Source organism: Elaeis guineensis, chromosome 9 (assembly GCF_000442705.2).
Source record: "Elaeis guineensis isolate ETL-2024a chromosome 9, EG11, whole genome shotgun sequence".
Classification (NCBI taxonomy): Eukaryota; Viridiplantae; Streptophyta; class Magnoliopsida; order Arecales; family Arecaceae; genus Elaeis; species Elaeis guineensis.
In genome coordinates, this window is record NC_026001.2 from 1,538,323 (window position 1) to 1,610,411 (window position 72,089).

Consider the following 72,089-nt stretch of genomic DNA (forward strand, 5'->3'; position numbering starts at 1 on the left):
GAGGTTTGTGGCACGTTTCTTTAGTTTTTTTTCCTTTTCATTCATATTCTATTTTCCAAGATCTGTGGGGAATGCCACAGTGCCACTACACAGGATAAGGGTCTTATTTCGGAAGCTCAAAAAATAATTTACATGATTTCAGACTTTTATCTATTATATATATATATATATATATATATGGAATGAAGAAGAAAAACGGACTTTGGGGAAGGAATTGTGCCTTTCCATTGGTTGCTATGGATTTGGTTGATTGCATGTTGCGAAGTAATGGAGTGCAAAGATAATTACTTGTTTCTTTATTGCATTAGAAAATGATGAAATTTTATTATTGATTAACTTGTATGTTATATTTTTGAAAGAATTTGGACATTCATTATTATTATAGTTGGATGTATAATAGACTTTTACTGGATCGAAAGAGTTATACAGATGAGTTTCTAATAGGGGTGGAATCGTTTGTTCACTTTGCATGCTGACAACCTATTTTTTGAGTGAGAAAAAAATTAAGTATCCTTATTTTAAGTGCAAAAATACAAAATATTTGACTGTAGAGGAAGTAAAGGTATATTTTATAAAAAAGATTTCAAACCTGACTACTGGTATTAGACAGAACATGGAGAATATGAACCAACTGTGAATTATGGTGTTGATCAAATGCAGTTTGTTAGTTCAAATATTGCTCAATTTAGTGCTCCTAATTGTGATCAATTGGGCAATAATGAGCAAACCAGTAGATACAAAACTATGATTTTTTAAGCTATTGGGCCGAATTTTGGAGATCTTTATAACATCAATGTAGATGCTCATCAGAATAGAAATGCTGCAAATTATACAGAGGAGCCTCCAAATAAGGAGGCTGAAAGATTTTACGAGATGCTGCGTGCAGCATAACAACCGCTATGGCCAAATTGTACTAATAACTCAGAGTTGTCAGTTGTGGTTAGAATGATGAGTATCAAGTGTGATAATAATGTGCCTCAATATTGTTTTAATCAATTTGGGAGGCTTATGAAAGAGATAAGCCCAGCCAATAACCTAATACCTTCTGACTTCTATAAGACAAAGAAATTAGTTTCGAAGCTTGGCCTATTTGCTAAAAGTATATTGTGTTACAAGAATGATGAGTCTTTAACTGATTGCAAGTTTTGTAGTCATCTTCGATACAAATCAGGTAGGACAGAAAGTGAGAATCATAGACAAGTACCTTACAAGAGGATGCATTAGTTGCCACTCATCTCTAAACTTAAGAGGCTTTATACCTCGAGCAAATCGGTTGGACACATGAGATGGCATTACGAGAATGGACGGAAACAGAATATTTTGTGCCACCCATCAAATGGAGAAGCATGAAAATATTTTGACTATGCATATCCTGAGTTTGCATCAGAGCCAAGAAATATTAGACTTAGATTATGTGCTGATGGCTTTACTCCATATAGTCTATCTACTTCACCATACTTCAGTTGGTCAGTAATTATTACACCTTACAATCTACCTCCTGATATGTGTATGATTACTCTATATATGTTTTTAACCTTGCTCATTTTTGGACCGCATAATCCGAAGATCATGATAGATGTGTATTTGCAATCATTGATAGATGAATTAAAAGTTTTGTGGAATCACGAGGGTATAGTGACTTATGATATTTCAAGGAAGTAAAATTTTCTCATAAGAGCCGCCTTAATGTGGATAATCAATGATTTTTTGGCATATGGTATGTTGTTAGGATGGAGTATAGCTGAAAAATTAGCATGTCCTTATTATATGGAGAGAATGAAGGCTTTCCACTTGGAGCATGGAGGTAAAAATATATGGTTTGATTGTCATCGTCAGTTCTTACCTTTTGAATATATATTCAGAAGAAATAAGGATGCCTTCCGATAAAATAAAGTTAATAGATCAGATCCTCCTCTCAGATTAACGAGGGATGAAGTATGGAAAAAACTTCTTGGATATCCCAAAATAACTGAAATAGGCCCATGTAAATTTCATGGGTATGGAAAAAGTCATAATTGGACGAAACAGAGCATATTCTGAGAATTATCATATTGAAAGATGAATTTAATCCGACACAACTTAGATGTCATGCACATAGAAAAAAATATGTTTGATAATATCCTTAATACAGTTATGGATATAAAAAATAAAATAAAGGATAATGTTAAAGCAAGAATGGACTTGAAAGAGTATTATAGATGGCGAGATTTGGAGCTCTATGAGTTACCTAATGAAAAGGTGGTGAAACTAAAAGCTAATTTTAGCTTCACATTAGACCAAAAAAGAGTTGTTTGTAAATGGGTAAGAAGGTTGAAAATACCTGATGTAGACATGAACAAAGGCAAGTTATTTGGGATGAAGAGTCATGATTATCACATGTTTATGAAATGTTTGTTGCCCATTGCATTTATTGCATTACTGGAATCAATATGGAAGCTTCTTACTGAATTAAGTATATTCTTTAGAGACTTATGCTCAACTGTGCTGTAGGAGAAGGATTTAGTACAAATGGAATATAATATTTCTATCATCTTGTATAAGTTGAAATGTATATTTTCACTTAGTTTCTTTGACTCAATAGAATATTTACCTATTCACCTACCGTATAAAGCACGAATAGGCGGACTTGTTCAATATAGACAGATGTATCTCTTTGAGAGGTAAAAAATATTATTTCTATGTTTGTTTCAAATCTTTATCCACATAATCTTTCATATCACATCTGCTAATATTCAATGCTCTGTTCTTAGGTTCCTTAATAAATTGAAAAAGATGGTTAAAAATAAAGCTCGCATTGAAGGCTCTATATGTGAGACATACTTAGCATAGGAGATGTCTTACTTCTGTCTGTATTATTTTGAGCCTCACATACATACTATGAGTATTGGAACTAATCAAAATGATGATAAGAAAGAGTATGAAATAAGATACCAACCAACTCTTTCAATTTGCAGTCAGTTTGGCCGTCCATTTGGTCAGTGTAGAACTTAATATTTGACTAATGCGGAGCTTACTGCTGCAACATTACATGTATTGTTAAACAATGATGAAGTGAAGCCATATCTTGAGTGAGTATTGCATCCTCAACTCCACACAGAACTTTATACTCAATCGAAGAATCCAACAAAACTAATACAACATGGTATTTCAGTATGTTTGTGCGATATGTGCATGCTTCCACATCTGGAGGTCTTAGTGATGCTCAGATAGATGCACGGATTGAGGCTTCCTTTGCATTATGGTACAAAGATTATGTAAGCTTTAACTCCTGTTTGTGCGAATAGAAATTATTTGTTCATGTGCAATGTAAATAAAACCGCAAGCGCACGGTGTGCAGAGTAGCACGACCAGCGAGTATGGGTCGATCCCACAGAGACTTGGTTTTAAAAATGATTTTCAAATCTATGCTCAAGCGAGCTTTAAAAAAAATCGAAAGTCGAAAGTTGTTTGCTAAAGGCAATAAGACTAAGGATCTAGGGTTTTTGAATCCACTAGATCTAGATTAGGGAATTCTACCTAGAATTTTTCTTATTGATCCTAACGACTACTCCTCTTGTCTTTCCCAAGCATAGATTATGAAGGGACTAAGGCCCAACGATAACCCATCAAGATTCTTTACAGGGGAGTAGTAACTAGGATCCCTTAGGGTTTTCTCCTCCTATGCACTGAATCAAGCATGAACTATGAAGGGACTCTGACCCAACTGTAGTTCATCAAAAATTCTTGGCAAAAGAGGAAGAAAAAGAATCCCTAAGAAAAAGAAAGAACCCTATGTAAAATCCCTACTCATGATCTAGCTTCATCGCAAACCCTAGAAGGGATGCTTAGCTAGACATGATCTAAATCTACTTGCAAAATTTAAATACAGAAAAATAAACTACCCTAATTTTATAAATTAAACTATCCTAATTGCATAAATTTAAACTGCATAATTTAAACTGACCTAATTGCATAAAATTAAATTGCATAAATTAAACTATCCTAATTGCAAGAAAAATAAATTGCATAATGTAAAGAGATGAAATTGCATAAAAATAAAATTTTATATATAAAAAAATTTATTACAAAAACCTCAAAGCTCGAGGCTTGAAAAGAGAGCTAAAAACCCCACTATCTAGGGTTACAAGCTTGATCGGAAGGAAGAATACATAAAACAAGGGCCTTTGGGGGCTTTTTATAGGTATTTGGGGGTTATAAGGTTTTCAAAACTTTCGATGTGGGACTAAGAGGTTTTAGAGAGTTGTTAGGGAGGTTTATGGTGCGCCGATGGGTCCATGGTCCACGCGCCTGTTGCTGTGGACCAGACGGCTAATCAGATCACCAAATCAGTTGATTTTTGATCAATTTTGATCTGATTTGACTCGGGTTTGACCCAATTGAGTCTTCTTTCTTCATTCTTCAATTCCTGGGTCAATTTAACTCCGTTTTGCATAAAATTTACACCGTTGGAATCCTCTTTCCTTGTTCTTTCTATTGATGATCTCTTCTTCTGCAAAATATAATAACAAGTATCAATTTTTTAATAAAGTTAGATAATTTAGATATTAATTGATACTTTTTATGTCAATTTGTGACATAAATCACACCCCCCAACTTAATCATTGCTAGTCCCTTAGCAATGTACCAAAATAAGATCATAATTCAAAAAGATCCTTTGCAAATTAATTTAAGATCGAAATTCAAGAAGTTTTCTAGTATTACTAAGTAATGAGCTTCGAATTAGAATCGGTAGTCGGTCTACTTAGAAGCTTTCTTAGAGTACACTTAAAGTTTTATAGCACTTGTGTGAGTGATAACTAACTTAGTATTTCAGTATTAACTTGTACAGGCCAATTGTATCATTTTTGATAACTTAGTTCGATTAATTTTTTATACACCCCAGATTAAACAAAGAACTAAGGTAGCTTTCACACTGTTTTTTTTTTTTTTTTTTTTTTTTTTGCTGAGCATCCTGGCCTTCCCACCACCGTTTGATGCGAATCTCAACACTTGACTTAGGTGAAGAGACCCGGTTACTAGGCTTAGGGCAATCCACATTTACTCTGTGTTTTGCATTTTATTTCAGGCAGGTAGCTCTTTCCTTAAATTCAAATTTCTTCAATTGGGGTGTAGAGAAAATTATCTAATTTAAATAATACTCAAATTCTTAATTGACCTTACAATTAACACCTACTTTACCTTGTTAGTGTGCATGTGCAATTGGAAGTGCTAATAGTCTTTAAATGACCTAAGCCACCAAGAGTCTAACTAGCTAATCTTCTCCGTGACTCACTACATTAGCAAATACTTTCTAACTTACTCTTATTTCTTTTATAGATTAATTTATTTCATATATATATATATATATATTTATTTATTTATTTATTTACATAATATATTAAATGCAAGAAATAACTCATAGTGGAAGGAAAAGGAAATGATAACACCTGATTTTGTTCAAGCTCTCCCCCCAACTTGACCGACATTGTCCCCAATGGAGTTTATCTAATTTAATTGTCCTAAGCAAACTGAAAATAAAGAAAGCATTAGAAATTAAATAAGCTGGGTTGCCTCCCAGAAGCGCTAAGTTTTATGTCTTCAGCCAGACCAAACCTCGAAGCAACTTAATCAGAATAAGTTGGTTCATAAAGAACCACGGCATCTTCAATAGTCTTGACAGGTAATTCCAAGAATGGTTTTAATCGTTGACCATTAACTTTAAAGATAACACCATTATTTGGGTTTTCAATCTCAACAGCTCCGTGTGAAAAGACTTCCTTTACTAAAAATGGTCCTGTCCATCTAGACCTAAGCTTTCCTGGAAACAGATGTAATCTAGAGTTATATAAGAGTACCTTTTGTCCGATATTGAAAGTTTTTCTCATAATTGATTGATCATGAAATGCTTTGGTTCGTTCCTTGTATATCTTTGCATTTTCATAGGCTTCATTTCTAAGTTCTTCTAATTCATTCAACTGAAGCTTTCTATGGTTTCCAGCGTCGTTCAAATTTGTATTTAGTTGTTTGATGGCCCACATGGCTTTGTGTTCTATCTCAATAGGCAAGTGACATGGTTTACCAAACACAATCCTATAAGGAGACATTCCTAGATTGGTCTTGAAAGCGGTTTGGTATGCCCAAAGTGCATCAATTAATTTCAAAGACCAATCCTTTCTATTGGCACTAACAGTTTTTTCCAGAATTTGTTTGATTTGTCGGTTTGACACTTCAACTTGTCCACTAGTTTGAGGATGATATGGTGTGGTCAATTTGTGGGTGACATTATACTTTTTCATCAATGTTGCAAAAGGTCGGTTACAAAAATGGGTTCCCCGATCACTAATGATTGCCCTAGGAATACCGAAACGGGAGAGAATATTTTCTTTAAGAAACTTAATGACCATTTTGCTATCGGATGTTCTACATGCAATTGCTTCTACCCACTTTGAAACATAATCAACTGCTACTAGAATATATTTATTTCCAAAGGAATTTGGAAATGGTCCCATGAAATCGATTCCCCAAACATCAAAAACTTCAACTACCAAGATTGGGTTGAGTGGCATCATGTGTCGCTTGGTGATTCGACCCATTTTTTGATATTAAGCACAACTTTTACAATATTCATAAGCATCCTTAAACAAATTGGGCCAATAAAAACCACATTGGAGAACCTTAGCAGCAGTTTTCTTAGACGCGAAGTGACCCCCACATGCTTGATCATGACAAAAAGATAAAATATTCATGACTTCGTTATCTGGGATACACCTTCTAATAATTTAATCAGGACATTGTTTAAAAAGATAAGGATCATCCCAAATGAAATACTTCACTTGGGCAAAGAATTTATATTTATCCTGCTTAGTCCAATGAGAAGGTATCTTGCCTATGGCTAAATAATTTACAATATCAGCAAACCAAGGTTCAGTAGACACAGACATGAGTTGCTCATCTGGGAAAGATTCATTGATGGGTGGTTCACTAGATAGTGCAATTGGAATTCGGGACAAATGATCTGCTACAACGTTCTCAGTGCCTTTCTTGTCCCTAATTTCTAGGTCAAATTCTTGAAGGAGCAAAATCCATCTGATTAAACGTGCCTTGGCATCCTTCTTTGCTAGGAGATGTCTAATGGCTGAGTGATCGGTGTAAACAATGGTGTGGGTCCCAACCAAATAAGATCTAAATTTCTCTAAAGCAAAGACAACGGCAAGGAACTCCTTCTCAGTTGTGGTGTAGTTAAGCTGCGCATCATTTAAGGTTTTACTTGCATAATATATCACTCTAGGCAGCTTATTTATTCGTTGACCTAAGATTGCGCCCACAACATGATCGGACGCATCACACATTAATTCAAATGGTTCAGACCAGACAGGAGGATGAATGATTGGAGCTGATACAAGTGTATTTTTTAGAAATTCAAAGGATTCCAAGCACTCATGAGTAAATTCAAATTTGGTATCCTTTGCCAAAAGATTAGTCAGTGGACGTGCTACTTTGCTAAAGTTGGCAATAAACCTTCTATAGAATCCAGCATGACCTAAAAATGAACGTATTTCTTTCACAGATTTAGGTGGTGGAAGACTTGCAATTAGATCTATTTTGGCCTTGTCCACTTCAATCTCCTTTTTAGAAATGACATGGCCAAGAACTATTCCCTGTTTGACCATAAACTGACATTTTTTCCAGTTGAGAACTAGGTGCTTCTCCTTACATCGTTCTAGAACTAATTGCAGGTGATTCAGACACTCGGAGAAGGTTAGACCAAAAACAGAAAAGTCATCCATAAAAATTTCTAGAAATCGTTCTATCATATCTGAAAACATGCTAATCATGCATCTCTGAAAGGTTGCCGGTGCATTACATAGTCCAAAGGGCATTCGTCTATAGGCAAAAGTACCAAATGGACAGGTGAATGTAGTCTTTTCTTGATCTTCAGCGGCTATGGGGATCTGGTTGTAACCGGAGTATCCATCAAGAAAACAGTAAAACTCTTGTCCGGCTAGTCTTTCCAACATTTGATCAATAAATGGCAAAGGAAAGTGATCTTTCCTTGTCGCAGCATTCAACTTTCTATAGTCTATACAGACCCTCCATCCCGTTTGGGTCCTAGTTGGGATAAGTTCGTTTGCATCATTTTGGACCACTGTTACCCCAGATTTCTTGGGTACTACTTGAACTGGGCTTACCCAAGAGCTATCAGAAATAGGATAAATTATTCCACTATCTAGGAGTTTCAGAATCTCCTTTTTAACTACATCCTTCATAACTGGATTAAGCCTTCTTTGGGCTTCTCTTGTTGGTTTAGCCTCTTCCTCTAAGTATATTCTATGTTGAACTATAGAAGGGCTTATTCCTTTGATATCTGCTATGGTCCAACCTATTGCTTCCTGATTTGCTTTTAGAACTGACACTAACTCCTCCTCTTGCTTGGGATCTAGGTCTGATGCAATAATTACAGGCAAAGTTTCTTTGGATCCTAGATATGCATACTTGAGATGTTCTGGGAGGGGTTTCAGTTCTAAAATGGGTGCTTCCTCTATCGATGGTTTAGGTGATGGTTTCACCATCTCAATGATTGGTTCAGTAGGAAGTGTCGATTCCTGATTAATCTGATTTTCTTTAAGTATTTCATTGACATCCTCAGACTCATGGATTAACCAGAGGTTAGACTCTAGGTCGACTTCATCATCACTAATGTCAATGGATTCATAAATACCATCTTGGACTACATTAACATCAGCATGAGAAGAGGATTCCTGTTCTAAATTAAAAACATTAAGCTCAATGGTCATATTCCCAAAGGATAACTTCATTAGACCATTTCGACAATTGATTTCAGCATTGGCCGTAGCTAAGAATGGTCTTCCTAAAATGACAGGTATATGTCCTTTAGGATTCGCAACTGGCTCAGTATCTAAAACAATAAAATCTACAGGAAAAATAAAATTTTTAACCTTTATCAGAACATCCTCGACCATTCCCTTAGGGATCCTGAGAGATCTATCGGCTAACTGTAATGTGATCCCAGTAGGTTGAAGTTTTTCTAATCCTAGTTGTTCATACACCGAATATGGAAGGATATTCACACTAGCTCCTAGATCTAGCAAGGCCTTTTTTATATTGGTTTCTCCAATAACACAAGAAATTGTTGGAGCTCCAGGGTCCTTATATTTAATTGGCACATGGCTAGATAGGTATGAACTGACACTTGCAGCCAAAAATGCTTTCTTTGGTACATTAGTGGTCCTTTTCCTAGTGCAGAGATCTTTTAAAAATTTGGCATAAGTTGGAACCTGATGGATTATATCTAAAAGAGGAATATTAACTTGGACTTGTTTAAATACCTCTAAAATTTTGTCTAAATGTTCAGATTTATTGGATTTCAGTCTGTTTGGAAAAGGAGCTCTAGGACTTTTAAGTACTGGACTAGGTGAATTTTCAGTTTCTGGTGCTTGAGGTTGAAAGGTAGTAGTTTTAGAAGGTGACTCGACAGATGAGTCATCTATATCATCAAGTGCAACTACCTTATTGTCTATTTGTTTTTCTGATCTTAAGGTATGAATGGCATTTACACCATTAACTTGGTTTCCTTGTTGGGGTCGTGGACCATTTTGGTTCCTAGGATTTGGCTCATGTTGGCTAGGTAACCTACCATGTTCTCGTTCACTAATGGTCGAAGCCAGCTGACTTACTTGCATTTCCAGACGGGCTATAGCTTGGGTGTTATTATTTATGAGTTGACCCGTAGTTTGCATAAAGCTGGTATGTGTTTTCATCATGGCTTCTAGGCTTTTCTCTAAAGAGGTAATTTTCTTGTCATTATCATGGAAGCTTGGCGGGTTGTTCACTACTGGGTTGGACCTTAGATTTTGCTGATTGAAATTTGGATTACCTACATTAGGATTCTGGGACCATGAGAAATTCGGATGATTCCTCCAACCTGGGTTATATGTGGGTGCATAAGGATTGTTCAATGGTCCTTGATAGGTGGCATTCACCTGTGCACACTCATTCGAGTAGGAACATTCTTCTAAGACATGGTCTGGTGCATTGTACCCTTTACACATGGGTGCAGATATTTGATTTACATTGGCTGGTCTCTGTAATTCTAAGGCTTCCAATCTACGTGTTAAGGTTGCAATCTTGGCCTCTGATGCTAGGGTTGGTTGAATTTGATGCATTCCTCCTCTTGAAGGTGTAATTTTATCAGGTTCCCTAGTTGTTTCCCACTGTAAATTTTTCTCGGCTAGGTCTTCTAAGAATTGCCAAGCTTCAGTAGTTTCTTTGTCCATAAATTGGCCTTGAAACATGGACTCTAGCATGGTTCTTGAGTTTGAATCTAACCCCTCATAGATGATCTGGCATAGTCTCCAAGTTTCTATTCCATGGTGTGGGCATTGGATCAAAAGATTCTTGAAACGATCAAAGTACTTCCAAAATGATTCACCAGCTAGTTGGTAAAATTGATTTATTTCATTCCTAATCCTAGCTGTTTTATGATGGGAAAAATATTTTTTTAAAAATGTTCTCACAAAGCCCTCCCAGGTAGTGACAGAATAGTTTGGCAGACTATAAAGCCACTTCTTAGCATTGTCCTTAAGGGCAAAGTTGATTAATCTAAGTTTGACCTCATCCTCTGTTAATTGCAGTTTCATGGTTGCACATACCTCCTCAAATTCTCTAATAAATATATAAGCATCCTCTAATCCTGTGAATTTTGGAAGCATATTTATGATTTGAGGTTTGATTTCAAAATTGTTAGCTGTGGGTTGTGGCAACCTGATACAAGATGGTTGGATGGAGCCAACTGGATAACACAAATCCTTAAGGGTCATGGGTTGGATTGGTTCAGCCATTGGAACAACAGAAATTGACTCAATCCTAACTAGATGACCCGACACTCTTCTCCACACACGAGGTGTACGGTTCTCGATGTTTATACAATTTTTTTTTTTTTAATAAAATTTTTATGTATAAGAAAAAGAAAGAGAAAAAAATTCTAAAGAGAAGACCCTAAGGAGTCCTAAATCTAAAGAAAAGTAACCAAATTAATTTAAATTTTAATATATATATATTTTTTTTTTCAAACAAGTGAAACAATAAATTAAACTCAATCTATCCTAGGATTAACCTAAATTTAGACAGCTCCTAACTGTTCCAAGATGACCCTTCAAACCTTCCAAGTGGAGATTGATCAACTAGTTAGCCAGGTAAGTATAAGAGGTGGGAGGTTCACTCATCGTTGCCTTTCTAGACACCAAACGAGTTGGCCAGGCCAGCAACTGAACCAATTTAACAAACCACCCTCAGGGACTTGCCTAGACACCAACTAATCAAACAACTCAAACTTGGTAGAACTCTTAGGGTTCCTTGTCCTATTGAGCTCGAATTCCTTAAGGTTAACGTCTAATTGATTTTAAGATTAAAAGTCTAGGTAATGCAATATGATGGAGATGGTTTTTGGGCTAAGGAAGGGTAATGAAATCCCCACCTTATCTTGTTAATGGGTTGATGCCCTTAGATTTATTATGAAAATGCAAATACAAATAAACAAGATGACCAAGAATGTAAAAGATTTTAATTTAGAATTTTTTTTATTTTGATATTTTACTTCACGATTATGAAATATCTTTTGTTTTGTTTTATATTTTTTTTTGTGATTAAGTAAATTCAAATGATTAGGTCTAAAAGCAAAAGTAATTAACTAAAAATAATAAAAGAGAAATTAGAAGCGTACCTGAGTTTTCCAGCAATCACCAACTAAATATAGAAACCTAAAGAAAAAAGAAAGAGAGTTATAACGCACGAAGAACAAATATTTGAAAATAATTTAAAACGCCAAATCCCCGGCAACGGCGCCAAAAACTTGATGTTCAAATCTTAAAATTTGTAAATAAAATCGCAAGCGCACGGTGTGCAGAGTAGCACGACCAGCGAGTACGGGTCGATCCCACAGAGACTTGGTTTTAAAAATAATTTTCAAATCTATGCTCAAGCGAGCTTTAACAAAAATCGAAAGTCGAAAGTTGTTTGCTAAAGACAATAAGACTAAGGATCTAGGGTTTTTGAATCCACTAGATCTAGATTAGGGAATTCTACCTAGAATTTTTCTTATTGATCCTAACGACTACTCCTCTTGTCTTTCCCAAGCATAGATTATGAAGGGACTAAGGCCCAACGATAACCCATCAAGATTCTTTACAGGGGAGTAGTAACTAGGATCCCTTAGGGTTTTCTCCTCCTATGCACTGAATCAAGCATGAACTATGAAGGGACTCTGACCCAACTGTAGTTCATCAAAAATTCTTGGCAAAAGAGGAAGAAAAAGAAACCCTAAGAAAAAGAAAGAATCCTATGTAAAATCCCTACTCATGATCTAGCTTCATCGCAAACCCTAGAAGGGATGCTTAGCTAGACATGATCTAAATCTACTTGCAAAATTTAAATACAGAAAAATAAACTACCCTAATTTCATAAATTAAACTATTCTAATTGCATAAATTTAAACTGCATAATTTAAACTGACCTAATTGCATAAAATTAAATTGCATAAATTAAACTATCCTAATTGCAAGAAAAATAAATTGTATAATGTAAAGAGATGAAATTACATAAAAATAAAATTTTATATATAAAAAAAATTTATTACAAAAATTTCAAAGCTCGAGGCTTGAAAAGAGAGCTAAAAACCCCACTATCTAGGGTTACAAGCTTGATCGGAAGGAAGAATACATAAAACAAGGGCCTTTGGGGGCTTTTTATAGGCATTTGGGGGTTATAAGGTTTTCAAAACTTTCGATGTGGGACTAAGAGGTTTTAGAGAGTTGTTAGGGGGATTTATGGTGCACCGATGGGTCCATGGTCCACGCGCCTGTTGCTGTGGACCAGGCGGCTAATCAGATCACCAAATCAGTTGATTTTTGATCAATTTTGATCTGATTTGACTCGGATTTGACCCAATTGAGTCTTCTTTCTTGTATGTTATATTTTTGATTAACTTGTATGTTATATTTTTGAAAGAATTTGGACATTCATTATTATTATAGTTGGATGTATAATAGATTTTTACTGGATCGAAAGAGTTATACAGATGAGTTTCTAATAGGGGTGGAATCGTTTGTTCACTTTGCATGCTGACAACCTATTTTTTGAGTGAGAAAAAAATTAAGTATCCTTATTTTAAGTGCAAAAATACAAAATATTTGACTGTAGAGGAAGTAAAGGTATATTTTATAAAAAAGATTTCAAACCTGACTACTGGTATTAGACAGAACATGGAGAATATGAACCAACTGTGAATTATGGTGTTGATCAAATGCAGTTTGTTAGTTCAAATATTGCTCAATTTAGTGCTCCTAATTGTGATCAATTGGGCAATAATGAGAAAACCAGTAGATACAAAACTATGATTTTTTAAGCTATTGGGCCGAATTTTGGAGATCTTTATAACATCAATGTAGATGCTCATCAGAATAGAAATGCTGCAAATTATACAGAGGAGCCTCCAAATAAGGAGGCTGAAAGATTTTACGAGATGCTGCGTGCAGCATAACAACCGCTATGGCCAAATTGTACTAATAACTCAGAGTTGTCAGTTGTGGTTAGAATGATGAGTATCAAGTGTGATAATAATGTGCCTCAATATTGTTTTAATCAATTTGGGAGGCTTATGAAAGAGATAAGCCCTGCCAATAACCTAATACCTTCTGACTTCTATAAGACAAAGAAATTAGTTTCGAAGCTTGGCCTATTTGCTAAAAGTATATTGTGTTACAAGAATGATGAGTCTTTAACTGATTGCAAGTTTTGTAGTCATCCTTGATACAAATTAGGTAGGACAGAAAGTGAGAATCATATACAAGTACCTTACAAGAGGATGCATTAGTTGCCACTCATCTCTAAACTTAAGAGGCTTTATACCTCGAGCAAATCGGTTGGACACATGAGATGGCATTACGAGAATGGACGGAAACAGAATATTTTGTGCCACCCATCAAATGGAGAAGCATGAAAATATTTTGACTATGCATATCCTGAGTTTGCATCAGAGCCAGAAATATTAGACTTAGATTATGTGCTGATGGCTTTACTCCATATAGTCTATCTACTTCACCATACTTCTGTTGGTCAGTAATTATTACACCTTACAATCTACCTCCTGATATGTGTATGATTACTCTATATATGTTTTTAACCTTGCTCATTTTTGGACCGCATAATCCGAAGATCATGATAGATGTGTATTTGCAATCATTGATAGATGAATTAAAAGTTTTGTGGAATCACGAGGGTATAGTGACTTATGATATTTCAAGGAAGTAAAATTTTCTCATAAGAGCCGCCTTAATGTGGATAATCAATGATTTTTTGGCATATGGTATGTTGTTAGGATGGAGTATAGCTGAAAAATTAGCATGTCCTTATTATATGGAGAGAATGAAGGCCTTCCACTTGGAGCATGGAGGTAAAAATATATGGTTTGATTGTCATCGTCAGTTCTTACCTTTTGAATATATATTCAGAAGAAATAAGGATGCCTTCTGATAAAATAAAGTTAATAGATCAGATCCTCCTCTCAGATTAACGAGGGACGAAGTATGGAAAAAACTTCTTGGATATCCCAAAATAACTGAAATAGGCCCATGTAAATTTCATGGGTATGGAAAAAGTCATAATTGGACGAAACAGAGCATATTCTGAGAATTATCATATTGAAAGATGAATTTAATCCGACACAACTTAGATGTCATGCACATAGAAAAAAAATATGTTTGATAATATCCTTAATACAGTTATGGATATAAAAAATAAAATAAAGGATAATGTTAAAGCAAGAATGGACTTGAAAGAGTATTATAGATGGCGAGATTTGGAGCTCTATGAGTTACCTAATGAAAAGGTGGTGAAACTAAAAGCTAATTTTAGCTTCACATTAGACCAAAAAAGAGTTGTTTGTGAATGGGTAAGAAGGTTGAAAATACCTGATGGATACGCTTCAAATATGGATAGATGTGTAGACATGAACAAAGGCAAGTTATTTGGGATGAAGAGTCATGATTATCACATGTTTATGAAATGTTTGTTGCCCATTGCATTTATTGCATTACTGGAATCAATATGGAAGCTTCTTACTGAATTAAGTATATTCTTTAGAGACTTATGCTCAACTGTGCTGTAGGAGAAGGATTTAGTACAAATGGAATATAATATTTCTATCATCTTGTGTAAGTTGAAATGTATATTTTCACTTAGTTTCTTTGACTCAATAGAATATTTACCTATTCACCTACCGTATAAAGCACGAATAGGCGGACTTGTTCAATATAGACGGATGTATCTCTTTGAGAGGTAAAAAATATTATTTCTATGTTTGTTTCAAATCTTTATCCACATAATCTTTCATATCACATCTGCTAATATTCAATGCTCTGTTCTTAGGTTCCTTAATAAATTGAAAAAGATGGTTAAAAATAAAGCTCGCATTGAAGGCTCTATATGTGAGACATACTTAGCATAGGAGATGTCTTACTTCTGTCTGTATTATTTTGAGCCTCACATACATACTATGAGTATTGGAACTAATCAAAATGATGATAAGAAAGAGTATGAAATAAGATACCAACCAACTCTTTCAATTTGCAGTCAGTTTGGCCGTCCATTTGGTCAGTGTAGAACTTAATATTTGACTAATGCGGAGCTTACTGCTGCAACATTACATGTATTGTTAAACTATGATGAAGTGAAGCCATATCTTGAGTGAGTATTGCATCCTCAACTCCACACAGAACTTTATACTCAATCGAAGAATCCAACAAAACTAATACAACATGGTATTTCAGTATGTTTGTGCGATATGTGCATGCTTCCACATCTGGAGGTCTTAGTGATGCTCAGATAGATGCACGGATTGAGGCTTCCTTTGCATTATGGTACAAAGATTATGTAAGCTTTAACTCCTGTTTGTGCGAATAGAAATTATTTGTTCATGTGCAACATAAGTCTAATACATTGTTTTTGTAATTTATGATTAAGTGCATAATCTATGTAATATGATACAAAATCAACACTTGAATGACTTAGTCTGAGGTCCCATGAGAGTGATAAAAATATGGCCCATATATTTCATTGGTGGATTCAAATTTCACACAGATGGATACAGTGAGGGCAAAAAAACAATCAATAATGGAGCGTATGTTAAGGGTAGAGGATATGGCGATAGTAAAATAATTTCTATGGTATTCTTAAGGAGGTGGTGGAGTTATAGTATCCAAGACAAAGTGATAAAAGAATGGTAATATTTTATTGTGAATGGTTTGATCCTATCATAAATCGGAGGATGAAAGTGCACAAACAATATGATATTGTTGAGATTCGACATAATAGAAGGTATCCAAAGTTTGATCCTTTCATTCTTCCCCAACATGTGGTGCAAGTGTATCATTTACCTTATCCTGGGAGGATAAGAGATAAGGTAGATTGGTGGGTGGTCATCAAGACAAGACCGGAGGTCGAGTAAATATGACCATATTTTGGAGCCTGCTTCTCAAGATGAGGAGATGTCTCGAGTCAATGCAATAGATGATAATGAGCCCATTGAAAATTTATGAGACAGTGAGGGATTGTTTGAGGAGATTGATGCATATCTTGAAAGCACTATTGACGATGAAAAAAAGAAGATGAAGAGGAAGTTGAAGAAGAAGAAGAAGAAGAAGAAGAAGAGGAAGAATATTTCACTAATGAAAATGATTCAGAAAGCAATGAAAAATATAAAGATGACAATGAGTAATTATGATATAAAATTTATGCTTCTAGATAATTTTTTTATTCTTTTTACCAATAATTATGATATAAAATTTATTTTATATTTAGGTTATTGTAATCAATACTTGATATTTGTTTTATTTTATATTTACATTATTGTGCATCTATAGATATCACCTTCAGATCGAGTTCATGAGAAAGGAAAGAAAAAATTATCTACTTCTCGATCAAAGAAGACTCGTGCAATCACCACAACCATCACAGATTTACCACCACCCTTGACCACCATGGCCCCCCAGATGCTTCATTTGCCACCTTCTATCGCTGTCGCCCTCTTCCTCTCCCATTACACCACTCTCTTCCACCGTGTTTTCTCCTTTCCCTCCTATTCTACCACATCCCCCTACTATGATCTTAGGGGTTTTTACTACTCAACTACCATATTTTGGTTCCATTCCTACCATTTTCACTACCCCACCCTCTTTCTCCACTATGCCACCATCATTTCCTCCATATCCATCATTTTAATTTCAATATCCAAATACCATGTCACACACACTTAGCCATACTTATAGCCCATCCTCTTCCCACACTGTGGTCCCATCTGGGTAGTCACTGCGTGTCCAATATATGCATATTTCTACCACTACAATTTCTAGTTAGAAGGGCTTGCATATACAGACATCCGAGAGGGCAATGTGTTGGGATTTCATGATTTCATACATGAAAAAATTTTAAAACGAATACGCAACAAAAATTTTAAAAATTCAGATTAAATCTAATTTAATCTAAGCGTGCATAAGATCAAATCTTAAAATCATAAAACAAGATCGACATATGTAAGATAGGATTCAAATACAGAAATCAAATAAAAAAAAATAAATAGAGAAGATCTAATCTTCATACCTTGGCATTGATCGATCTACACTGTAAACTGATGATCGTGGATATCTTCTGAAGATCCCTTGAAACTGCACAAGTGTCCGACCTCTAGGATATTCATACGAGACTTTGATCTGATCATAAGCTTCTTGATCTCACCGGGGTGCTAGTTTTTTTACAGAGATTGTATCTTGATAGTTGAAAACTCTTCTTTTCTCTCAAGACACACTTAGAGAAGAAAAAAAAATAGGAGGATGATGATCTCTATGCTAGAGATCATGAGAAGAATCTTTTTTTCTCTTTCTTCCTAAAATCTATGCATCAAATCTCTACGTTAGAGATGTAAAAATTTTTGTCCAACTTTTGGACAAAGAGGAGAGAAAAAATCATATCCAAACTAGGACAAAAGATGGAAGAGAAGAGGCCCTAACAACCAACCTTTGGTTGTTGGTAAGAAAGAAAGGATAGGAACCAACTTACCTCATGCCATGACCCATCATGCCGTACCTCTCTCTCTTAAATTTTTCACGCATGCCTCTCTTCCCTTTGGCATCAAAAACTAATCTCCATCAGGTTCTTACACGCCCCTTATGATCTCATGTTTAAATAGGAGAAGAGATAAGGTTTAGGTGAGAGTCCAAACTCCTTTAGACTCTTGAATTGTGCCACCCACATGCCTTCCTATTTACAGCCAAAAATCACACGGAGAAAAGAGGATTTTCATTTATTCTTACATGCAAAAGGAGAAGAGGGCGTGGGGTGTATTTGACGTCCAAAAATCTGGTTGGGTATGGGACTCCTTATGGCGCATGGAGAGGGAGAGTTCTAACACTTTAGGACTTTTTTTAGATGGCTGATTTAAACCCAATAAAACTCTAACTAATACTAATCATATTAGAAATTGATTAAATCCAAATAGATTGAAATCCTAATCTGATTAGGAGCCTAAACTATTTAGATTAAAATCTAATCCAATTAGGAATTAGAAGTTACCTAATTAAACGAGGATTCCTAGTTCTTTTTGGACTCTCTCTTGGTGCTTGAGTCAAACTCGATTTAATCCTAATGTAAGTAGGATTTAGTGCACTCATGAAGAGAAAAACTCCTAGTCCAAATAGAAACCCAAACTCTCTTTAATTAGATCCTAATCTAATTAAGAATTAAGTCAAACCTAAATCCTAATCAGACAAAGAATTATTCTCCCATGCAATTTGGTTATCTCATAACCCAATTAGGCTTGATCAAATCAAATCCATGTCAAGTCAAATTAAATCTAATTTAATTAGACTAAATGCAAGCTCCATTGCTCAATCAAATCGAATCAATTAGCAATCCAATTGCTAATTAATCCTCCTATAACTCACTAACTCTTTAGTGAGTTACTTAACTGTAATTTTTGTATTAGATTAATCATCAATCAAATTGATAATTAAATTTTATCATGATTCATCATCATAATTCAACCATCTGATCAGTCAAAAGTCTCTTTGTGTGTGATCCCATAGATTTTATTCTGTCTGATAGTGAGATATGTTATGATCCCTATCATAATATCATCAAAACTCCTTTTAATGGATTAAAACCATTCCAACTCTGCCCATCAAAGATCATCGATCATCGAGATGATGCTCGTGGATCTCACAATCCACCAGTGACACCTAAAAGTATATAGTGGCAATCTTACAGAATAAAAGATGATGAACCTCTAGGTGCAGTTAACGTATGATACAGTCTCTCTATCGTGAGTCCCGATTAGATGGTAGATCATAGATGAATCATCAAATTTTATCATCGATCATATGATAGATTCAATTAGCTCGAGTCCATGTATGATTCTCATGAAAACTCTTTTTCATTAATCACACTGCTATGGCCATAGACTTAAGGACTCAGCTTCTTAAATCTCATAAGACTACTCTCTTCTGTCAAGATCGATAGATTCTATCTAGGTGCATGCTCTACTCTTACAGTAGATCAACTATCACCAACATCTACTACAAAGACTCATTGAGTCAATATTTATGTATAGTCAACCTCCAGCAGCCTCACTGCAAACAGCTATAGCACCGCATGTTAAAGGACTAGTCATACTACTGCAGTATCGAAAAAGTCACTAACGAGTGAGCAGATATCCATGTGACTTCTCGTGTTGATCACGTTCGATGCTAGTTATTCTCTAACAATCACCTGCACTTTCGCTCGTGTCACTACACCGCAGACTCGAGACTCATCTGTCCGAAAGAAGCGATCCGTGTATTGGTCTATCTGGATCAATCACCATCTCTATGATAATCCTATGATCAGGGATAATTTAGAAATTAACTATTAATGATACATATTTCAAATTCTCAACTCTTTGAGAATATGTATCATCATCTTGTTAATCTCTTGGATGATTCATGAATACATAAAATATAAATGATAATATAAATGCCCATTAAGTACAAACCATGTCCTAGTAATATAATATATGTCAGTCAAGATTAGCTTCTAGAGCATATATCCAATAATCTTTCACTTGTACTAAAGCCAATCTGTCATATACTAAGCTCTATCTTTACAAGACAGGCTTTAGTCTTTGACTAGCTAAGTGACTTACCAATGAGTTAACCACATCTCATATAGAGTTTGCTTTCTATACCTCTATATATTTCTACTTGAGGTAGTCACATATTCTTTTGCTCTATGTGCTTGAATATCTGGTGAGACCTAGGCTCCTTAGCAAGGGCTATGGTGCCATTATATTTACCGTATAATGTCATGGCATCTGATGGTATGACATCTAATTCTGCAACTAATATTAGAACCAGAATGCATCCTACACATCTACAGTGTACTCAGCTTCCATTAATCGATTGCTTGAAATCCTTCTAAGATATCGACATGATTACACAGGAACACACCCCATGATGTAGACATTCTACCATCAACATCAGACATAAAATCTGAATTGATGTATCCTCTCACTTCTAGCTTTGACTCTTCATCAAAATTAAGAACAAATCCTTAGTTCTTCTCAAGTACTTAAGGATATTTTCACAGCAATCCAACGTTCCTAGCTGGATATAATTGATATTCACTTGTGACACTCACGGTATTGACTATATCAGTTCAAGTACATTACATGGTATATATCTATGTCCAAGAGGGTAGCAGACTCCTCTCTGAGATTTTTATGCTGAATTCTTTCAGCATCTACTTTCTGTACTTTATCTGTGAAAATACAAGCATCCAATTGCATCTATCTCTATAGATCTTTATATTCTCAGAATATAGGATGCTTGCTTTATATCTTTCATGAAGAATTCTATATACAACTATATTTTAATCGATGTCAGTATTGGACATTCTTATTGACCCTTTTGGAGATTCATAATTTCTCATTTCTGATCAAACAATTTGATCATATCATCGAGATGAATGTTCCAACTCTAAGATTATTGCAGATTTTATGATCTCTTATTACAAGAAGTAAAATCTATAAGCTACTCTATAGAGAAATCTTCAAAAAATATCTAGTCGGAAAAGCTATTTTACATCCTTTTTTTGGAGTCGATATTTCACATCGCATCGTTGTAGGTTTTGAGATCATCTCTATGTTCCCTGTCTTCCATGAGAAATAATTTTTCTCTACATCCTCTATTAAGTATACTCAAGTACCTTTCGAGAGGATGGAAGATCCTACTGTATGTACGAGGTGGAGGAGAAATATTCGTATACTGGCTCATCATGAATAGATTCTTTGGGTCCTTTGGCTCGCTGCTCTTCAGAGACACTCTCTTCGAGCTTAACTTTTCTTCCAATGCTTCATCTTGGTTAAATAATTTTTCAAGAAGATAGCATGATTGGTCATAATCACATTATGATCCTTTCAGAAGAAAAGTAGTATCCCAAACTCTCTGAGGATATTCTTTGAAAGGAGCTTTATAGACATATCCTTTAACATATCCACCTACTACCCTTGACATATGTTGGACATCCTTGAATCTTGAAATAACCAAGATTCAGTTCTCACTATGCCATATCTCTACAGTATGGTAGGAACATATTTAGAGAGAATCCAATTTCATAGAAATAAAGTATGTCCCTAAAGAAACAAAAATAAATCAATGAAGTCCATCATGGATCGGATCATATCTCATATAGTCTCATGACTCTTTTTAATTATCTCGTTGAGCTGAGATGTACTAAGAGAGATCCAATATGAAACTATACCATTTTATGAGATAATCGAAAAAAAATTTTCTTTGATATTGCAACCTCAATCTGATCGAAGTATCTTTAAGAATTTTTTGATTTTCTTCTCTACTTTACATTTGAATTCTTCAAACTTTTCAAAAATTTAATATTTGTATCTCATATACTTACCCACGCCATGACTGATCATCGATAAAGATAATGAAGTAGAGACAACTTTCTTTGTTAGTAATCAAATAGGCTACACACATCAAATGGATACTAAGATAAGTATCTCAGTGATCCTTTTCCTCATCCCACAAGAGTAGCTGGATCATTTTTTCTCAAAGAGATGATGCACAAACTAGATATGACTCAACAGTCAATGAGCTCAAAAGCTCACATTTTTCTAGTTTATTAATCATTTCTTCTCCTATATGATTTAGCCTAAGGTTCACATATACTTAAGGTTTATCTCAACTCTGGATCTCTCAGATCCAATGATATTCACTACTTGCTCAATTAAGTTCACAGATGCATCACCAGGTAAATAATAGAGATTGTCTCTAAGAACTAAATCCAAACGATAATCACAAAGGATAGATATCCATGGCTACAGCAGCAACTCTTACCTTATTGTCAATTATAAGGATTACTTTCTTAGCCCTCTACCTTTCCATAGACTCTATACTAAAGTACATAAAAAATACTAGAGTCTAAACTCAACTAGAGAGAAAAGAAAATCATAAGGATAGTTTTGAGCAACTTCGACAAGCCTACTCAAGATGTGTCCTTATTTCTTTAGGCTCTCCAGGTATATACCTCTGAACTTTTCAAGGTTCTTTTGTTAACAACAGTTTGACCAATTCAGATAAGATACCAAAAAGGTTATTCATATGGTAGTTTATCATAAACTATCCATATAAATTAAAAAAAAGATTGCAGGATCAAATCCACAAGCAATTCCTTATGCATGAACATGTCGAGCCTTTTTAAGCTCCATAATATCATTGATCATTATCAAATAATGATCATAAACTGACTATCCATCACGCATCTTATGCACTGTGTGACTCTGATCACCTCATAATACTTGTAGATGAATCAATATGTCATTAGCAATATACATATGCTCATGCATATGTTAGAGTTTATCTAACATGGACTTCAACATATAGCACCTATCTTTATTGTCACTGTCTATCCACTTATCAAGTATAGCTCGTTGATTTTGGGTTGAACAGGCTGTTAACATTAGAATAACTTGATAGAGAATATTACTTAAATTTTTTAAAATTAAAAATAATTTTTAGATTTGTGAGCCAGTCTAAGTAATTGATTTTGATTAAACGGTTGATATCTAGAATTTGAGCTAGAAGGTTGGAAGCTGACACAATAAACAATAAAGAGTAAAGATTCTAGTTAGATATTTATACTTATTTTATAATTTGCTCTAGAGACTTTTAGATGCAAAAAGACTATCACTATTTTATCAAATCTCACACACTCTTCGGGTAGAGAAATGAAAATCCTAATGCGACAACTGAATTTCTAATGGGTACTACCATCCCATCAATATCGTGCACCTCACCTAATAGTTATTGATAATATGAACATCGATGCATAGATAACTATTTGTCCAAATACTTTTCTAAGTATATTACAGTGACTTGGTCTCTAATTTATGTTGGCTCATCTAACAGTTATTGCCCACACTCCTTAGTTAAATCAGACACACCATTCACAAGCAGGTGTAAAGCCATCATTGGATCCTTCACCTAACAATTATTGGATCCAACTCCATCTTTACCCTGGAGTAACTCTTTGCTAACAGAGTGGTTGCGTGTTCCCGATGCAACTGAACTACTATGACCAGTCGAGAATAATCAACGTCGGTAGTACGCCCGCACATCTACAATGATGGAAGACCATTAGACTTAATATTAATGGAAAGATTTTGAGTTTAGATCTTATCTAATCAGTCATCACATAATTGATCTAATTGACATGGGCTAAACCAAATCGCCAAGCAACCATATTTGAGATTCTTATCTTCCAAATTGGTCAGATAAGTGGAGATTGGTGGGATCCTCCGTTATTTTTCTTAGACACCAATAAATTGATCAGATCAACGAATGAAATTAATTAAATAACCATCTTTTAATTACTTGTCTTAGGCATCAATTGATTAATTGATCCAAATAGGTTAGCTTAGGTGAATCAGATTCGAGTCATAAAGTCGAATTAGATCCTTAGATTAATCGATTCTACATATGGATATTAATTGATTTAATCAACAATAATTATATGATTTTAAGCTCTATTGACCTAATCCTAATCAATATTTGATTTGATTTGATCAACTGTTAAATTGATTTTGATACATTAAGTACAAAATTATGTCCTAATAATATAATATGTGTCAGTCAAGATTGACTTATAGGGCATACATCCAACACAACGTTAATTCCAAGTGGTTATGGATAAAACTATATAACATTTAGTTCATTACACTATTTTATTCAGTTGAAATGAATATATATGATTGTTTGATTGTTGTTAATCTGTACAGTTTCAATGATGACCATATGGTGACCCGTGCTTTGATTGAAATCCTTAAGAGCAAGTATAACGATCCTTACTCTTCATAGAAAAAGATTCCAAAGAGGACACGAGATATGTGATTTCATGAGATTGAGGCAAGAATATTTTTAAGTTTATTAGGTGCCTTTATTTATTTTTATTTGATTTAAAATATCTATATATTTTATTGATATAGATTTTTTTTTTTGTAAAAAAAATTTCAATGGCATCCAGAGGATAAGCAGCATATCCGAAGGAATTGAGAGCGTCGTGGTTCAAATCGTCTTATCGATATTTTTAACGAGGCCTGTGAAAATTGTGATTGCAAGCTAGATTAGATTGGGAAGGGTGTATGGCAGGAGCTGTTGAAATATTGGGATAGTGATGAGTTCAAGGTCAGAAGTCAAAAGAACAAGAAGAATCACGCATTCGATTGCAGTGGATTGGGCTTTTCACTTCACACTAATGGTTCCATTAGCATTAATGACCATGTGATAAGATTGGTATTAGTTTATTCTTTGTGATGTATTTTTTTTATTTATTATTAATGCATATACATTCTTTATCCGCTTCATACTGTTAATTATATAATTTTTTTTTAAAGTTGCTAATATTGTTTGTGTTCTAAAATTCAGATGCAGAAGTTGAATCAGATACCTACATTGGATGAGTTCTTCAGACACATCCATCAAGAAAAAAAGGATGGTAATCAATGGGTGAATAAGAGGGCAGAGATAGCATATGTAAGTATTCAAAAAACTCTACTTGAATTTATATATTTATACTATTTGTACATTTTATAACTCATTGTATCTAATATCTTTCGCAGACTAATTTTATACAAAAGTGGCAAGAAGTGCAATCAAGTTAGAGCTCGACTTGGGAGGATGGTGCAGAATCATCACAGCAGCAGCCTCATCCATCCATGATGCATGTATGAAAAAAGATAGTTGGAGTGAACAAGAGGCAAATTTATGGACTCAGATCACAGGCTAGCTTGATAACAGACTCCTCATCTTCTGACTGCATATCCTCATAAGTCCTTGAGTGGATTCAGGAGTGAGAGAAGATTTATGATATGTTTGAGACTGTATCTGCTCGAAATGAGGAGTTAGCTACTTAAAACAGTCAATTAGCAGCTCATAACAATGAATTAGCCATCCAAAACAGTAACTTATCTGCTCGTGTTTTCCATACGGAGAAGTTCATGCATCTTATGATGGAGAAGATGCAAGTCAATCCATCTATCTTAGCGCAACCTTCATCTATAGTTCCAGCGCCGCCTCCAGCTGCTACCCCTTCAAATGATGATGATTATGATGATGATTAGAAGGAGGAAGATGATCATTTATGATTTTTTTTTTTGCTATGATTGGGATGATGATGCATATCATACTTTTTTTTTCTGTTATAGACTTGAGTATAATGAGGATGATGATACTTGTGGATACTTTTTTTTTTGTTATGAACTTGGATACGATGAGGATGATGATATTTGTGAAACTTTTATTTATGAACTTGGATATATGAGAAGGATGATGTTTGTGATGATTATAATTTTTTATTAGGATTAATATGCTATATTCATGAATATGAATTTGTTGCTATATGGATTATTTATATATGATCAGGTGTATATATAAAAAAAGATATTTTAGATTCTTTTTAATGATCAGATTTACATATTGCAATGAAATATTTTTTTCAGAAATATATTTTGTGAGGGATTATTTTTCCTCGAAAAGTTATTTTGCGAGGAATTATCCCCTTGAAAAATTATTTAGTGAGGGATAATTTCTTTGAAAATATAGAAAAGTCACTTAAAAATTCGAACAATCCCTCAAAAATTATTTGCCAAGGAAAAATTCCTCCACAAAATTTTTTGGGCAATTATTCCATGAAAATTTCCTTAGAAACTTAATTCTAAGAAAAATATCCCTCGAAAAATTCCTCGAAAAGAGATTTTTTTTTCTTTGGGTGAAAATTTTTTTGAGAAATAATCTCTCAAAAATTTTCTCGAAAAATTGATTTGCGAGAAAAAAGTTCAACCAAAAATTCCTCGATAACACTATCCTCATAAAATCTTTCAAAAGGTTTCCCTAGGAACATCCCTTGAAAAAGCCGTTAGCGGATTTCTCTTGGAAAATCTCTTAGAAAGATTCTCTCGGAAGATCCCTCAAAAAGCTTCCCTTGAAAAATCCCTCGAAAAGCTTCTCTCAAAAAATTTTCCTCAAAAAATTTCTCGAAAAGTTTCCTTTGGAGAAATTTCCTCGAAAAATCCATTGGAAGTTTTCAAGAAAAAAAATTCTATCGAAAAATCCCTCGAAAAATAAATTCCCTTGGAAATATCCCTCTAAAAAAATTTTTTTGAGAAGGATTTTTTGGACAACCTTATTTTTTTTGGAAATCTATTGGAAATACAAATTTCTGACGGATTTTTTTTCTCTTGAAAAATCCCTCACAAATGGCCCTTTTTTTTTGGTAGTGTATCCATATTGAAAGCAACATACGAAAATCCGATAATAGTCTAAAATATAATTTTTGAAAATTTATATAGAAACCGATTTAACTGAGAATTTGGATCACCAATCTAACTTACATAAAATATATAATATAAAATATTAAAAAATATTTTATATTAAATACCATTATTTATTAATCATATCATAAATAAAAGGAGTCATAAATTATTTACTTTTCAAAGATTTTAGAAAAAAAAGATAATTAAATAAAATATGTCATAATATATTTAAAATTAAAATATTTTATAATATAAAAAATTTTAAATAAGTATAATAAATCATGATTTCATATTAGAGATTAATGTTGTCATCGTGGCAAAGTATGTAGTAGACAAATATCCAATAAATTTTAGATTCGATCCCTCTATAATTTATAAGATCTCCATTTCAATCCAGTCAAAATGAAGACAAATAGAGATGGCACAGTCATAATTCATAATACAAATATTTTATTTTAATGAATTATCTATAAAAATTTTAAAATCTTTTGTCATAAAAAAAATCATTATGAATACTTATCTTTAATGACTATTTTCATTTCATCACTAATCATATCATTTTATTGTGACCAAAAAAATTTTTTAAAAAAAAATTTAGCAATAAAATTAAATCCTCATTGAAACTTATTTTTAATCATTAATTTATTTTCAAATCATTATTTTTCAACTCTTGAACGATCTTTTCTTAATCTTTTATCATAAACATAATCGTCAACAACATTTATCTTTCATAATTATTTATATTTTATTATTAAATATAATATTTTTTCCTAATGATTTTATATTTTATTTATTAGAATTTTTAACCATGGCCATCCATAATAAAATATTTATGATTATTAAAAATTTAATAATAAAAATAAACATGGTCAATATTCTTATCATTAAAAATCTAAATTTTTATAGTGATCGTTGCGGCGGCACATGTTGCATTACCACAAGCATGGTTTCCATTTTTTAACAGTCAAGTAGAGATTTCTTGAGGGGGACAAGATAACAAGCCAGAGATTATCGATGAGCCATATATGTCCAACGATTGGGATGGAGGATAACTAGATGGATAGTCGCCTGCAATATCGATCTAGGATCCTCTATTGAGGTTTACAAAGTAAGAGACTTGGAGCCTCCACCGGATTTAGTAAACCATGTAGAGTGAGAGTAGAGAGAGAAAAGAAGAAAGGAGAGAATAGGGGGAAGAGGGAATAAAACTAAAAGAGGAAGATGGCCCGTGTTTCATCTAGGTGGAAGAAACTTGAAATGCAGATGACGGTGAAAAAGAATCCACCCTGACTCGGCCTGTGATGGAGGCCTTGATAGTAATATTGGCCATGGTGGTCAGCAATAAAGAAAGGATCAAGGGAACTATCGCTAGATCGGCTCAAAACAAGCAGAAGGATGGTACTGCCCAGCTTATCAACCGACGAAGACTCTAACTTTGGTTATGGGAGTGGCTGAGAGCTCGATTAGAGCTCCGGTAGGAGCCTTGGCCCCAAATCATAGTAGATCGTGTGGAAGAAAAATCAAACAAAAAAGCAAGAAAGAGGAACATGGAACAGAGCAGCCGATTCTTTAACGAAATTCGGTGATGAATCATTTCAATCCAGTTGGTAGTGGTAGGGCTTAGGACCAACAAAGGGAGAAGAAGAAAGAGCAACGGTTCTTACCTCGACTCCAATGACGATCTGATCTCCTCTCCCTCTCTCTTCTGGTGGACTATGCTTGAGAGGAAAATAGGGAAGAAATCACTAGCGTTTTTGGCAGTGAAACAAGAAGCCCGTAAGATAGCACCACACCCAACCCCATCGAGACTAACCGCTACTCTCGTGGAGCTCCGTCCTAATCTGAGCAAACAAAATTTTGGCTCATATGTTTGCAATTAAGCATCTAATCCTGTCTAATTAATTAACTTTGCTCGAACGAACTTGAACTGGCCTTCTCAGATTAAGAAGTTCTGGAATTAGTTCGCGTTTGAGTTTAGATTGTCAGATTCATTATGAGGTTAGTTAAAACTCAGCCAGGATATTTTCCTTCTTCCTTTTTTTTTTTTTTTTTTGGTTGGGGGGTGTGGTGGGTGGGGAGGACATGTTATTCTTTATACGAACCGAATCATAATGAGTTGCAATCTTTTTCTCTTTATCTTTACCGGGGGATTAATTTTCCGGTCCAATCACAATGAGTTGCATCGTAGCTGTATCCTTGGCGCGGAAGAAGGGTTCACCTTCGATTGACATCGTAGCTGTTTCCGCTCACTTTACGAGCTGTGAGGCTGATGGAGACGGCAGTCGGAGCGTATTGACAGGTGTGCGACGGGTGATCCGACGGTGACTTCGCACGAAGGAACGTGAGTCCTTCTTTCGCGCGAAGGATGCAACCGCGATCCGTAGCTTCCCCGTAAACAAATAGCACTAGCGTCGCGAACTTGTATACATTCAGGACGAGCGAGCAGAGACAACAAACTTCAGGAATCGAAGAGCCTTATTTATTCGCCAATACCAGGTATACAAGGTAAACATAGATCCATACTGTGGTATCTCGTGCAATACATGATGGCTCAAGGTATTATATATATGATGGTAGCGGGAGGCGCGGCAGTCGAATTAAATAGCTAATTGGATCCGACGACAACTTCGTTCCAGACTAGCTCACGCCCGCCGTTAACGTTGGTGGTTCGGTCTACCACCATAGCCAACCCCAAGACGGCGAGGATCGCCTCCGTAGCAGGCACCGACGTTGCCGCCTCCAGTTGCGCCACCACGGTAGACCGCGCCGATGTTGCCGTCGCCGCCTCCCGCGCTGGGATCGTAGAATGCGCCAAGGTTGTTGCTGCCCCAGACATCATAGCCATCATAGGTCGCGCCCTTGTTGTGGCCGCCTGATGCACCGTTCCCGTAGGCGGCGCCGGTGTTGTACCCACCTCTGGAGCCGTGCGAAAAGCTCGCACCGGTGTTGCAGCTGCCACCCCCACGGTCATATATGGCGCCGATGTTGTCCATCCAGTACGTATCCGTCTGTCGACAAAGAACAAATGCACAAGTTAGGAATATTAATTAATTTGCAGCTCGATCTTATCGTGAAAGAGACGACGCGCGGATGGGCTAACCATCTTTTCTTTTCTGATCGAGGTTGCAGGAAGTTGTGTATCTCCGAGTGGAGGAATGCCAGTGAGGTTGCACCCGGGTTTTGGCTCTAAATTTATGCACGCTTGTTAGAGCTCCTTCTCATTATCGAATATTACCCCACGTTCATGTCCGTCATCTTATGTTCCTTTTCTTTCAAAGATTTGTTTTGTTCGAACTTTTAGATCTTGCTTGGATCTCCCTACAGTTTATCAGCCTGATATGCTCTCGCAGGCCGGTGGAAAGTGTCGAGGAAAGGAAGACCGGGAATAAAAGACGTGTGGTCGGTCGGAAAGACCTAAATCCGGATCAATCCCAAGGCTCAGGACAAGGTTTCAAGTGCTAGACTGTGACGAAAAGAATAAGTGGTTTCAAGTGGAATCGATTATTAAACAGAAATTTAAAATATATGTATAAAAAGCTGATGGGTTCGTCAAACGGATGTCGTTTTTTTTTACCAACTAATACATAAATTGCCATAAGAAAATTATTATGCATAAAAATGAAAGATATGAGCTAAACATCAAAATGATAAGCGCCACGTATAATGTGCGAAGATATGAATCAAATGAATATAATTAATATATAAATAAATCCAGATGGGCCACCCTCCCTCTTCATCAAAAATAAGGGAATGCTGATTCTCTTTTTTTTTTTTTCTGAATAGAGTCCTATGCTACTGGCCACGACGAAAGTGGTGGATAAGATTCCTAAATAGTTGATACCAACGAAACTGGTGGATGAGATTCCTAAATAATTATCGATGCCACCATGCAACTTTTCTCTCTGCCCTCAAATGATCTTATCTTTCTAAAAGAGATTCACGTTACCACAAATTTTCTGCTTTCCTTAGCATTCTTGTCAGATCATTGAACAAGTTGCAAAATAGGTGGATAAGATTCCCCTTCTTAAGAGGGTGCCAGCAAGCCAAGCTCGTTCATCTTTATAGAATATATTCTAAACCCTCATTAAAATGAGGGTTTGAAGTATTGCGATAAAAAGGTAAAGAGCCTCATGTTTATCTAGATGGAGTAGTACAAATATGACCAAATTGTGCATGTCGTCATGAAGATGAGTAAGAAATGTCCTAAATTTTTTTTCTTTTGTTTTGGGGCTCTTGTAACTCATTCTGAAATTACAAAGCATAATTAAAATAATTTTTTTTGATAAAAAAACATAATTAAAATAAATTGATAATGGATTTTTTTTGGATGCAAATAGTGGGTTTGAGCATTATTGGACTTGCAGGAAAGATCTCAGCAAGAGAGAAAAATCGATATTCATCAGCCTGGTATTCATCAGGGGTTATGATTGCCATACAATATTTTCGTTATGGTAGGAATCTTTGGATTCTATATAAATAGCCAGCCAAATTAAAGGTTTGTGGGCATATGTTTTTGAGATTTGAAAATTTTGAATGCAAGGATTTTATTGCGCATGATCTCACAATATTACATCACCGATCCCATTGTTTTAACTTTTGGAACATTATAATCCAAACTCAAGGATCTTCAAATCTAGAACAATTAAATAGGACTCCAGATTAGATCACGTACTGAACCACTAACGTATAACTGAATGATCCAAACCAGCCCACAGGGATCCAACTCAATAACTTGATCGAGCCCTTCAATGAATTAATAATCCGGCTCATTAAGATTATATTTTAATGAAAACACAAAAGCTGAAGGGATTAGTAGGCTTTTTGAAAAGCATTCTCTTTATATATATATATATATATTTATGTGTGTGTGTCTATATATATATATATATATGTGTGTGTGTGTGTGTGTGTGTGTAAAATTTTGCCTACTCCAGAGTGTGTGGCTTCAAAACCAATTGAGAGACGCACTGGTTGGAGAAGAAATAAAATACCTAAAAAAAAATTCCTAAGCGTTGGCTTGGAGCCTACAGTCAAGAAATATTGGTAATTTGAAATAAATAAATAAAGTTTGTAAACTGGCTGCATAAATAGTCTAATGCCTTGCCCACATATTTGATTAGGAATAGTTAGACTCTAAAATAAGAATAGGAACGAATGATTTCCATTTCAACTATTTGCTTGTGAAAAATTTTGTTCTCATTCCAATTTTAAGGAAAAATTAGAATATGCCCCAATCTTTTAAAAGCTAATCTCTAATTTCTCCTAGTATTCAAATCCTATTTTGATACCAATTTGATTCCAATTTGAACTACAAATCAAAAGCATCGAGGGATATAGCCATTCCGATCATCATTTCTATCTATTCTAATTTTAATTCCACATCTAATTTTAATTACAAACCAAATGCATCCTGAAAATAGATAGATCTCTGAGTGTTGAGGTGATCGGCCAGCCAAATTATACACTCTTCATTGCCGCTCGTGTTTCAGATCTTGGTCTGTTCAGAAAATAATCGGATAGCAACCATGTGGCTTTTACTCCCACAGCTGGCGTGGCCTGGCCGTAAATTTACACATAAATAATTGTTTCGATCATGGTTTAGATATGATCGAATAATACTGTCATGTCATTACCCTCTGTCTTTGTTGTTAAAATCATCACTAGCGTTAAGCTAACAACGGAACATGTGGATAAGATTTCAGTTCTTATTTTTCACGGGTTTGTGTGCGTGAGAGAGAGAGAGTAATCCCTTGATAATCAATGCCACAATTTTATTGCTTTCTCTACTGTTGTTGTTATTGTTTGTAATGCTAAACAAGTAGCTAAAGGGGTGGATAAATTTCTAAGAGGGTGCCAACGTGGAAAGATTGTCAAATCTTTCTAATTAATTCATACAAGAGCCTAGTGTCAGTTCCTAAATATATAGTGAATACCATAATTTTATTGCTTTTGCAATTGTTGGATTATCATTATTAACAATAAGTTAGTGATATCTCAAAAAAAATAATAAGTTAATGATATGACTGGACTAAAATGGTTAGGAAAAATGAGTGGATTAAATTCTAGTAAGATCAGAACAACTACACCGCCCCGCCACCACACCCCCGCAACAACCAAAAAAAAAAAAAAAAGGAAAAACCTACTGTATAGAAGGGATTAAATCTAAAATATTAACTATGTAGGATTTGAAGTCAGATAAAGAATTTAGAATGATGATTTTCGATACAATGACTAGCCTCTACCATTGAGATTTAAAGAACTTAGCAAGTCCATGACACTGGAATATCAGCGTGGTCCTATGGCATTCTAGTAACGTTTTTGCTGTTACCGATTGAGTCAAATTTCATATCCACCACCTTCCAATCTTCCAGGGAAACAACATATAATCATCACTCAAATCCTACTATTAGAGCTGTAATACCTGCAACCTCGAAGAGGATCAGGGTTGTATCTTTTGCATGAATCCACCATTGGATCATCCATGGATCACTTTGAGATCTGTGCAGATGGATGAATGATAAATTTCTGAGTGCTTTGATATCTGTGTGGCGCGTGATCTGATGGTGATGTGTGCAAAGGAAGGTGAATACTGTTTTTGCTAAAGATACAACCGTTGATGAGATGAGATTCCAAGATCTAGAAGTAGTGGACTTCCCAAAAAAAAATGCCACGAACGACTTCTTGGTTCTATTTTGCTGTTAGGTGGGCCGCTATTCTTGGTTTCTTCATTGTGGGCCTTATGGCCTAATTATTTTTTTATGCTTTTCAAAGGAGTAATTCTTTGTGCACCACATGTGGTGCAGCAAAAATGCATCATCCCATCTTATTAGACCATGTAGCTTTTCAACTTGCATTTAATGCTTGTAGTTCTTTTTTTTTCGTTTGAAATTTTAAATGATGAAAATACCTCTCATTTTTAAAAAAAATATGGCATTCTGTGGGCATATTGTGCAGTCAAATTATGATTACTTTCCGTTGGGCAGAAAGTCATAATTTTTTTCCAAAATCATAAAGAAAAAAGAATATTTTCGTCATTAAAAATTTATAAAATTATAAATGATGAAAATGCCCCTCTCTTTTTTATGACATCCTATGGCCAAGTTATGACTTGCTGTCGTGCATGAAATCATAATTTGACCATAAGATGACATAATATACTACAGAATGTCATAATTTTTTCGGAAGAAAAATATTTTCGTCATTCAAAATTTCAAACGAAAAAATAGAACTGCAGGTGTTCAATATGTATTGAAAAACGGTGAGTACGCAGCCCAATAAGATAGGATAGTGTATTTTTGCTGCACCGCATGCGATATACAAAAATTTTTGGTTAATATATATTAGAATTTCCTCTCAAGAAATCATTTTGGAGAGTCCGATGTGATTCTAGTTGCAGAACTTGTATGTGGTTCCATCTACCTACGCCATCACGTTAAGTCATTTTTTGCCATTTTGAAGAAATTTAAGTACACCCCTGCAAACGAAATAGCGATTCTTCATGCTTGTCAATTTCTTTCTGCTGAAATTTGTGACAAGTGACATTCTCCCTCCAAAGGGCGCGACAAAAGTAATCAATAGAGCCTGCTCTATTTCTGTTCCTTCTCGTCACTTGTAATGGAGTCTGGTGTTTTATATAGCTAGTATCTCTATTTTTTGTTTATATATATATATATATTCCTTTGCTTTTACTAGGCCCACGCTTACTCCCAAAGGCTGCATCCTTAACTAGCCGATCAGATCTGAGAGGCTCACACCTCTCCAAGATGAAGAATTCCTTTGTCACAACTCTGGCCCAAAATTCACCATCACCCAGATGACCGTAAAGCTTGGGATTTCGAGTGACGATCACGGGAGCCCGTTATCCAGTGATCCTTGTTAATGGGCCATCAAAGGTGCATTGCTTTTGTGCCGGTTGTGGGTTCTTCTCTTTTAGCTAGGCCTGGTAACGTTGGTCTGACTTGGGAGGTTATGTAAATGTCCATGTAATGTTGGAAGAAAAAAGGTTTTTTTTTTTTTTTTTTGAAGAAAAAACCTTCCACTTACGGAACAGAGGTAAAAAAAAACATCAACGTTCCATGTATTTGAAATCACTATCTGGAAAATATTTATTTTCTTCCGTCTTGATGAATCATCACAATGTTAAGTTTCTTAGGGTGGTGGTGCTTCCCCCTTACACTAAAAAAAGAAAAGTTTGGACCAAATTCGGCTAGTGTTGTATAGACAAAGATATGGAAATCAGATTTGGACGTATATTAAGTGTGACTCGGCAAGAAAAAAAAGTGAAATACGAGAGAATGTTAGATTCCATACAATTTTAACTAAATCATATATTTATATCTTTAAAATTATTTATTTAAAATATTAAAAGATTTGTTTATTAAAATCTTTCGATATACATTTTTCTTATTCATAATACCTAATAAATAAAAAAATATAAGAAAAATAATATTTGTAAAATTGTTTGAATGCTTATATCTTTAACCAATCTCAATAATCTTGATGAACAATGGCTTCTCATATTTAATATCATAATCTAGAATCAAACTATTGAAAGAGTTCAACTCTCTTCCGATCTTTAAAATTGACTGCTAAAGTATTTCATAATTATGTAAGTTTTCAATATGTATTGGACTCGGATACGCTACACTAATTTTTGGAGCTAAATGCTAAAGTCTGATCAGCAATACTAAATTTGACCAATTAAGGATACCTTTCAAGGTGCTGGATCCTAACATAGACCCATGGTTTTAGCAATGCCATGATCAAGATTAAAATTGCTAAAAATCATGTTATAGACAAGCCAACAAAACATCATTATCTTGCTTTAGGTTGCAACTGATCAAGACGATATGGATCAAATCAGGTTGGTACACCCAACATTCCGACAAGCTTGGTGTGACGTTATACAAAATGGAGTGCATTATTTTACACAATTGAATGCATTTGGAAGAAAAACAATTCAATAAAAATATTATTGCACTTAACTCATGTGAAACTTGATCCCAATTCAAAAGTGTGAAGCATCCGACTTGACTACCATATCGCATATACTACACAATTCTTGCGGTCTTGCAGTGCCCCACCCCCCGAGGTTCCCCACCTTTACCAATTATGCCTATTGAAAGTCTAACATCAAGTCTTATTTGATCCTTCCTCTAAGATTTATAAGAAATCAACTAGAATGTATATATGGTGATGTCACTGAAAACTTTGCAAAAGTGAGGAGAAAAATTAAAAGATTAAAAAGCAAGAAAAGCAATACATATCAATATATTTATGACTCAGAGGAGACAAACAAAGCATAGAATATTTGTTCAGCTATACACTCAAAGTTTAATAAGACTCAGCTTTAGTTTGTGGACAATGAAGCGAGTGCTCTCAAATAAGTTACTTTTGCAATCTCCCACTACCTTCTTCGTGAAAGAAAATTATTTGATGGGCTTGTCATGCTTAATGAAAACTCTTGCTATGTTGAAAGTGAATAATGTAGGCTATTGATTCGTAGTTTTAATATATAGTGCTTATATGCTTGCTATCATTAGATGATATAAGCAACCTATATTAGCAATCATGAAAAATATATTTATTAATCAAGAAGTACTTAATATTTATATATGTGAGTACTATATCTCCTTAAAAAGAAGTGGTATAAAAATAAAGTTAAAAATAAAAAATATAATAATAAATTAATAAATTTTAAAAAAATGTCAATTAAAGAATTTGAAAATTAGGACAAAAATTTTAATTTAAAGAAAAATTATTACTTTGAGAAAAATTATTATAGATGTAGAAAGTTCTGTCCAAAAATTTCAAATTGCAAGATGAGAAGTTCGAGTAGTTTAATAATACCTCATTTACTTTAGATTATAGAAGAGAGAAAGAATTAATAGTTATAGTCTCACTACTGTTGACGTGATTATCAGCATACATGTGCTTCTATCTCTTCTCATATAACAAAGATTGATTTTGCTCATGATTAGTTTATTAATTTTGAATGTTTTGATCATCTTACTGATCATAAAGAAATATTTGATTATTTATGTGATTATATTAATTCTAATATTATTGCTAGTACTAATGATTCATCTTATCCTGTCAAAAATATTGGTGATCTATTTCTTATATCATCTTTTAGTTTTTTTTTTTTTGTGAATAATATTTACTATGTAGTTAGTATGAAAAAAATTTGAATTCCATTTAACAGATCATAAACAAAATATTCTCTATTTTATTGAAACCTAATGTTATAGAGATCATCTATGCGTATGCTAAGGCTTCTAGTTAGTTTATAACTGATCATAGCGGGAAAGTGAATAAGTTTTATGTTTTATCCATTGGCATTTCTTATATGGATTGGGCTCTTAAGCATGATATGACTAATTTATACCATACTAGATTGGCTCATATAAATTATGATAGACTTATATATTCATTGATCAACAAGCACTTAATACTTATATACTTAATTCTCAATATAGCTGTCGATGCAAGTTGTCATGATTATCATCAGCATACATGTACTGCTATTTCTTCTCATATAACAAATATTGATTTTGCTCTTATTTAGTTTAATTAATTTTGAGTGTTATTTTATTATTTATGTGATTATATTGATTCTAATATTGTTGCTATTACTTATGCTTCGTCTTGTCCTATCAAAAATATTGGTGATCAGTTTCTTATATCTTTTGGTTTTGTATTTTTGTGAATAATATTTACTATGTGCATAATATATATGAAGAAATTTTGATTTCTATTTTACAAATTATTGATATAGTGTTTTCTGTTTTATTTAAAACTAATGTTAGAAAGATTTATTCAAATATTAAAGCTTCTAAAAAATTCGTTACTCAAAGCAGAAAAGTGAATAAGTTTTATATTTTATCTATTGGCAATTCTTACATGGCTCGGACACTCAAGTATGATATAGCTAATTTATATCATACCATATTGGCTTATATAAATTATGATAGACTTCAAGATCGATATGCATCGTAAAGAATGATTTAATGGGCTTCCTAAAATGAAGGCGAGTACTAACACTATTTGTATTGAATGTCATTATAGAATGAAGCACAAGCTATATATCATTTAAAGAGAACAAAATAGGACCCTCTCGACCACTACAAGTGGTACATTCATATCTAATGGGAAGGATTGATATTGTCTATCACTGGTATGAGGTATACAAGTACCTTTATCAACGAGTTCTTTAGATATATAAGGTTTATTTTGTTAGAGAAATGTCACAAGTGTTTGAAAAGTTTTATCAATTTAAAAATCTCATTGAAAATCTCTTGAGATTAAGAATTGATTGTTTAATAACCGATGGTGGTGAATATTTTTTAAAAGAACTCTTTGACTATTTGACTAGTTGTGGTATATATATGTAGATACCTTACTTGTCCAACTATTCTTAATATTTATTTAAGGCTGTCTCTAATGTAATTCATGCAAAGAATATGAAATATGAATTTTAGACAGTTTTTGCAAACACTAGTATATGTTATTAATGAGACACATTTGAAGAGTATGGATCCCAAGATATTTCTCATCTTCGTATGCATGGATGGGTTTGCTTTGTGCATGCTTATGATGATTTCTGTAATAAGCTAGTCAAGAAGTCTGTCAAATGGATATTGTTTGGCTATAATGGGATGGGAAAGGTTGGAGGTATATTAATTCCGGACAAAGAAGATTTATATTTTTGGACATGTTTTTTGCAAGAGTTCTTCTTGATGGTCCTTTGATGGGTTATATTTTCCAATTGGCAATCTTATATCAGTTGCTAGTGGGGACTGTATATCTAAAGAGGATATATCCCTAGAAAGGTAAGGTATATATTCAGCCTTTTTCTCCTTCTCCAGCTTAATAGCTGGAATCATCTTCATCTTTGCCTACTTTTAGTAGCCATAAAAATCCATAGAAAAATGATGTATGTTTCCCAAATTCTAAGAAAAGAAAGATATTGTTAAAGAAGAAGATGATATGAAATTACTTGAAGATGACAATGATCTTGAGGATCCATCACCCTTATAGGAACCAAGAGAAAGAAGTATCCAATTAATTGACATGCATATTGGAATTGTTCTTCTATTACTTATACTATTATTGATCAGCAGGATTTCACTTTATATGATGAGGTAAGGACATTGATCTTTGAAATGATGTCATAAAAAAAGAGATTTTAGTTTTCAATTAAAAGAATGAAAAATAGGATTTAGTTTTTTTGCCCAGTGGTACTCATCTATTTCTTGCAAGTGAGTGTATGAGACGAAAAGTGTGATAGTTCTAGCGAACATTACAAAACTAGGCTTAGAGCGGAAGGATTTTGCAGAATATTGAAGTCGATCTTTACGAGACCAGCAAACCAACTGCAAAAACAAATATTGTTAATGTGCTACATGATGAGTAAGAAAACTGATATTTCATATGAGAACGAAATACATCATGATTTATCACTTTGTTAGAGAAAAATTGTACGTAAAGGAGTTGATTTACTTCTACAAAGAATCAGGTGACAGATATTTTTCACCAAAAATTCGGCAATCGAGGGGTTTGAAGCCTTGCACGGTAAGCTTGGAGTTGTTAGTGTGAAGTTTACGAGGAGGGAGAGTATTGGAGCCTGCATCACAAACTCCAAAGTATTTATGAGCTAATTATTTTTTTATAGTGTTAGTGTATATTCAGCTAAGTCAAGTCATACCGTAGAGGGAAGAGTTGTCGGACTACCCTTCCATGATGGATCTTTGGTTTAAAATAAAATATTATTTTTATTTTGTCCACGTGATGTGTTTTTGTGCGATGTCTTGCTTTAAAAAAAAAATAGAGAACCAAATGAGGCACTTGAGCAACAATTTTTTTTATATTTTTTCTCTCCAGTATTTTTCTTCTTTATTATTATTCTTTGGTTCTTGTTCCGGACCTTAGGCCAGTATATTTGATCTATACAAAAAAAAAAAAAAAAAAAAAAAAAAAAAAAAAAGAAAAATGCACTAAGTTGTGCGGGATCTCTTGCACTGCAAGAAAGCTCAAGGAGTCAGGAATTAGATTCAAGAAGAACTAATGTGAATAAAATAATATTTTGCATCTCCTAGAATATGTTTTTTTGCACATTTGATGTATGGAAAAAAAAAAAAAAAGGAAAAGAGAAGGTAGAATAAATACAGCGACTAAAGTTCCCTGTACTAGCAAAGAAAAGGGCAAAAATCCCTCTATCAAGTCAATTCTAACTCTACGCTTCTACCAGCGCCACCTGGTCGGCAGCAGATATGAACATTTCAGTCGGTCCATAGCGACAGGTCCATATGGCATTCCACGCTATCCCAGTCGAACGCTTCCTGCATAGCTGGCGGCGTCAGCATCAGCCCCCTCGCCATGTCATCCAGCAATCCGGGCATGTTGAACAGCGCCTCCTCGTCCACGAACACCGCCGCTGGCCGCACCTCCGGCGCCGGCGATGACACGGCAGGCCGAAACATCTCAGCTGCCTTCGACGCAGCACGCCGAATGTCCTCGGCGGAAGACGACGCCGCTCGTGGCAAACTCCACGCCGAGTCGGGGAAGTTGAGGAGCGCCGCCTTGCCGCGAAGCGCTATTGCGGCGACGTCGTGGGCCCTGGCAGCCATCTCCGGCTTGGCGTAGGTTCCGAGCCAGATGCGGCTCTTCTTGTGGGGCTCCCGCACCTCGCACACCCACTTGCCGCCTTTGCGCTCCCGGACACCGTGGTACACCGGGTGACGCGTCTCCCGGAACTTCTTCCTCCCTGCTCGGCGCTTCGGCGACTTTGCGGGCAGTTGCGGGGAGGTGGAGGAGAAGGACGGGGAGCTGGTGGCTGGGACTTCATTGGATGAAAAAGAGCTGGACGAAGAGGATTCCTCGCAGTCCATGGTACTGCTATCTCCGTGAAGTAGTGGACTGAGAGAAGAGAGAGCGGAATGAGATGTGGTGTTTGAACTGAAGACCGGAGCCCGATGGTTAACCTTTTAGGAGGACTCGAGGAGAGAGGCTATATATTTATAGACTTTTCGTTGTCGACGTCGCACATCGCAGTCCACGGCGGGCCGCCCGCGCGAGGGCCGGGTATGAACTAGCAGGTGAAGGCGAACAAGCGCATGTGGTGAATTGGGGTCCGGGTCGCCTGAAAAATAAAAAACACGTTTTCGGATAGGGGAGGAAAGAAGCGGACTGGTGCTTTGGATGTGCTGGGGCCCAGTTGCACTACCCGCGATAGGCCTGTTTCATTTTTAGGGGAGAAACATGTTCGGGTCCCCCGCTTACCCTCGGAGATTTGTTGGCCGCTGCTGTTTGTTTTTGTTTCGGCCGCCGCTTTTGGTTTTGGACTATGGATTGCGGCGCAGGTCGACCTGGTTGACACGCTTCAACCATACGTTTAAGGGACTCAAATGATTGGACTCCGAATAAACTACAAACCGAGAAATTTGGACTGACAAGGATCTAGATCAAGAATCAAACTACATTACTATATAAGAATTGTAAAATATGCATGCAAACGAAAGTTAGACCCCTTCATAGATATTACACATTGCAACTCTAATTGTCATATGGTTTGCTTCTCATGTGTATCATGAATAAGGATATGAACTGACCAATTTGTATGTTAGGACCGGCAATAATTTAAATTGAGTCAAGTTTGAGCAAGAACAAGTGAAACCTTGATCCACATTTGACTAGGCTCAACATCAGGTCGATACCCTTTCACTCATCATACCTATTGCAGTCAATCCCCCGTCGCCCGATCACCGAGGTCGCGCACCTGCAAGAGAAATCCTCACAGACCGGAGATGCCTCCGACGGGGACCCTCCGACGGTCAAGTCAGAGAGACTAGGCAACAGTAAAAAATCAGAGGCTCAGCTTGAGAGGGCTAGGGAAAGCTTGAGGAGCTGGAGGGAGCGTCAGAGAGCTTACCAAGACTGTTGCCTTATCCCTTTTTATAGTAGAATACGGCGTGGTCCCGCCATTAATGGCGCAGACAACTGAGGAATTGTTAAATCGCTGGGGGCTGTCAAATCGCTGCGGGTTATCAGAATTAACCCAAGCCCTTGGCAGGACAATGCCCCAGGGCGGTTGCACAGCATGTCCTTAACAAGAAAACAACCCATAGCGGTCATACGGCCCTTGAGTGGGCTAGCCGACTGTACGTCGGTATTCGACTGTCGGGACGTCGGGTGATAACTCGGAGACACCGTCGGTCGATTTAATGCCTCGCTAAAGTCGGACATCAGCTGCCACCCTCGACAGTAAGTCGGTGATTTGGACTCCGCCGCTCGGCTGGTCGGGAACAGAATGGATCCGTCCAACCGACACACCTTTGATCGGATAATGTCGGCAGCTACTGTCGGCAGTCGTCGGTCGGTGCGGTCGGTAGAGTCGGATGTCGGTAGGACAGACCTGAGGGTGAGTCGGCGTAAAGGGGTCGGTCGATATATCCCAACAGTTGCCCCCCCCACTCCTAAGTCGGATGTCGTGCTGGCCAGCATCTCCGCATGGGTGACGACTTCGAATGAAAGGAGTGGACATTCATCACACCATGCTCCGACTCTGGCACCACGTCATGCTTTGATTCTGGCATTCCATCACGTTGCGCTCCGATTCTGGCGACCGTACCAACGAACGGCCCGGTGTCAGACGCCCCATTGGGAACGTGAACTGTTGTCCCATTGGAAACAGGAACCGCCGTCTCCGCCGTCTCCTTGGGAACTTGAACCGCCGCCTCCGCCGTCTCCTTAGGAACTTGAATCGTCGTCTCCTCGGGAACACAAACCGCCGTCGGTTAGTAAATCCCGAGACACGATTTTTTCGCCACGTGGCAGGGGGCCATTGGGCCGAATCTGTTCACGCGGATGGAGGCGACATGGCTTGATCTGGGGCGGGTGCGTCGAATCGTCGGGTCGAGAAAGGGCCCAGGCACCGCCACGTGTCAGCATCCGGGAAGCCCTCATCCGGCGTGCTTTCATCTCAACCGTTGATGGGCCTTATATATACGCGGCCACTTGCATCCAAAATTTCAATTTTGCTGCAAATCTGCTCCTGGCACTGAGGCTTTATCGAGTTGTCCCCCAGTTCCAGGTAGCTGTCTTGGTGCTCTCCCTTCGAAAGTTTTTCTTGGAGTTTTGTCTGTCTTTGTCTTCTTGTTCCCTTCCCTCTTCGCCATTTTCTTTTGTTCTCCTTTCTGGGGCTAGCATCATGGCTAGAACCTCCCCACGAGGAAGTCAGTCGGGGAACCCGACCGACGACTCACGGTCGACCCCGGAGGTGGAGGTTTCTTCACTTTCGGGGAAAAACGTCGAACGGCTCAGGGAGTAATATAGTATCCCAGAGCAGTTCGAGCTCTTCGCCCCTGGGGCTGAGGGTCGGATTAACAACCCGTCTCCGGGCCAGGTGGCCTTCTATGTCGAGGACCTTCAGGCAGGTCTTCACTTCCCGATTTCGAAGTTCGTCCGGAACGTCCTGGATTATTACGGACTTTGTCCGGCTCAACTGGCGCCAAACTCAGTCCGACTAATAATCAGCTTTGCATTGTTGTGTCGACTTTTGCCAACCTATCCTCGTATCTCTCTCTTCCGGACGTTCTTCATCCTCCGACCCCATCCGAAGGTCCGAGGGTGGTGGTTCTTCAATCTCCGGAAGAGTCTTTCGTTCACCACCGGTCTTCCATCGTCAATTCATGGGTGAAAGAATCAATTTTTCTTTGCCTCCTCTCCGCTTCCTTGGGGGTTCCCTTCCAGCTGGGGGACCCTCGGACTCAGCCGAATGAGAATAGTCGGGTGGAGGATGGAGATCGAGAGGATTTTCACCGACTGAAGGATGTGTCGGTGCCGAAGCAGAGGGAGCTCATCACCGAGCAAGCTCTGTACGATGTCGGCCTAAGTTTGGTTCCTCGTTTAGGTACATCTCGATCTGTTGGTCGTCCCTTGTCTTTTCTATCCATCTTTGGACTTGCACTGACCCTTCGTTGAAATTGCAGGGATGCCACCGAGAGTGAGGCTGACCGACGCCGACATTCGGCAATATGCGGCGAGAAAAAGGCCGGCGCACGGGGCCAAGCCATCGGGGCCTCCCAAGAGGCCTAAGATAGCATCGCCGACCGACCTTGCGGCGATGGGAGCGCAGCCCGATGCTGAACATGCATCGGGCTACGAGCCGATCATCGCTCTGTCGGCACCGACGGTGCCACCTGAGGTGCCATCCGAGGAAGGGGCGATCAAGGAGGCAGCCGAAGGAGCGTCGGCTCCCCCACCAATGGAAGAGGATCGGGTCGAAGTACGTGAGCTCGAAGGACCTGCAGCGGCTGCCGTCGCAGCCTCGGGAGGGATCCAGTCGAGCTCGAGCTTTCCGTCCCTCTTCGATTTTTGGGCCTGGACGGTCGGACGAGGGAAGGCTCCAATGGCGTCGGGTGATGACACAAGGTCGGCCGGCCGAGCCGCATCATCCGTCGTCCAGCTTCCCAAAGGAGCGTCGGCCCTGGCCAATCATGATTTGGCCAAGAGGTTGTGCCAAGCAACTATTCTCCTGACTGACTGGGAGATCATGAAGAGTCGGCCAGTGTCCGACATGCTTTCTTCTTTTTACCCGACTATGATCCAGGTGGGCTCCTACTCTTCCTTTCTCCTCTTCATTATTGTTTTCCATCAATTCGATTTTCTGATAGTCGGCCTTCCGTCCGCAGCTGATCTATAATATATCCAAGCTGGAGGCTGGGTACCGAAGGTTCAGCGACGTCCAGGCAGCCTGGAAGAAGAAGGCAGAAACCGCCGAGGCTGAGAAGGCGACGCTGGTCGACCAGCTGAAGTTGTCGGTCGACCGTGAGGCTAGGCTCGAGGAGGAGATCTCCCGACTCACCAACGGCCTAGCTGCCTTGGAGACCGAACTTCAGTCGGCCCGCGAGTAGGTTCGGTGCAAGACCCACTCCGTTCACCGACTGAGGTGCGAGAGGGACGGCTGCGTTAGGGAACTCGAGGCCGAGCGCGAACAGCTTCACGTTAGCCTGGAGAAACTGGCCAAGGCTGAGGAGAACCTGTCCTCCACTCAGGCCGACGCCGACATATTGAAGGCGGAGGCGGAGTCGGCCAGGGAGGCACTGGGTCAGGCGGTGGAGGACTTCCATGGTTTGGAGGAGTACTGAGAGGATCTCCTCGAGAGCGGCTTCACCTCCTACCGGGTGGGGTACGAGGATGCCCGAGAAGCGATCTAGAGTCTGCACCCGGAGCTCGACCTGAGCGGGATCGTCCCTTCAGGGTCGGAGGACCAAGCCGCAGAGGAAGAGGCCGACCCACTACCGACAGAACGAGTCACCGAGGACGAGGCGGCTCCAACCCCCAGTCCCTCATCGACCCGAGTGGGCACGTCGGTTGCTCCCGAACTATACCCGGTGGAAGAAGCCGACTCCGACAAATAGTCGGAGTATCCGCTTAGTTATCCTTGTACTTTTTTACTTTCTGTTCAGCCTTTGATATCTGTAATCGGGCCTCGTCCCAATTTTGTAATCAAGATCCATCCCAATTTTAACTTAGTAAAATCAAAGACTTCTCACTTTTACCCATGTGTAGTTGAATGTGTTTGATCGTCTGAACCATCTATGGGTGCATAGGTCGTAGTTCCAACATGTCTCATTAGGATGTTCGGTAGGATCCAGCATAGCCGATCAAAGTGATCAGTGGAGTGCACCCCACTAAGGGTAGAACAAGCCCCAATCACAGGTCGGCATTCTGACTGTTGCGCAGGCTGCTTAGGATCCGATGGTCGGGAGCCGTACAGATCGTAGGTTGAGCGTCTGTCGCCCGGACCTTAGTCGGATGCGCCATGGGGTCGGGTGTCAGCCAATCTCCGAACGTGGCTCGTCGACACGACCATTTCATAGAATCTGACAGTCGAGTAGCGTCCGACGTATTTGGATAGGATAACGATGGCAAGTCGAATACCCATTGTCCAGCCCTTGGTCGGACGTGCACGTCGGGATGTATGATAAACGGTGGCAAGTCGAATATCCTTCGACCGATCGTGACCGGATCGGTTCGTCGCAAGTCGAATACCGTTGCCCAGACCTTGGTCAGGCGGGTACGTCGCGGTCGTCTTGGCGTTTTGCCCTTTCTTAGTCGAAAGTTTGGCAAGTTAGCCAACGGCATTGGTCGAAGCCCTTTGCCTTTAAAGGCAGGGGCTGCCGTAGACATTCCACTCCTCCGATCCCCGTCATAGAATCTAATGTGTCGTCATTGATTGGGACGTAGATTGAGCCATAGATTCGGCGATCGAGTCGTGGATTCGGTAATTGAGGTGTAGATTTCCGACGAGACGTAGGGCTCAAGTCGGGGCGTTGAGGCTTGTACTTCAGGCGAGAGCGGACCCTCGACGGAGGGCCAAACTTTGCAGACTCTGAAGTTCTGAAATTGTATTGTATTCCGAGCAAGGAAGGAGTACAGAGTTTATTGATAATACAATTTCAGGTTGTCAGCATTCCAAGTTCAAGGAATAGCCGTCCCTTCTAAGGTCTCAAGTCGGTAGACGCCCAGCCTGCAAGTGTCAGTTATCTTGTAGGGGCCTTCCCAGTTCGGGGATAGCTTCTCTTGATCCTGAGGCTTCGAGACTTTTGCCTTTCTCAAAATCAAGTCTCTAGGTCTGAAGGACTTCAGCTTGACTTTAGCGTTGTAGTATCGTGCCACTCTCTGTCGGTAGAAAGTCATGCGGAGTTGAGCCTCGTGTCGGAGTTCGGGAAGGAGATCCAAGTCAGCTCTCGATACTCAGAGTTATCTGGCTCACAGTATTGCTCAACTCTAGTTGATGGTAGCCCGATCTCCAGTGGGATCATTGCCTCCATCCCGAAGGCCAAGTTGAAAGAAGTTTCTCCGATCGGGACACGAGGTGTCGTTCGGTACGCCCAAAGGATCGAGTGCAACTCCTCGACCCAGAGACCTCTGACTGCGTTCAGTCGGGTCTTCAGTCCATGCAGAATGGTCCAGTTGGTCACTTCGACTTCTCCGTTGGACTGTGGATGTCCGACCGAAGTCAGCTTGTGCATGATATGAAACCTCACACAGAACTCTCTGAAGTCATTATTGTCGAACTATCGCCCATTGTCGGTGATGATGGTGTGCGGCAGTCCGAACCTAAAGATGATGGACTTCTGGACAAAGTCTTCCATATTACGCTCGCTAAATTGCGCCAGAAGTTCGACCTCCACCCACTTGGTGAAGTAGTCGATCGCGACAACTATAAACATTTTTTTTGGCCAAACGCCGGAGGGAAAGGGCCGAGTATGTCGATCCCCCATTGGGCGAAAGGCCACGGGGCGATAATGGCAGTCAGTTGGTTGGCGGGCCGGTATTGCAAATTAGTGTACTTCTAGCATGGCTCGCACCTCCGAACCAGGTCAACCACATCTTTCTTCATGGTGGGCCAGTAGTAACCCTGCCGCAGGACTTTATAGGCCAAGAATTTGCCCCCCCAAGTGACTCCCACAGATCCCTTCATGCACCTCCCTGAGTGCGTAGTCCGCATCCACCGATCCGAAGCACCGTAGCAAGGGAAGGGAGAACGACCTTTTGTAGAGTCGCCCATCCATCATTACGTACTGGGAGGCCGCCCATCGGAGTCGCTTGACTTTCGCAGGGTCTTTGGGACTGGTTCTGTCGGTCAGGTACCGGATGATCGGGTCCATCCAACTTGGCTCGATCATCAATTGCAGCACCTCCTCGGCCCTGTCGATGCTCGGTTGCTCGAGACTCTCCACGAGTATCCGGCCCAGGGTGCTATAGGCAGATGTCGCGAGCCTGAAGAGCGCGTCGGCCCAAGCATTCTCCGATCTGAAAATATGGGAGATCTCGAAATACTTGAGGTGTGCCACAAGATCTCTCACCTTCTAGAAATATTTTGCCATGGTCGGATCCCGTGCCTCGAATTCGCCTTTGACTTGCCTCACAATCAACTGAGAGTCGGAGAAGACCCTGAGGCTGTCGATCCCGAGCTCCTGCACCATTCTCAAGCCAGTGAGAAGCGCTTCGTACTTGGCTTGATTATTGGAAGCTTTGAAGTCGAATCGAAGGGCGTACTTGGTAACCACCCCCTCTGAGTTGGTGAGCAGGAACCCGGCACCGCTCCTTTGGGCATTGGAAGCTCCATCTATGTGTAACACCCAGGTTGACCCGGGGTCACATTCGGAGGTCGCAGCTGCTTTGGAGCTCCCGTCTTCCGACATTTGGTCGGCTGTCGGGCATTTCGCGACAAAGTCGACCAGGACTTGGGCTTTCAAAGCAAGATGCGGCCGGTACTGGATGTCAAACTCGCTCAACTTCACCGCCCATTTTGCTAGTCATCCTGATGTGTCGGGGCGACGGAGGATCGCCCTCAGGGGCTGGTCGGTCAGGACCACGATGGCGTGTGCTTGAAAATACGGACGGAGTTATTTCACAGATACGACCAGGGCAAATATCATCTTTTCCGCCCTCGAGTATCGAGTTTTGACCCCATGGAGCACCTTGCTGGTGTAGTATATGGGCTGGTGAATTTGGCTTTCGCTCTCCCGAATGAGTATCGAACTAACAGCCTCTGAGGAGGTTTCCAAATAAAGATACAATGTTTCTCCGACCTCTGACTTTACAAGCAGGGGCAGAGAAGCCATGTACTTTTTCAAATCTTCAAAGGCTCGCCGGCACTCATTCGGCCAGGAGAAATCTTTCATCTGCCTCAGGGTTTTGAAGAACGGGAGGCACCTCTCCGCCGATCGAGAGATGAATCGGCTAAGCGCGATGACCTTTCCATTGAGCTGCTGCACCTCTTTTTTGCTGTTCGGGTGCCGCATGTCGATGATCGCCCTTATCTTCTCGGGGTTGGCCTCGATTCCACGTTGAGAAATGAGGAACCCGAGGAACTTCCCCGAAGCTACCTCGAAGGCGCACTTGGTCGGATTTAACTTCATCCAATTTTGTCGAAGAGTGCGGAAGGTTTCTTCCAAGTCTTAGACATTGTCTGAAGCCTGTGCGCTCTTCACCAGCATGTCGTCCACGTAAACCTCCATATTGCGCCCGATTTGATTCTTGAAGACTTTGTTGACGAGGCATTGGTAGGTGGCTCCGGCATTCTTCAGACCGAAGGGCATCACTCTGTAGCAATAAAGGTCCTTGGCAGTCATGAAGGCCGTATGCTCTTCATCCTCGGACGCCATCCGGATCTGGTTATATCCGACGAAGACGTCTATGAAACTGAGTAGTCGATGTCCGGACGTCGCATCCACCAGTTAGTCGATCTTCGACAGTGGGAAGCTGTCCTTCGGGTAGGCCCAATTCAAGTCGGTGTAGTCGATACAAATCCTCCATTTTTCGTTGGCTTTCTTCACCATGACGACATTTGCGAGCCAATCGGGATAGGTGGTTTCTTTGATGAAGTCGGCCTCAAGCAGCTTGTCCACTTCCTCGTCGATGGCCCTCTGTCTTTCGGGGGTGAATGTCCGTTTCTTCTGTCTCACCGGCTTCGCTCCAGGGGTGATGTTAAGTCGGTGAGTTATCATCTCCGAAGGTATACCGGACATATCCACTGCCGACCAAGCGAATACGTCGGCGTTATCCTCCAACAGTTCTATCAGCTGCCATCGCTCTGGGTCGGTCAACTCCGACCCGACCCAGATGACCTGCTCAGGGTTCCTTGTCATCGAGACGGAGATCAGCTGTTCAGTCGGTTCACCCCGCTCTTCCTCTTCCCATTGATCTAGCTTGTCGACCGTCAGGGAGTCCTTCGACTCAGTGCTCTGAGTAGAAATTTGGAAGCACTGCCGAGCGAGTTGTTAATCCCCGTGCAGCTCTCCGACTCCACTTTTGGTCGAAAATCGAACCAGTAGGTGGTACATCGAAATTACCACTCTGACGATATTTAGCCCGAATTTTCCAAGTATGGCATTGTAGGCCGAAGGTACTCGGATGATCGTGAATATCATATGGATGGTGTTTTATCGTGGTTCGGTCCCAGCTATCATGGGAAGGGTAATTTCTCCTTCCACCGTGACGGCTTCCCTGGTGAAACCCACGAGGGGCGTAAAGACCCTCCTGAGTCGGTCGGTCGACAGTCGCATTCGGAAAAAGGTCGAGTAAAATAAAATATTAGTTGAGCTTCCATTATCGACAAAGATTATTTTTACATCATAATTCGCTATTGTTGTTGAGACAACAACAGCGTCATCATGGGGAGTTTGGATTCTCCGAGCATCCTCATCTGTGAAGATGATTACATTGTCCTGGCGTGGCCTCTTCGTCGACTCTTCTCCAGTAGTCGTCTCCCGATCCAGTCGTCTGGAGATTATGTTGATGACCCCAGCCGTAGGCTGATTATTCACCGCCTCTTCAGTCGGTTGGGGTTGTCGGTCGTTAAGGGGCCGAGCCGGTGGGTCCCTTCGGTACTTTTCGAGAGAGCCTCGTTGGATGAGGTCCTCTATCTCATCTTTGAGTTGGATGCATTGTTCGGTGGTATGCCCGTGACTCCGATGGAACCGGCAGTATCTTCTCCGGTCGAGGCTTTTTGCCTTCAGAGGCGGAGGCCGTCGCAGATATTCTGCTCCTTCAATTTCCATCAAGATCTGCGCACGAAAAGTAGAGAGGAGAGTGTAGGAGTCATACCTGCGATGCACCAGCTTTGGACTTCACCGTTGGGGCGATCTCGGACTCCATCATCGGGGTGAAACTCGTTTGTCGGTCGGGGGCCTGCTGGGTTCAGCAGGAGCCTGACCTTTCTTGTGCTTCTCCTTTTGGCCCGTGCTCTCGGTCAGACGTCGATCGGAAGCTCCTTCGTCTGCACGCATGTATTTGTATGCGCGCTCCAGCAATTCGACATACGTCCGGGGGAGAGTCTTGTCCAGAGAGTATGTGAAACGAGACCACCTTAGCCCCCTCTTCATGGCCGAAATAGCCATGTCTTCATTGAGGTCCCAGACCTCGAGTGTGGCCACGTTGAATCGGGCCACAAAGTGTCGTAGAGTCTCATTTTCTCCCTACTTGAGGGAGAAAAGATTGTCTGAGGTTCGCGGCGGCTTCCGACTGGTGCTGAAATGGGCCACAAAAGAATGTTCGAGCTGTCCGAAGGAGTAGATACTTCTCGAGCGGAGGCTGGAGTACTAGGTCCTGGCAGCTTTGCGGAGTGTGGCGGGGAAGCCGATGCAAAGGAGGGCATTAATTGTCCCTTGAATCATCATGAGAGCCTTGTAGCTCTCTAGATGGTCGATTGGGTCGGTGGAGCCGTCGTAAGGCTCCACGTGAGGCATCTTGAACCGACTAGGGATCGGTTCGTCAAGGATGAATCAGGAGAGAGATTGGGTGGTCCAAAAGTCGACGTCGTTCGATGACTTCCATCCATCTGCCTGGAGCTGGACAAGCCGACGGTCAATTTCTTTGAACTTGCGCTCGCAGTCGTCTCACCATCGGTGTTGAGAAACTCCAGGAGTCGATCCTCCCAATGAATTTGAGAGTGAGGCAGACGGTGTCTGCAGCCACTTCTCCTTCCTCGCTCGCTCCATCTGGGAAGGAGAGGGACGTCGAGACCGACGGGCGTCACGCTATGGCCGCCTCCCCCCTTCTCGATGGGAGTGGTGAGACGGCTGCTCTTGAGGAGAAGATGGGAGTGGACGCGGGCGTCGGTGGCTGCTTCTGGACGGCATGGGATGCACCGCCGATTGTTCTGCCGGCAGTCGCGGCAACTGAGTCGGTTGTTGCTGGAGATTTTTGACCGCATCCGTCAGAACGGTCATTTATCGCACGATCGCCGCGATCTGGGCCTCCGTGGTCACCGTCGGGTGTGGAGAGCTGGGCTCCGCCATGGAGGGTGACGGAGAGGGCTCTTTCCGACAGGAAGAGTGCCTCACCGACTCGATAGCTCTCGATCGCTGAGCTCTGATTTTCGTCATCTCGAGAGGTCTCTGAAGCTCTAGGGAGCTTGCTATCCTACCTCTGTCGAGCTCCTACCTGGCGTGCCAAATCTGTTACGGTCAATCCTCCGTCGTCCTATTGCTAAGATCGCACACCTGCAAGAGAAGTCCTCACAAACCGGAGATGCCTCCGACGGAGACCCTCCGACGGTCAAGTCAGAGAGACTAGGCAACAGTGAAAAATCAGAGGCTCAGCTCGAGAGGACTAAGAAAAGCTTGGGGAGCTGGAGGGAGCATCAGAGAGCTTACCAAGACTGTTGCCTTACCCCTTTTTACAGTAGAATGCGGCGTGGTCCCGCCATTAATGACGCAGACAACTGAGGAGTTGTCAAATCGTCGGAGGCTGTCAAATCACCGTGGGTTGTCAGAATTAACCCATGCCCTTGGCAGGACAATGCCCTAGGGCAGTCGCACAGCATGTCCTTGACAAGACAACAGCCCATAGCGGTCGTACGGTCCTTGGGTGGGCTAGCCGACTGTACGTCGGTATTCGACTGTCGGGATGTCGGGTGATAACCCGGAGACACCGTCGGCTGATTTAATGCCTCGCTGAAGTCGGACGTCGGCTGCCACCCCCGACAGTAAGTCGGTGATTTGGGCTCCGCCGCTCGGCTGGTCGGGAACAGAATGGGTCCGTCCGGCCGACACACCTTTGGTCGGATAATGTCGGCAGCTACTATCGGCAGTCATCGGTCGGTGCGGTCGGTAAAATCGGGCGTCGGTAGGACAGACCCGAGGATGAGTCGGCGTAAAAGGATCGGTCGGTATATCCCAACAATACCTATCTACAAGTCAATCTCCATAATAATCTCTGGACTCATTTAACCCATAACATAATCTAACCATTAAAACTCAATCTTTGATCAACCCAAACTAACTTGTCTGATCCAATCCTTACAAACTTGGAACACAACTCTAACAACCCATACAACCATTATCTCAATAGAACTTTACTCTCATGATTACGATCGGATCAAACACGTAACCATAGCTAACCCTTTCAAAGCAAGGGTAAAAAAGATAAACCCTACCAAACCCAGATCCAATCTTAATATGGTCTAATGGGGCTTCCAGATAGTGTCAATGTTTGCAGCCCCTACCACACACGTAGTTTTGTATTGGGTTATCAGGTTGGCCCTTGCTCAAAATTGGCCGACCCTTGCTCAAAATTGGCCGACCGACATCCCTGCCCTACTGCATACAATTTTATCTAGACCATATACAGATCCAATAGGATTTGATTCTTCCTTATATATTGGCAAGGTACGTAGTTAAGTCTCATCAATTGTCCCTCTCTAAGTCATTTGGCACTTATATACTAGCCTTAGATTTGATCCGGTAAAGATGATGTTACGACGTTATCAGGAATGTCTCGAATTTATATCTGAGACATAGATTTTGAAGTGACTGAGCCATACATATGCTGAAAAGAAGTATCCACAGCCATACACATGCTGATATGAGCTGAACTATCCTGATATGAGCTGAACTATCCTGATCTATGTGCTGAGCTGAGCTATGTACTGAAAAGAGCTATCTATGCTGATATGAACTATCCTGATGTAAGCTGAGCTATCCTGAGCTATGTGCTGAGCCGAGCTATCCTTTTATACTTAACCATCTTCATGCCATGGCAGCCATCCACACCATGCAGAAAAGGCCAAAAATAATAAATACCTCCATATGGAAAGCATATGAAGGCTAAGATCCTCCATACTCTCAGCTCCTGATTGATAGCCCATGCAATTAAAAGATGGGATCCTCATGTACCATGAGGTGACACCACTCATCCAATTTAAGAAGGCCAACAGGTCAAGCATGATCTCCGAGGATATTCAAATCTCTCACTCAATATATTGTTAGTAACCGTCTCCTCACTCTACAGGAGCGATTAAAAACTGGATTATCTCGCCCATAATGGCATGTGCAATGGCCCTGCAATCTCGAGATCTCATAATCTTCATACAGCTTTGTGACAGCTATTCGACAGTCTTCTATATAAACAACCAAATCCTCGAGGATTAAGATAAGCCAATCAATCCCTCTGAGAGAATTCGTTGTTGCTCCTATTATTCTTTGAATCTGGCTTGAACATCGGAGGATCCTCATCGAAGCGAAAATCTTCGATTTAGACTTATTTTGCAGGTCACTCCAGCGCCAGCATCCCTGTGCGAAGCTCAGCCGTCCTCTCTCTGATCTCGATCGAATCGAGCAGAAACAGATAGAGAAAGGGCATAATCTTCATTATGCCTCCAAAATGAACATTATCTTAACTCTCCAACACCGCTGCCTCTCTTCGGATGGAGAGCCAAGCCAACAGTCAGGCGCAGCAACCAGCGATTAAGACTCCCTCACCAGTCTAGCCAGCGCTGGTCATGACGGATCAATTCAGTCTGCTCTTCTAGAAGGTCCAGACTTCAACGACCGTCGTTTAGGCAGTCCAAATTGCTTCCGCATCTCCTTTAGAGATGCAATTGGTACTTCTCTTGGCGGCGCCACCAGCACCTCCTGCGGTGGTGCCCCCACCAAATCCAACTTCCCAGCCACCACCATAACCGAGTAGCCGCGGGCACCTCCACAAAATCCAGAGAGGAGTTTCATTACATTGTCTCAATGCTGGTCCGAACCCACGGATCATCCAGATGCCGACTAGATCCAGACCGACCATATCCAAATCGGAGAAATTTCATCACATTCCTACAACACCGATCAGATCCGATCGGCCACAGAGCGACCAAATATAAATCAGGCCTAACCATCTGTAGATCGGCTGGATTCCAATCGAATCCTCTCTAGATCCGCCATACTTTCATCGGATCTGATTAACCAGAACCCCTCAAATTATACTAATCAGGCTCAAAGCCGGATGGCTTGCGATCCAAACGAGAAAGAAGATATAAAAATTTCTCGATCGTCAAATTATTTTTATTTATATTTTTAAAACTCTTAAGCAGGTTCAAACAAGAAAAGAGATCACAATGCTCAAATAAAAAATGAGATCACAAAAATTTTTTATTTTTCAAATCTAAAAATTAATTTTTTAAAAAAAATTAAATAAAAAATAATATTATAATATTCAGAATTACAGCAGATTAGAATACAGCAAAAGCAGACTCTCAAGTTTCCATAACCCAAAATTCTTCTGATAAGAGATTTTCGAGTTTTCATTCAATATATATTTTTTTTTCTTACCGGCAGGGCTATAGGATCGTGAGCATCGAGCCAAAGATCACATCCGAGCTAAAGCGACAAAAGGGAAAAAAATTTTGATGGAGGGGGCTCTCCCTCTGGTCACATCCCGTCATCAGTAACGACCCAAAAGAAGAAGAAGAGGAGGGGGGGGGGGGGGGGGGTGGTGGGGGAAGGGAAGAGGGCACAGGTGGTCGTGCCTCCCCCGTGCGTGCGCGCACCTTCGTTGGTGCCAAGGTTGGCATCGGCAGCCGGCAAGCAGACCAGCGTCTTCTGTGCATCCACGCACGTCGAGTTCCACCGAATCGGCACCCCCAAAGTCACCGGATCGGGGGCCACACGCTGTCGCACACGTCGTCGGCGAAACTGGCGGTCCCAATTCCTCCCGTGCGCCCACGGGCCTTCGGTGCCGAGTCCGGTTAAGTTAGGTCGGCGGCCTTGAGCTCCTCCCCATGCAAGTCGAGCTCTCGGATTAGAGCTCTCCCGCGCCTCCAACTGACGATGCCGGCCCCTCCATTCTCGTCGGATCTGGGCTTCCGAGTTCTCCCAGAACGATCGAAGCTGTCGGTTCTGCATCACCAAAGTCTCCCCCACACGCGGCTCCATGCACACGAGCACTCCCGTTAGCACCGGAGCCAAGATCTGAGGCCCCGAGGCTTCTCCAAGCTTCCTCGCATGCCTTCATGTGCAGCCGAGCTCACCAGATCCACAGCCATAAGGTCTTCTCCGCACATGCCTCCCCTGTTAGCGCCAGACTCGCCCACAGGCAATTCCGAAGCCTCCATCCATTCCTTCCGTGTTTGGTGGCTGCCACGAGTTTGTCACCGTCGATCTCACTGATAGATGCGTCCAACTTCGAGGTCCCGCCACCGTCGATCTCACCTGCAGATCGAAAGTTTCGACGCCATGGAAATCATCTATGGACGGATCTGAGAACTCCCTCTATTGATGTAGACGCCCCAAGATCTGGGCTTCTGAGGGGTCCCCCAGCTCGCGCCTCCCTTCTGTCTGCATCGAGCTCACCGGATCCGAGCCTTCTAGCTCTCTCCGCTCGCACCTGACCTTTGATGGCGCTAGACTGAAAGTAAATCATTCAAATAGGTAAATACATACAGTTCCAAGGTAAATCATATAAATTCAAGATCTAAACATATAGATCTGAAGTAAATCATTCAAATCCAAGATAAAAATATGCAGAGATAAATCATCCAAATCTGAAATAAAAGTATGCACATCCAAGGTAAAACATTCAAATCCAAAATCAAAACATGTAGTTCCGAGGTAAATCATACAAATCCAAAGTGAAAGCATATAGATCTGAAGCAAAAAATAAGTTCGAACTGAGACAAAGTTCTAGTTCAAACTAAGATAGATAACAAGAGTCAAACAAAGCCCAAAAGTTTTCAAACAGAGCTCATAATTCTCATGGTAAAAAACTTTCATATCCTATCTAATATTCTGTATTGTCTTTTTTGAACAATAGGTCTTCAAGACCTCCCAGAAACTAGCTTAAAAGGGTCATCGAAAGACCAATATGAGCAAATCAAGGACAAATCGAGGCTGAAGCTAGAATGCCAAGGCTTATTCCAACCGAAGTCAGGACCGATCGAGGCTATGTTTATGGACCTTCGAGGTGGACTGTCCGAAAATCATCCTCCAAAGGCCAATCGTTGAAAAGCAAACTCCTCAAAGCTAGACTCCTAAAGGCTGAGCTCTTGAGGGCCGACCCTCCAAAACCAATCTTAGGAGACTCACCTGGCTAAACCAACATGGGCAGACTAAGGTAATAGATGCTCTTTTAATAAAAGGTTTTTTAAACTGCTAACTTTGTAGACAGATCTCATCCTACATCGATATCTGAGCCAAAAGACTTCAGCGACTTAGAGACGGGGCTAACTTAGAAGATCTCATCAGAGTCCGAGTCATGCGAGAAGTGGAGGGAGACCCTAAGAGATCTTCGGAGGGCTAACTTATAAGACTTTCGATCTACAATTGGACGAGCAAACGTCAGCGACTTAGAGACGGGGTTAACTTACATGACCCCATCAGAGCTCGAGTCATATGAGAAGTGAAGGGAGATCCTAATAGACCTCCGGAGGGCTAACTTCTAAGACCCTCGATCTACAATTCGGTGAGCAAATCTCAGCAACTTAGAGGCAGGGCTAACTTACAAGACCCCATTAGAGTCCGAATCGCGCGAGAAGCGGAGAGAGATCCTAAGGGACCTCTGGAGGGCTAACTTATAAAATTCTCGATCTATAATTCAACAAGCAAACCTCGACGACTTAGAAGCGGGGCTAACTTACAAGATCTCATCAGTGCCCGAGTCGTGCAGGAAGCGGAGGGAGACCCTAAGGGACCTCTGAAGGGCTAACCGATAAGGACCCTCAACCTGTGATATGAAGATAAGAAGTGCATACGCTGCCGCTCACAAGATGAGCAGTGCACATGCTGCCTCTCGCATAAAAATCAGAAGTGCACATGCTATCTATGGGTACATGCTGCCTCTCACATTATGAGAAGTGCACATGCTGCCTCTTACGTGAAGATGGAAAGTGCACATGTTGCCTACGGGCACACACAGCCTCTCGCGCAAAGATGAGAAATGCGCATACAGCCGCTCACAAGATGAGCTGAGCACACGCTGTCTCTTGCATTATAAGAAATGCACATAATGCCACTCACAAGATGAGCAGTGCACACGCTACCTTTCGCACGAAGAAGAGGAGAACACAAAATGCTCATGTGACGAGCAGAGCACAAAATGCTCATATGAAGAGCATCACAAGATGTTGCTCATATGAAGAGCAGAGCAAAGCTGCTTTCGCTGCCCGCATTAAATGAGGAATAGATACCTTAATGGGATGCATGGATGAATGTTCCTAGGCCCGAGGCATCATTTCAGTAGTACTCCTTTCGTTTGATTCTCAAACTCAGGAGTAGGGAGGAAGTATTACGGTGGTATCAGGGAGCCTCTGATTTATATTCGGAATGTAGATTTCAGAGTGGCTGAGCTATACATATGCTAAGAAGAGATATCCACAACTATACATATGCTGATATGAACTATCCTGATATGAGCTGAGCTATCATGAGCTATATGCTGAAAATAACTATCTATGCTGATATGAGCTTAGCTATCTTGAGCTATATGCTGAGCTGAGCTATCCTTCTATACTTAGTCATCTTCATGTCATGGCAGCCATCCACACCATGCAGAAAAAGTCAAAAATAATAAATATCCCCACATGGAAAGCATATGAATGCTAAGATCCCCCATACTCTCAGCTCTTGATTGACAGCTCATGTAATTAAGAGGTGGGATCCTCAGTACTATAAGATGATGCCACTCATCCAATTTAAGAAGGCCAACAGGTCAAGCACGATTTTTGAAGATATTTAAATTTTTTACTCAATATATTGCCAGTAACAGTCTCCTCACTCCACGAAAGCGATTAAGGACTGGATTATCTCGCTCACAATGACATGTGTAACGGTCCTACAATTTCGAGATCTCACAATCTTCATACAGCTGTGTGACTAACTGTTCGATAGCCTTCTATATAAGCAACCAAAGCTCTGAGGACCAAAATAAGCCAATCAATCTCTCTCAGAGAACTCGTTGCTACTCCAATTGTTCTCTGAATCTGATTTGAATGTCGGAGGGTCCTCGTCGGAGCGAAAACCTCCGGTTTAGATTTGTTTTGCAGGTCACTCCAATGTCAGTATCCCTGCATGAGGCTCAGTCGCCTTCTCTTCGACCTCAACTGAATCGAACAACAACGGGTTGCATTTGCACTATTTCTCAAGAAATGTTAACTGAGACCTGTGTGATTAGATCTACTTAATCCGGCTTGAAGTCAATGAGCGAGACCTAAGTGGGCTATAATTTAATTGGCAGGGTTATAGGTTTTGGATCTCAATGTTGTTTTTCAAAGTACACTACCTAGATAATTCTTATATGTGGTATTTTAATTGATTCACAAGATTTGAAGATAAAAATAAATTAAAAAATTGGCATTGCATAGATAAACGTATGGAAATAGTACATCATATATTTTTTGGGTACGGTAGGAGACAGCTTGTAAACGCAAGGCAGCTTATAAGAGCAACTGTACAATACTACTATCTAAGATGGTGTACACCATGAACATCGGTAGTTATTATTATCCTAGAAAGAGGTTTAGGCTCTTGCTGGGATACTTGCTCAGCTGTGATATATCCAACTGCATGTGGAATGCACTCGCAGCGATTTTGTCGGTAGACTGATTAGCTTCGTGATAAACGTAGGCCGTTGTGAACACCGGAATAACTCTTCTCCACTATAGTATATGTCTTGGAGCCATAAATCACCGGACATCAAGCATAGGACGATGCATTGATCTAACAAATTACCGTGGATGAGTCTCCTTCTAGAATCACCTGCGTTGCTCTGAATTGAGTTACTTGATGCCTGCCCAGGCCCCAAGAAGCTTTGAATTTGGCATGGTACATGGCCAAAGCCTCATTGCCACTGCCCTTAGTAAAGTACGTTAAGCATCGCAAATAACAAACCCATCAGCAATACCAATTGACTGAGATGAGGAGCCATTAAAATTGGTTTTTATAACACCAACGGCCGGGAGGGAGCAGCCAGCGAACAAACAAAGGGGCTTTAAAGAGTACCAAGTTGGTGGAGGGCACACCCCGAATCCTTGGCTGTGTCAAACTCCAACAAAAGCAAATGCTAAATTTGCTTAAAAAAATAAAAGCAAATGCTAAAGATCTACGGATGGGTAAAAATGAATCTGAACCAATCAAATCGATAAAATCGAATCAAACAACATGTTTAACTTGATTTAAAATTTTATTCAATTTGATTTGATTGATTTTTGACATATAAAAAATAAGTTTAGATTAATTCACGTTTATCAATAAATAAAATCATTCTCAAATCGAAACGGATCGATTTTAATAAAAAGACGTCATTTTGATTAGGATGTTGTTTATGTTAGAGTATTAATATATTAGAAAATAATTCTAAATTTATGATATTGTTTATCTATTTGATTTTATATTGATTAGCCTTAAACTCTAAGTAACTTACTTATTGGATTATTTATTTTTTTGTAATGTGTTAGAGATTTTTATCTTAATCCTTGATGATAGTATTTATTTAAGAATTTCATTTTATTGAGTGATAATATCTTATATCAATTTAAATTATTTTACTTAATAAATTTTCTTGATGATACTCTTATGTGAAAAGAAAATAAGTCTTCGTGAATCACAAAATAATAATAATAATAATAATAATAATAATAATAATAATAATAATAATAATAATAATAATAATAATAATAATAATAATCGGTAAACTAAACCATATCAGACCATTTAAATCATATTGGTTTGGTTTGATTTTAATTTTTTATTGATCCGATTTAATTTCTTAAAATATCAAACTATTTAGGATTGGTTCGACTTAGGTTTGAACATGAGACCGATCCAAATCGAACCATGCTCACCTTATAAAGATCCATGGCATAGCATAAAACTCCTCAAACTACTTTAATTGATATTATTACTATTGTTATTATTTTAAGTGGTGCACTTTTTTTTTAGAGTTCCGATACTCCTCAATTGGTAGATGAACTGGAGAAGAACAATTATGGAATCATATTGTCCATGACTGGTGCCATAGTCTAGAGTTAGATGGACCTCTAGGAGAGCAGATTAGTGAGGTTCCTTCAATCATGGTCATCATGTGAATCACGAATAATGGCCACGACTGGATAACAGGTATAGTTTCCTTTCATGCAGGAACATGGAGGGTTCAAACACGTTCCTGGTTTGGCCTCCTGTCCTAGACTCCACGACCAGTTGGATTGGGGCGTGCCGATGACCATCTTTTGCGAAGATCAACGTAATCAAATAAGGCAAACCCTTTACACTAGTTTGGGTTTTTTTTTTTTTTTGGTAGGAAAAAAAATTTTTTTTTTGGTAGGAAAATTACACTAGTTTGGGTTTGGTACTACGCTTAATCCAAACAAACGTGACATACGTGGCTGATCCCTCTATCTGGAACGGAAGAGAAAATCGATCCCATGTCATTTTTATTTTTATTTCTTTTAATGCAAAGACAATACCCCTTGTCTGCACGCCGAGGGCAGGAAATTTGAATTTAAATCGTGGCGACCGGTGGGCTCCCACCAGTGACTGCCGCCCATGAATGAAGGTACAAAACATTACACAGCCGGGCGACCACTTCGCGGCAAAGAAGAGTCTTTTCATAGCCTTCGTCAGCCGCCCCGGCCGCTCGACACTCGTCAGCTATTCCTGATTCGAGCGGGAGGGTGCGAGCTCCGCGGAAGACGGGAGGGGTGGGGCGCAGACCAGGTTACGTCAACACCATACGACTGAAACCCACGTTGAATCCCGTTTCAAGAAATTGCGTGTGACGTTGCGTGCTGGGCCCCGCAGAATAGCGCTCCGCTGGAAACATGAAGAGCCCGCCCTCGCCATCTCTCTCCTTGCTCTCACAAATTGCAAATTTAAATTCTACAATAGAAATGACACGAGGCATTGCTTAGTCCAATTTTATAGTAGATTTAAAAGAATAAAAACAATGACTTTATGGTACATAATTAAGAAATATATATAGAGTTTGAGAAATTTGATTTACCGTCACCATGTATGGACATGTCTCCGTACTCCATTCATCTGAAGGGTATACGAAGGAAAATACTTTGCGGCCTGCTGATGAGCATTTCGAGCCCTCCACAGGTGACATAGCAACAATGTATTCAACCATTTGCCCGCGTATCTCCCCAATTTCCAGAACTGCATCTGTCCCTTTCTAATCATGTGGTATAAAAAAGTTTTTGAATAAATTATATTTCTGATCCTTAAATCAAATTAAATTTTTTAAAAAAATTTAAATTATAAAAAATTAAAATTTAATTCTGAATAATCTAAATCAATTTAATATTATTCTTAGACGTGATTCTATTGATTTTTTATCATCAAAAATCCTCTGTGACAACTTTTGATATTTATGTGAAGTTTATGTAGTATTAAAATTTAAAAAAATCTATTTATATGAAAATAATAATAATAATTTTTTCTTCTCTATTTCTATTTTTCTTTCTTCTTTTCTGATTATCTTTCTACTTCTCTTCTTTGAGGAGGATGGGATCATGGAGGGAGGAGATTTGGAATAGAAAGAGAAGACAATAAAATCAACATCGACTCGATGAGAAGCGTTGGGAGGAGATGAGTGGAGGAGATGAATCGAGCAAAGAAGAAGGATTGGGTCATAGAGGGAATGGGGTTTTCTTCTTTTTCTTTGTTTTTCATTAAACTTTTGGGGATAAAAAAAAGAGAGGTGGGAGATAAGAGATTTGAGAAGGGGGTAGATGGAAAGAGTTTAGAGATGGAGTGGTGAGAAATAAAGAAGAAAGGTTGTGAGGAAGGAGAAAGATGGAGCTGTGGAGAAAAAGGGATTTTTTTTGTTTCTCTTTTTTTTTCATTGATATTTTGGAGGATGGGAAGAAGAGAAATGAGAGATGAAAGATCTAACGAGAGGGTGGATGGGGAGATAGATGGGAGATGAGGGATTTGGAAAAGAAAATAAAATTAGGCTTTTGGAACATGTCAACAGATTTGAGAAAGAAGAAGATGATGTAGTTCAAAATATTTTAAGCATATCAATGCCAGTTGAGCCGTATGACCAAAAGATACTCTACATAAGCACCGAAGGTTACCATATTAGACTTTTGGTAAGAAAAAATCGTCGGAATCATCCTAGAGGACAACATTAAATTGATTCAGATAGTTCGGATAGTCACTTTAGTTTTTTGTCGTTTATGGATCATTTAAAAAAATTCAACTTAGGGATCAAGAACATAATTTATCTAAGGGCACACAGATTTCAACCAAAAAAAAAAAAAAAAGCATACGGAGAACTGTACTAGTCCTTTCTACCATATGATACCATGAGCATTTTATATGGACTTTGCAAAGCAGCATAGCATCACTCCGTGTATCAATCATATATATGCCAGGCACTCTATTGCAAAATTATCTATTAATTAATTGAAATCTAAAGTTATAATAAATAACTATATATAGAAAAATAGGGTACAATGATTTATGTGATTTGGCTTTTAATCTATATCCATAGATGAAGATGGAGAGAAATTTCACCATATCAAAAGATAGAATATAAAAAGTATACGACAACTCAAATAATAAAAGACAGCCTTCCAATAACAAAAGAAGTGTGATTATACTATACACGGAGCCACCAAATCTTAAGACAAAGAGAAAAGATCAAAATATTCAAACGGACCAATAAAGTCTAAAATAGATTGAATTCATACCACAAGTCATACCAAATTCAAGCTACATTCAATAAATTTTTATTTTGATTTGAATTCCATCAACCTGTAATACAAGATAGTGAACTCTTCTATATCTCTTCCAACAATGTCTGTATGAGCCTAGCTTAATATCTCAAAATACAAATTAAGTCCAAACAGTACTTGAACTTAAGAGTGATAAGTGGCTTGGTCATTATATCTGCTGGATTATCTATCGTATGAATTTTCTTCAATGTAATAACATATTATAATACAACATCCTAAATGAAGTGGTATCTGATATTAATATGCTTGATCTTTTCATGATACATCTAATTTTTAATCGAATGTATAGCACTCTGACTGTCACAATAAACATTAGTTACATTCTATTGTGAGCTAAGATCACCAATCAGACCTCACAATCAAATGGCCTCCTTCATTGCTTCTGTCATTATCATATACTCTACCTCTATAGTAGATAAAATAATGATAGACTGTAAAATCATTTTCTGACTGATGGTACAATCTGAGAGAGTGAAGATATAGCCTGTTAGAGATCTCCTCCTATCCAAATCACCTACAAAATCAGAGTCCATATAACCAACAATACTGCTGTAAGTGTCAGAATCCTAATCATATCCAAACCAACATCTGTAGTGCCTCTCAAATAGCATAAGATCTATTTCACAGAATGCCAATGGACCTTTTCTGGATGCCCTACGTACTTGCTAACAACACTAATGGCTTGTCAGATATCTGAATGTGTGCAAACCACGATATATATGATCCTTGTGAATACACTAGTATATAGAACATATGATATATATTCCTCCCCTCATCTGATTGGGGAGGTAAAGTAGCTGAAAGTGTGAAGTATATTGCAAGTGGAGTACTCACTGGTTTGCAATCTTGCATACCAAAATGCTCAAACAACTTCATAATATAATTTTTTGGTGACAAGAATAATCTATCTATGCATCGATCCTTGTGTATCTCTATACCGAAAATTACTTCATTGCACCTAAATCTTTCATCTCAAATTTACTACTAAGTTCAGTCTTAAACTTCTTAATCTCAAATATATTCTTTATTACAATGAGTATGTCATCAACATAGAGCAACAAATAAATAAAAGAACCATTTGAAAACCTCCTATGATAAACACAACAATCATAGTCACTCTGAGAATAATAATACCTAAATATAAATACATCAAACTGCTTATATCACTGCCTCGAAGATTGCTTCAAATCATACAATAATTTTCTCAATAAGCAAATATGATCCTCCTTATCTTGAGTAATAAATTCCTTTGACTTTTACATGTAAATCTATTCCTCAAGCTTATCATGCAAGAAAGCTATCTTGACATTAAACTGCTCAAGCTTTAAGTCAAAAAATACAATAATGACAAGCAACACATACATAGATCTGTATTTTATAAAGTGAGAGAAAACTTCATTAAAGTTTATACATTTCCTCTGACCGTGGTCTTTTGTAACTAAGCGTGCTTTGAACCTTAGTTCTTTAACCTCTAGGATTCCTTCTTTCTTCTTGAAGACACATTTGTATCCAACAATCTTCTGACCTTGTAATGGTTTCACTAGCTCCTATGTTTGATTATTATGAAGAAACTCAATCTCTTCACTCATAATAATAGACTACTGTTTAGACTCACGATTAGTGATGGCCTTATAATAACTGATAGGATTTTGAAGCTTAATAGACTCTACCATAGATAATATAAAAGAGATCAAATCTATATATCCATATCTTTGAGGAGGTCTAATCTACTTCCTCGATCTACTAGTGGCTATTATGTACTACTGCTCTTATGGGACATCTCTCTCATTAACAATCTCAGACCCATCATCCTAAACAGGCTAAACTGAAACATCACTCTGTGTGGATGAACTGAAGGTTTATCCTCAAGCTCTACCTGCTCATTAATACTATGATTTTTATTTATAGTAACTGACTTATTTCTTGAATGAAGCATCACCTTTTCATCACGAATAATATCTCTATTGATTATGAATTTTGAGAATCAGGCTCAATATATTACAATCTGCAGCTTTTCATCCTAGATTGAGAATCAGAGAAGAGATATTTATGTACCTTTTTTTAAGTTTACTGTCATGTGTATAAGCAGAATAACCAAATATCTTTAAAATAGAAAAATCAACAGATATACTAGACCATACCTCAATAGGAGTTTTCACTTAATAGCAGTGGATGGAGACCTATTCAATAAGTAGCAAGCCATATTAACAGCTTCAATCTAAAAATTATGAGATAAATAAGATTAAGAAAGCATACACCGTGCTCTCTCCAAAGGAGTCTTGTTTATGCATTCTACAACACTATTATGTTGTGGTATCTTTCTAACTGTGCAATGTCTCATAATCCTTTCAGCCTTGTAGAACTTATTAAACTAATCCTCACAAAACTCTATATCATTATCAGTTCTCAATCTCTTAATCTTATTACCGGACTTTTTCTCAACAAGCTCTTTTCACTTCTTAAATGTGAGAGACTTATTTTTTGTGCTTTGAAAAGTATATCCAAACTTTCTTCAAAAACTCATCGATGAAATTCAAAAAATATAGAGAACCACCATTAGACTGAATAGGTGCAGGACTCCAAAGATTAGTGTTGGGGGAAAATCTCTCCCGGATGATAATGTGAAGAGGCCCAAGGCCCAAAAAGTCTAGGCCCAGCAAATTAAGATCCCTCGTCATCGCCGACCTCTCATCGGCTACTCTTGTGACCGATTGACTCCCGGCTCCTAAACAACTGGTCGATGCCCCGCTGCCCGAGTGGTCGAGACTTCATCGACTAGCTTCTGGCAAGCTTTCCCCTAGGCAACCGATCACCCAAGGCCGATTAGGTGGCAGCACTCAACAGATTCATTCAACCGACTTATGGATCCTCTCCCTCCGATCCACGTCGGGCCCAATCTGGACTCAAGGTTTACCTCTGTCGATCAAGGTTTCTGCTCATGGGCTGGGATCCCAAGGCATGGATGTCGGCTAAGCGGCTAAATGCCAAGTGTGGCCATCATGCAATCCCGTCAGGTCATATCAAGTCACGTCACCCTGTGGTCATATCCCGAGTGGCCAACTGCGCGCCATGATAAGAAGCTGTGCTAAATCAAGCCATCCTGGAGTCATTAATTACACCACATGCATGGTAAGGCCTGCCACCACGGCCCCTGACAAGATGCGATGAATTGAGACAGCTGGGAGGGCAAGGAATGGCCCCCTTCTGCCTCCCATTATGGCTCTTTCCTCGGAGGTCAATCGAAAAGTGGCCAATTCATGGTCGGCTAACCCTCCTTCAGGCATCCTCTCAGTCCCATCGAAGCCCCCATAGGTCTACTCACAGCTGTCAAGTGACAGTTGGCCACGACACCTGAGGCAATGATGATAGACCGTCCTTCAGAATCTCCCACCTCCGCCTATAAGAGGAGGCCTAAAGAAAACCCCAAAAAAGATAAGCAAAAACTCTACCTCTCACGTTCCTCCTTCTGTTGGATTAGATTTCTGACTTGAGCATCGGAGAGTCTCCATTAGAGATTTTTGCCTCTCATGCTCCTCCTCCTATTGGATTAGATTTTTGACTTGAGCATCGGAGAGTCCCCGTCGGAGCAACCTCTGATCTAAATTTTTCTTGCAGGTCTTGCCCCCGATGGTCCGGCTCACCAATAACTCCAGCCACTCTGATGTTAGATGGAAATTGACACTAATAGATTAGCGCTAGAGCAAAAATCGTGCCCACTTGGAGAAGTGCAAGTTGAGAGCAGCATAAGCTATGGCACTCAGGAGAACATCTTTCTGCCGCACCAACACCATCGTACGACTGGAGGGAAGTTAGGCCAACCACGCTGCTCGGCCTGCCGCTTCAGGAGATCGTCTACTCCCGCGGTCGGAGGAGGTGATGGTAGAGCAGTTCAACCAACTTTTCCAATAGCTTCAAAGTTTGACTGTTGCCGTCCAGACGATCCAGGCTGTCTCGACACCCCACCGATGGCGCCGTCGCCCGCTCAGGTAGCCTCGATCCTACCATTTGCTGCCTTGCAGCCCAACTCGATACTGCAGGCGACGGCACCACCATGGAATCCACCGTGGGTCGCCCTTCAAAGCCCGAAGAGGCAGCAAACCCACTAGAGCCACCTCGAAAGTCTAGAACCAAGGCGACGGTGGCCCCTGAGCCTCCAATTGGGGCATGATTCAACTCTCGATCGACGTTCGCCCTAGCATTCTAAGGCGTGCCCCACTCGAGATGTAGACGTTGAACGGTCACTTCAAGAGCTTGATCAATGAATCAAGGTGATCAATAATAAGGTCATGATACCATATGACGGGTTCAACACCGACCCATTGTTTGATTCAAGAATCATGCAAGAACCGCTCCCTCCCCATTTCAAGGCCCCGTAGTTGAAAAGCTATGACGGGACAGCCGACCCCATCGACCACCTCGAGAGTTTCAAAGCGATGATGCTCCTTCATGGGGCTACTAATGCCATCTTTTGCCGAACCTTCCCATCTGCCTTAAAGGGAGCGGCTCGACATTAGTATTCTAGCTTGAAGCCGACTTCAATCCACTCATTCGAGTAGCTGAGCCAATCTTTCGTCGATCATTTTGTCAGCAGCCTATGATAGTAAAAGCGATCTAACTACGTCCACACTATTAAGTAGAAGAAGGATGAGTCGATCCACTATTATATCAGCCGTTTTAACATGGCCACTCTTGACGTTTGTGACTTGGATCAGTCAGTCGCGATGTCCACAATCATAAGTGGACTTTTGAAGAATGAGCTCAAATGATCATTGGTGAAGACCTACCTTCAAGACTATGCCAACATGTTAACCCGAGTGGAGAAGTACGCATGCATGAAGGAGGTCTTCACAGAAGAAGATACCCCTGTTGAGAGGATGCCCAAGATTTTGAATAAGGAGCGCTTGCAGAAATGAGAGGAGAAGACTCGATCGTGCTCCAGATCTCCACCTTGTCGTCAAAGAAATGGGACCCCTCCTTGGAATCACCGACCCATAAGCCCTCGAAGGAAGGATCGACACGTCTCGCCCCCGCTAAGGAGATACCATACTTACACCCCACTAAATACCCCAAGGACCCAAATGTTGATGGAGATCAGGGGGTAGCTCCCCAAGGCACGAAAGTTACGGATACCTCCTTTTCAGAGGAATCCTGATAAATGCTATCTGTATCATCAGGATCACGATCACAACACGAAAGAATGAGTCCAACTCCGAGATGAAATCGAAGAACTCATCAAATGTGACCAGTTGGATTGGTTCATTCGACAAAGGAGGGAGCAGTGAGAGGACCAACGAAGGTCACCCCAATCAGCTCAGCAATCACCGCAGACCGAGCTACAGGAGGACCAACCCTCAGTTGGCATAATAAACACCATCATGGGGGGTAGAGCAGCCAAAGGGTCGACGGAGGTGGGGGAGCAATAAAATGGCAAAGAACCGAAGAGCCACAATAATGCGATAGTTGTAACACTTAATATTGAAAACTATGATGTACGCCATATCTTGATAGATAACAAAAGCTCCATCGACGTCTTATTCTATGATGCTTTTGTAAAAATAAGGGTATGTTGATCGGCTTGGAAAAATAGGCTCCTCGCTCGTCGGATTCACTGGGGATGCCATTCCTGTGGAAGGAGTCATTACCTTACCCATGAAGGCTGATCGATTCCTTCTCCAGTCTACGGCACAGGTCGATTTTCTGATCGTCCGAGCACCTTCAGATTATAATACCATCCTCGACCGACCAGGTCTGAACATGCTCCAGACCATTGTGTCCACGTACTACCTGAAGATGAAGTTTCCGACAATGAACGGAGTCAGGGAGGTCTGTAGAGACCAAGATTTGGCATGCTAATACTACAACATCACTCTCTGAGGAGTTAAGCTCGTCGAGTCTTACTTGGTTGAAGGACTGGACACCCACGACGAGTTGATTGAGGAGTGCGAAAAACTAGCTAAGGATCCATGACCATTCCCTTGGCTAACGGAAACCAAGAGCACACTATCCAGATAGAGTCGAACCTAGATTAGGTAACAAAAGATCAGCTAACCTCTTTTTTGCAAGAAAAATACTGACATTTTTGTTTGGACATCGATGGATATGCCGGGCATCGACCCCTCGATGATGGTACACCAACTAAATACCAATCTATGGTATCAACCCATCAAACAGAAGAAGCGGAGTTTGGCGTTCGAGCGGCAGAAGGCAATAGATGAGGACATGGACAAGCTGCTCAAAGCAAGCTTTATCAAAGAGACAACCTATCTGGAGTGGATCGCGAATGTAATTATGGTGAAGAAGGCAAATGAAAAATGACGTATCCGCATCGACTTCACCGATCTGAATAAAATCTGCCTAAAGGATAGCTATCCTCTATCGAAGATTGATCAACTAGTCGATGCTACATCAAGCCATGTGCTCCTCACCTTCAAGGACGACTTTTTCGGTTATAACCAAGCCAAGCTGGCATCTACAAGGTAACTCCCCTTCCTCGGATGACAGGTGACAGCCTCGACTGGAAAGGTGGGCACCCTCGCTCGTGAAGAAAATACTCACTGTATGCCCATGGCAAAAGGAACCGCCCCATCGCATCATAGCACACGAGACGTGAATCTCCACTCTAAGATGGGGGGAGATCACCCCCTTATTAAAAGAAGAGCCAAATTCAAGTGCCCCATAACTACCCCTATTAAATCATGATGCGTGTCAACTAAGAATTGACTATGGGCACTGCCTCAATCGACACGCATTTAATTCGGATATGAATGGAGCGATCGTGCCACTTCACCTCCCCTCTCCTGGACTTTGAGATGATGTGCCTTCAATGCAGGCATAGAAGTGCAGGTATGATCTGAAAATCATGCGCACACCCCACCAGTAGAACGACTCTTCACATTCTCAATCGACGTGCATAGGATTACTCCCTTCCCCCGACCAAAGCTCGGATTCGGGAGTAGAGCGCATGTGTTGGGAGAAAATCCCATCCGGACGATAATGTGAAGAGGCCCAAAGCCCAAAAAATTTAGGCCCAGCAAATTAAGGTCCCTCATCGTCGCCGACCTTTCATTGGCTACTCTCATGACTGATTGACTCCCGGCTCCCAAACAACTGATCGATGCCCCACTATCCGAGTGGCCGAGACTTTACCGACTGGCTTCTGGTAAGCTCTCCCCTCAGTAACCAATCACCCCCAGGCCGATTAGACGGCAGCACACAATGGATTCATTCAGTCGACTTATGGATCCTCTCCCTCCGACCCACATCGAGCCCAGTCCCGACTCCAAGTTTACATCCTTCTGCCGACCACAGTTTTTGCTCATGGGTTAGGATCCCAAGGCACAGACATCGATTGAGCGGCTAAATGCCAAGCGTGGCCACATGCAATCCCATTGAGTCATGTCAAGTCACATCACCCCAAAGTCATATCCTGAGCAGCCAACTGCACGTTGTGATAAAAAGCTGTGCTAAATCAAGCCATCCTAGAGTCATTAATTACACCATATGCACGGTAAGACCCACTGCTGTGGCCCCTAACAAGATGCGACGGATTGAGGTGGCTGGAGGGCCAAGGATGCCCCCTTCTGCCTCCCATTTATGACTCTTCCATTGGAGGTCAACCAAAAAGCGATCGATCCATGATCGACTGACCCTCCTTCAGGCATCTTCTTAGTCCCATCGAAGCCCCTGTGGATCTACTGATAGCTATCAAGCGATGGTTGGCCACGACACCGAAGGCGATGATAGCAGACCATCTTTCAGAAGCTTTCGCCTCCACCTATAAGAGGAGGCCTAAAGGGGACCCCAAAAAAAGTATGCAAAAACTCTGCTTCTCATGCTCCTCCTTCTATTAGATTAGATGTCTGATTTGAGCATCGGAGAATCTCCATCAGAGCAACCTCCGATCGAGACTTTACTTGTAGGTCTCACCCTCTGTGGCTCGGCTCATCACTAACTCCAACCGCTCCGACATTGGGTAGAAATCGGCACCAACAATCAGAATAGATATAATCCAACGTGTCCTTTATTCTGTGGATAGATGTGCTGAACTTAACTCTAGACTACTTATAAACATAATACTCACAAAAGTCAAACTTTTCGATTTTCTGACTATACAATAAATTCTGTTTACTTAAAATAGATATGTCAGCTTCACTCATATGACTCAAATGTATATACCACAAATGAGTACTATCTGAATCTAGATCTGATAGGAAAACTAATGGAGCATCAACAACTGTACTATTCTGAAGTAAATAGAAACCATAAGACAATCTATCTTTGAGCATAATAAGAACACCTTTTGAAATCTTTAAAACTATGTATCTATTAGAATATTTAAAAGTATGTGAATTAAGAGCAGCATTTGCCAAACCATCTCGAACCGGATGGTTCAAGGCATTTGAAGCCGTATCGACAGTAAATCAAGATGGTTTGGTTGGATAAATCAAAACACCAGATGAGGCAGAAGAAAAGAGAGAAAGGATGGGAGAAAAAGAGGGGACAATACTATGGAAGGCCGGTGGTGGCCACTCGAGGCCACTGGAGGGCAGTGGAGGCTGTTGTGGCTCGATGTCGTCCAATAAGATATTTAATCAAGAGAGAAAAAAAAAAGAGAAGCAACAATATCGAAGGCAGGTACAATCGACGAAGAGACCGTCAGAGGACATC

The 72,089-nt window shown here is 39.8% G+C and overlaps 2 protein-coding genes, 1 long non-coding RNA gene, 1 other non-coding gene and 1 pseudogene across 4 annotated transcripts in view; 1 reads left to right on the forward strand and 4 right to left on the reverse strand.

Annotated features, from left to right (window-relative positions):
• Nucleotides 1-3,236: 3,236 nt before the first annotated feature.
• On the reverse strand, nt 3,237-17,032 carry LOC140851629 (uncharacterized; annotated as a pseudogene).
• LOC140851809 (small nucleolar RNA R71) lies at nt 10,363-10,469 on the forward strand. The gene has a single exon (XR_012134566.1). It is a non-coding gene; the product is annotated as a small nucleolar RNA R71 (small nucleolar RNA).
• Nucleotides 17,033-29,362: 12,330 nt separating the features above from the next.
• On the reverse strand, nt 29,363-30,275 carry LOC140851761 (uncharacterized). Its single transcript, XR_012134511.1, has 2 exons — nt 30,006-30,275; nt 29,363-29,913 (listed from the first exon to the last, which is right to left on the reverse strand). It is a non-coding gene; the product is annotated as an uncharacterized lncRNA (long non-coding RNA).
• Nucleotides 30,276-39,973: 9,698 nt separating this feature from the next.
• Nucleotides 39,974-40,913, reverse strand: LOC105058987 (dehydration-responsive element-binding protein 1F). Its single transcript, XM_010942098.3, has one exon. The coding sequence runs from the start codon at nt 40,792-40,794 to the stop codon at nt 40,186-40,188; it is 609 nt and encodes a 202-aa protein (XP_010940400.1). The 5' UTR covers nt 40,795-40,913; the 3' UTR covers nt 39,974-40,185.
• A 20,169-nt stretch (nt 40,914-61,082) lies between these two features.
• The window catches only part of LOC105058969 (tRNA dimethylallyltransferase 2), a 20,629-nt gene continuing 9,622 nt past the window's right edge, over nt 61,083-72,089 (reverse strand). Inside the window, exons 12-13 of the transcript XR_003798325.2 lie at nt 61,679-61,852; nt 61,083-61,554 (exon numbers count right to left, since the gene is read on the reverse strand). The gene's annotated coding sequence lies outside the window, so the exon portion shown is untranslated. The remainder of the gene's footprint in view (nt 61,555-61,678; nt 61,853-72,089) is intronic.

What these genes read in the sequence shown, in the direction of transcription:
- LOC105058987 (XM_010942098.3), bottom strand. Translation starts at nt 40,794, where the DNA reads ATGGACTGCGAGGAATCCTCTTCGTCCAGCTCTTTTTCATCCAATGAA.